The 72,089-nt window shown below is 40.7% G+C and overlaps 2 protein-coding genes across 2 annotated transcripts; both read left to right on the forward strand.

The window, feature by feature from the left end:
- Nucleotides 1–7,157: 7,157 nt before the first annotated feature.
- On the forward strand, nucleotides 7,158–16,322 carry LOC311205887 (hyaluronidase-1-like; the record flags this gene model as incomplete). The annotated part of the gene is made up of 3 exons (XM_084280413.1): nucleotides 7,158–8,075; nucleotides 14,918–15,007; nucleotides 15,894–16,322. 3 exons carry the CDS (start codon nucleotides 7,158–7,160, stop codon nucleotides 16,320–16,322), a joined length of 1,437 nt encoding a protein of 478 aa, XP_084136539.1.
- An 885-nt stretch (nucleotides 16,323–17,207) lies between these two features.
- Nucleotides 17,208–33,535, forward strand: LOC311205976 (hyaluronidase-4-like; the record flags this gene model as incomplete). The annotated part of the gene is given in 7 exon segments (XM_084280534.1): nucleotides 17,208–17,334; nucleotides 29,674–29,726; nucleotides 29,730–29,769; nucleotides 29,772–29,843; nucleotides 29,846–29,890; nucleotides 29,893–30,134; nucleotides 33,419–33,535. Coding segments are annotated over 7 exon segments (696 nt in total).
- Between the last annotated feature and the right edge of the window lie 38,554 nt (nucleotides 33,536–72,089).

A 72,089-nucleotide genomic window follows, 5' to 3' on the forward strand; every position in this document is an offset into this window, starting at 1 on the left:
AAAACTGTGATATGCACCCAAGAATGTCCCCTTGTGTTTTCCAGTTGCTTTAAAATTAATAACCCACAGTTTATAAAAATGTCAGCAGTGAGAACACAGGCCTGAACCCCTATCTCCTTGCTTTTTTAATTTCTTTTCATATATTTTGCATAAAAATAAAGGAATGCTACACTGTGCCTCAGAACCTGGTATCTTGGTTCACCAATTGGAAGTGAACTGTAATATGAATTGCTAAGGAAATAAGTCAATCGTGTTTTGGTTTGTACTTTTATTGATCTATAAGGAAGACTGGTAGCATTTTAGTGTTACTCTTCTGTTCACTTTTTAACTTGCAATCTAGTCTGAGAAATACAGCTGGAGACTTGAGAAGACACGTGAGTCAAAAGAGTAAAAAGTGGTAGTTGTGAGGATACAGTGAATAATTAATGTCTCCCTAATGCACTTTTGCACTTTTGGACCATAGAAGGGTTCAGGGTAGATAGACAGTCTGTGTCCATCTTACTGACTTATCTAATGCATGCTATTTTTCAACAAAACAAGGAAAAGTAAGACTTATTTTGAAACAGAAGAATAACAGCAAAGAGAGAGCAAGACTGAGACAATGTGGCCAAATGAGACCTTTCCCTTATTTCCTAGGAAGATTAAGAATTATATGTGTAGACAAACACATAGCATCTTTTAAATCAATATTATGTACATATAAATTATGCCTCATAGAAAATAATGTATTGATGCACAAAATTTTTCAAGATATTTGCAAGGTATTTTAAAATGTGATTGCATGGTGGAGAAAATGTTTAATTACAGTTGAAATGTCTGTATTTCTTACCCACAATAGTAATTTCTACCCTAAATGTGGTCAGCTGGTGTTCAAAAAAGGACATTACTTTTAGCAGCCAATATTGCACATTCCCCTGTGGAATGCAAAAAATCTAGTTACATTAATTTCCTTTTGACGTGCTATCACATTTTATTTCATTGCCAAGCAAAAGGCTTCCCCACAGATATGAGAAATACTATTTTAAATGAATGTGTGTCTACAATGCAAGAGAGTACAATGCTACACTCAGCAATCGAAAGACAGGAATCAGTCGTGCATATTGAGAGCCTGAAAGCAAGCTTGATAAAGTTTAGCAGATCTAGCTTAGGCCACAAAATCTAGTTTAGCCCCCCATGGCAGGGGGGTTGGAAGTAGATGATCTTTGAAGTCTCTTCCAACCCAAAGCATTCTGTAATTCTATGATTCTATAAAACATGACTCTTTTCTATTGGGAAAATCATCTTTCCTCTATGATTTAACTGTACGTCTTTCCTATTCTGGATTTTAAATTGTTAGTCAGATATTGGATAATGAGGGAATCTGAGGTGGCTGTTGCCATAGGAACTCCAGGTGGTTGTTTTTTTCCAAAGTGTGTTTCTAATTCTGCAGTAATAGTGGAGTCCAATGAAAGGTGTGTGCAGCCTAACTCATACTTCACAGGTAAGACCACACATCTGTGAGATCTTACTTTCCTACCGCATGTGACATTGCATATGTTTCAAGAGCCTTGAAACAACGTGTAGTTTTTCCTTCCCTGTCTGAACTGAAGGAGCAGGATAAGCCTAACTCAGTCACAGGCTTCCCGGTGTTACAAAAGTCCAAATGCACCAATGTAATATAAAGTGATTTATGGTTTTTTATATCATCTTTATGATATTAGAGAAAGATTGAAATGCCAACTAAACCATCTTTTTTAAACCTACTTGAAACTAGGCCTGAATCTACATTCTCTCTGTGCTTCACTGCAACCTCTGCTTAAAATCTCTTTCCCCTTATATCACCTTTATGTCACATTTTTTCATTAGAAGTCTGGAGAATTTACACTGATTTTTTTAAAATGTACAAAATCAACATAGATATCCTGTAAATTTCTCACCTAAAATGTAAGGAGTGATAAAGACTTCAGAATATCAACTATATTAACTATACAGTGAAAGATTTTAAAGTTTTGTGAAGTTCTTAGTTGATTGAAGCACATTTCTTCTTATCCTGTTGCCCAATGACATTAAACTGCATACATAGCCAAAACACTAAAAATGCTACTTCTACAAGATAAACCTGAACAGTGAATAAGTCAATACAAATAAGCTGTTCACCCAGAAGTGATCATAAATCATGGGCATCAAGAACAATTAAACTCAGTAGAAGATCAAAACACAGATCATATGGATTATTCTTTCGTGAAAAGTCAGCATATGGATAAGTGTAAAATGAGAGCCTGCATTTGCTGCCTGTTATGAAGTTGCATTGGCTGGCTATATGACCAGCTTATGAATCATAATCAAAAGTACCAGCTGTAACATCATGCATTACAGTGCAAAGAATGCCAGGATAATCAATAAAAACCAGCAGAGAAGCAGAACTGGCCATCTGGAGAACACCATTGGGCTGTATTAGAACACATGGTGTGCAAATAGGTTTCTTTAGAGCGAGAGCCTATATTTTTAGCAATTTTAAGCTGTTTATTTTGGAATCAATGTGTGCAATTAAGATGTCCAGTTCAGCTGTCATCAACTATTTGGAAATGGAAATATAGTGGGATTCTGACCAATAAACAAGTTGAAACAAAGGCTGAGCTAAGTTAACAGCATTTTCTTGGGAAAAACAAAAGTTTTCTTGTTTCTTTTTACAAAAATTATGAAAGGAACATGCAGAAATGAAATCACTTTTTCTATTCAAGAAATGACATATTTCACCAAACTTATTAAAGGATATATTGAAATCCAGCCATAATGTGCTTCATCCTAAACTGCGCAGCAGAAACTGATGCAAATGGAAAGCTATGTGTTATTTTGTGCAGTGAGAACATGATCCAAAGTTTTCTGAGTACAATAAAAAAGATCTCATCAACTTCAATGGACTTGTGATCAGGCCCCGCTTCCTTCACTTATGAAGAATTCAGTTTTGTTTTTAGAATATAGAGCAGAAACACTGAGAACAGATTCTGCTCTGAAAACACTGTAGCGCCTCAGAAAGCTGTGTACATCTTTGAGGAGTTAAATTAACCATGATAGTATGTCATTGAATCAGAAAAATGAGAGAATTTGAATCAAGGTTGATAATGAACTTCAAGGAGGAATTGCTAGTGTCTGTGCTCATTAAAAAAAAAGGATTAAAGCCATCCAATTAGTGCCCACGAATAAGACTGAAAAGGCCATAGTCCAAAGATAAAGCAGTGGAAATTGTAATAAAAGATGTTTTGTTCTTGCTTCGAGGTTCTTTCGTGCAATTGTGAAACAACAGCTAATTTATTTTTCGCTCTTTCAGAAATATAGACTTACCTATTTCTTTGAAAACTTGTTGGTTTAAAATGGCATTTTAAAGAAAAAGTAAGCACCTGTAATTAAATTCCTATATGCAAATAACATCAGAATTAATTGCAGATTAATGAAACTGGTTTGGATTTTTTCCAAAGTAACTTTATTTTTTTTTAATTGTCTCCCTCTTAATGAATTGCATATATGGAAATGTCTCCTGTGAGTTACAGAAATTAACTGCGAAAATGAGGTGCTTTGCAATGAGATACTTTAGCTGTCTAAAAGGTAGGCATGTTATCTAGGCACTTATTACCTCCTTCTCTTGGTTTACAGAGGTAACTGGGTGACTAATTCCATATAGCTTTAAATATGGAATTTATAGTAGCTTTGGGACTTCTCCAGTATTCACTGGAGGAACCTGGATGATTGTCCTTGATCAGACTCCAAACTTCTAAACAACTTGAACAGGACTAAACAGATCCCTGCCCCTTTTTTGTGGGATTCAGCCTCCAGATACAGACAACTGCATGTGTATAGTTTAGCAAGATGTCCAAATTTCTTCACAACTTTGATGAAGGTTTGGTCAATCCAGTCAAAAGACCATCAAGAATTCTCCAACATCTCCTGGGTCAAACATTTTCATTTTCTTGCTTTTGGTGTTTTGTCTGTGGTCCTGAGCAACCTGCACTAGGTGACCCTGCTTGAGGAGCGGGTTGGACCAGATAGTCTCCAGATGTCCCTGCCAACTTCAACCATTCTGTGACATTGGATTTAAAGCTGTGTCAGGGACAGTAACAAGAATTGACCAGGAAATAAAAATGTAACTTAAAATAATCCTGCACTGTTATTTCCTGGTTTATGTCTGTTATGATTTATTATCTGCAGTGTTGTAATGCCTAAGGCTGTCAGATGTAGACAAGAACTGTACTGTATTAGTCATTAATACCTGACAAAATGAGTTAATTATATGTACATAACAGCACAGAGCTGAATAATATCAGCATTTGCATTGTAGGAATGGGCAGCTGGGATCTTTCCCCAAATCTTTTCTTACACAGAAACTCACTGAAGGTCTTCTTTTCCTCTCCTAATGCTCTTCCCATTTCATCTGAGCTATCACTGTCTGAGAAAATCTTTGCTTACATCATGGCCTTGTTCTCATGTACTGCAAACCAATCCAGTCCTAATCATGAAAAATCTTTTACAAATGTACTCAGTTGGCTGCATCAAAGAAGGAATGCAAAGTACTCTGATGCATTCATCAGTTTGTATAAAACAGGAAGGGAAAGACATTTATTGTGGCTTTTTGTTTGTTTGTGTTCTTTTTTTCCCAGCCCATGACATTACTTAGATGATTATGCAAGACTCTGCTGGAAAACACAGAAAAAGCTACCAGTTGCAAGCAAGAGACTTCCTTCCAGTGGACCACTGGAGTGAAAACAACCTGGCATGCTCCTCCAGCAGGCACTCTTGTGCACAGTGCCAGCTTGACAGCCTGTAGCAATGGCCCATTTCACTCAAGGCTGTTATCCTTAATAAGATCTAAAGTATTGTGAGCAAAGTTTTAAAACTTGGGTGCTAATTCTCTACTCAGGCATGTAAAGCAAGCAGCCAGAGAGCAGGTGAGGAAACAACAGGAGCATAAATCTCTAACTTGCTAATGAGGGCTTGCTCCTGGGGAGTCTTGTAGGATCTTGTGGTTTCTTGCAGTCCTGCTCTTCACTCATTGCCCCTAGACATTGCTTAACAAAAATTGTCTTTCTCCACCTCTTGGGAAGGCGTTTCTGTACCAGGCTGGTAAGGGGTTCTTAATGTTCTTCTGGTACTGAGGACAGAAAACTATGAGACTGGGCATATAGGTGAGAAGGGCTGTTCTGTAGGAAATAGAGAAAAAAACAAAAAACAAAACAAAACAAAACAAAAAAAGACAAAAAGACAAAATAGAGACCTAAGGGAAAGGCAGAAGATTGGGAGAGCAGTAGCATATGGAAAAAGACACATTGAAACAAAATACTGGAATAATGTCAAGGAAGGACAAACAAGGGGGATAAATTTTGTATTATATCACTTATGAGAGCCCACAAACTTTCCAACTGTGGAAAAGGTTTTTTTCTTTAATATCTGCTGGCAGATTTGGATAGGGCTACCTGCATCCTTCCTATAGATTTGACACCCCACTACTGATTAAATGGTAATATCCACGGAGTACAACAAAATCTAGCGTTTTCAGTGGTTTGTTGGCTATACTGGTTTGGACAGCGAGGGATCTTACCCTAGGGATCTTAGCTGTAAGCTAATGGATGGGTAGGTGTGAAGACCTCTCCTTGTCTAGCAAAGGAGTTAAATAATTAACCGATGTTAACTGAGTGAGAAGATAGCAGGTACAAGTGAAGATAGGATATTATAATAGGATAACCTGGATCTGACTTTACAGGCAAGGGAAGAAATAATTAAAAATGGATGTAAAATAGGGAAATGTCCATTTTCAGGACATTTCAAATTCACATGGCTCAGGCATGAATTGAACCTGCAATGCAGACAGTGAGTGCAGTGATTTAATGTGACTAAAATGGAGTAACGTGACAGTGAGTGACAGAAGATAACAATTGAGAAGATAAACTATGCCATACTGTACATGCAGGAATGTTCACAAGGGCAAACTATTTTTCTGATCTCTGGGTTCAGGCTGATATATCAGCTAACCCCCACCACATAGTGCTTGCTCATTGTCACCAGTAATGCTGTATTCCCCAGAAAAGACCTGGATGACAAAGCCAGGACAGAGTTGAGCTGTGGTTCCTGGGGAAGAGATGGAAGCAGGAGCAGACTCTGGAGCAGACGGCTGTGGGCAGCAAGCGAAACTGATTTTCCACAGCATGGATGCTGGGGGTTGCCAGCATCCCTGCAGCTCTGTCAGCAACCAGTTGTCTCCAAGCTGATCTGACTTTCAAGGAGAACAGCAGACCCTGAAAGGAAAAATTAATATTATAAGATCCCATTTTCTACAGTCTAGGTCCCTTTTTCAAAGAGAAAGAGCACGCTTTTAGCTAGTTAGTTCATACCTGCTTAACATAATTTATTTTCTTTAGCATATTGATATTTAATTTGCTTTCAGTATAAGTAGCTTAAACCATTAAGTCATTAATAGTATCACCCTTCTAGCCTGCAGATTGATTATCACTCTTGCATCTATTCATTTATAAAATGCAAATTTAATTCAGAGGTAGATAACAATACACTTTTTTTTCAGATATGCTGAGAATTGAAGTGTTTCTGAGTTCTCTGGATTAATCTGTGTGAGGTAGAAGTGCCTGGCTTCTGTTTAGATTAGCCTTCCTATTGTGATCATTAGGGCACATAGATAGGAAAGAAGGCCTTGGCCCCACTGTGGTGGTGTTCTGGGCAAATCAGACTGACTGTATCAGAACATGCTTGGAAAGCTGAAATTTCATGAGCAGTACATTTTTTGATGTTGTTGTTCTAATGTTTTCATTAACTTTTTTTATTTATAGACATCACGTAGCAAATAAATGTTAAGGAAAGGTCTGAATAAACTCTGGGAGGTGTCTGAGTGAGAAGGAAAGCAAAAAAAATAGAAAAGAAAGAAAAGAAAAAAAATACTGAGCATCAGAATACTTTTTGGTCAGCACTTGAAAGTAGATGTAATTTTTACAAGATCACAGATTTTTGCACTTTTCTGAGTTTGCTCTGGGTATGATGTTAATGAAAGTGCATCAAACCAAAAGACATTGTTTTGTCACCCTACCTGCCTCCAGGGTGGCTACTGCCTTTCTAATACATCTTCTCATTTTTGTTTTCAAGGACATATCATAAGATAACTTCCCAGAAGAAAACATACAATGGATGTTTGGGTCCAATGGTTGGCAGTGACGGTACTGCTTACTGTGGTTGATGCTCAGCTGCCAAAGCCAGCACGGGCCCCTCTAGTTCTGCACAAGCCTTTCGTGGTTGTTTGGAATGCACCAACCGAGCAGTGCAGGCTGCGGTACAAAGTGGACCTGGATCTCAGCATTTTTGACATTGCATCCAACACCAATGAGACTCTGAGTGGATCTAATGTGACAATCTTTTACCACACTCATTTGGGATACTACCCCTACTACTCAGATAGTGGAGATCCTGTCAATGGAGGGGTGCCCCAGAATGAAAGCCTTATCAAACACCTTAATAAAGCAAAGACTGATATCGACTACTGCATACCCCTGAAGAAGTTTCAGGGACTTGCAGTTATTGACTGGGAAAACTGGAGGCCCCAGTGGGATAGAAACTGGGGCAATAAAAGCATCTATAGAAATAAGTCTCTTGAGATGGTTAGGAGACGTCATCCTCAGTGGTCTGAGGACAAAATTAGGAAAGTGGCTAAAGAGGAATTTGAAAATGCTGGCAAGAGTTTTATGAACAACACTATCCTTCTGGCTGAGCATATGAGACCAAATGGTTTGTGGGGTTACTATCTTTACCCAGACTGCTACAATTACGATTACAAAGAACACCCCCAAGCATACACGGGAAAATGCCCAGCCATTGAGTCTTCCCGCAATGACCTCCTGCTTTGGCTGTGGAAGGAGAGCACTGCTCTCTACCCTTCCATATACCTGGATTATATACTCAAGTCAAGTCCAAATGCACTAAAATTTGTCCATTATCGGGTTAAGGAGGCAATACGTGTTGCCTCAATCGCTAGAAAAGACTATGTTTTGCCTGTGTTTGTTTACTCCAGACCATTTTATGCCTATACTTTTCATGTTTTAACAGAGGTAAGCAGACAGACTTCTTCAGAAATTTAGAGATCAGAAACATCCCTTTAGAAAAAATAGTTTTGAGAAGTTTTCCTTGTATAAAAGCATTTATGCATTTGTTTTTTATATTTAAGGCAGCCACTGTAAAAGGAGGTAGTGTAGTTGCAGTACAAAACTCTACACCTTTCAAGAGTTAATATTGCAGTGCTTTGGTCTATTTCTGTAGGATAACATTGTATGTTTTTAATGAGGGTAATTTAGAAAGAAAGTACAAAGAAATCATTTCCTTAAGGAAGTAATTCATTCTGATATTTTAATTCTTTGAGACAGCTTGTGAAATGAACTTGACAAATTTTCGTGAAGTTTAAAACTAATTAGTGTAATGGAAAGATAAACTTTCATGAGAAAGGAGCCTCAGGGCTCTTTTGCTTCTTTATCTGAATGTAAATTCATTCAGTATAGAAATAAACCAGTCAAGTAAACTAGTCTGGCCCGGAGTTCCTAACTCCCGCATGATGGGCATTGGCCAGCTCGCTTTTCAGAGTTATGACACGTTCAAGTATCTTCATGATCCAACAATTACTGCTAACACTGTGGAGTCCTTTTAATATAGAAACCTGGTTTTTGACTTATTCAATGGTCAAGTTCAATAAATATGTAGTGGCCACACCGGTGATGGTAAAAATATAGGCATACAAATCCCAGACTTTCTAGATACATAATGATGATCATGGCTCTGACTTTGTTTATGCACGTAACAGAGCAGCACAGATGCTTATTAATTTCTCTAGTAGTTGTCCCAAGTGACGACAGTTTTGTTTTGATCACTATCAATTCCATGAAAGGAGAGGAAACCTGGGGCAGAGAACTCATAGACACAACCCCTCCACAGCTAAGCGCATATGGGGGTGTTCCTTCTCTGTCAGGCAGCTCGCTTCCACTGCTGCCAGAGGCAAGAAGCAGAAGCAAGGAGAGAAGGGAAAAAGGCAACAGTCAGTCCTACAAACCACAGGCTCCATGTGGCTTTAGCCTGGAGCTGGAGCTGGGGAGATGCAGTGGATCCCTAACACCTGAGAAGTGTTTCAGGTTGCCCCCAAGAAGTAAATAGTTCATAGAGGCAATCATTAATTCAGTCTGCTGCATTTTTAGTAACCAGGGACTTGAGAGCTGTTCTCTGCGTGAAGTGGAAACTGCAGGTCCTAGCTGACTCAGAAATCATGGGCAAATAGGCCAGGCAGGATTTCATCCTGAGCACCTTCACTGAGGAATGCAGGTTGTGAAGTAAATCAGCATTCTTCAAATGCAGGCTGTAACGATGCATTTTTATAATCTGAATTAATTGTTTGATTGATATGAAATTGCCCCTAGTGTTACTGAAAGCTATGAAACCTAACATGCTGCTGTTGCCAGCCAAGCATGAGTTCAAAGTCAGTCTGGGTGTAAAGCTACTGTTTTACCTTAAGCTGTTCTCTGGGCAGTGCAGGGGTAATTTGAAATGACGTTCCTCTCTAAGTGATACTCTTTAAATCACTGGCCTGTTTTTTCAATTATGTGTAGATGTTCACTTTTGGATACTTTAAAGGTCACTTTACAACTCTGTAGCCAGGGAATATCCCTGCATAGCCAGAAGACAGCTTTATGTTATGCTCCTCTACTTGTTTCACAATAAGGACAGTACCCAGCACTGCTGGCAGCCATGGGACAGGGCTTGACTCTCCAGAGTATATACAATGGTATAAGCGAATAGCTTGGAGACTGCCAGGAATGTGCAGGGTTGCACTTAAGAAAACTGAATAGAAATGACCAGAAAAATAATGTTCTTGTTTTCCTTCATAGCCCTGAAGCCACCAAGATATTTAAAATATGGGTTTGTGTTTTCAGATTTTAGACTAGGCTGAATTTTGTCATTTGACCTATGACATGCCCCTAAGTGATGCCTGCAAACCTACAAAGAAGACAGGCAACCTCCAAGCTCCAACAAGAACACACATGAATGTGACATGGAAAGGAGTCAGTGTAATGCAGTGACATGCAGGCTAAATGGCCATGGCAAAACTGGGATAACAGGTTAATAGATACCTGACCTCTGACAGGGACTGGACCCAGGAGAACCACTGTCCTGCTCCATCAAGCGGTGCAAGAGCTGTGACATTCTGCTCCAACAGAAATAATTGCTGACATATTCAAACCTTGTGTCTAAGCCCTTCTATATGCAGTATGAAAAATACAATAAATGTCACAGTAGAACTAAACTGAAAGAACAGTTGTGAGTCAGAGTCACTGAGGGAAAGACACAGGTCTAGAAAACCATACAAAAGATGAAAGATCCAGGTCTCAGAAGGATGTTGTAGCTACATGTGCTGGACCATTCACCCTGACTGCACCTAGAAATCATGTGAGTTGTGTGCAAGGTGTCTCAGAAACAATTTATAAATTCTGAATTGGGATCCCAGTCATTAGGAGAGGTTTCTGTATTTGCTAGAAATGCATATAAGCAGTTTGCCATCTGTAGGGTATTTAGAAATTATATGCCTTGACAATTCACTACTAAGCATGTGGGAGAGGGAAGTTACACAGTAGCATCTGTGCTTCCTGACTAGATGGCTGAAGTCATTAATAAGGCAGGGTGACAACTAACAACTGATTAATAATGGATAACAATTCTCTCATTCACCTACAGAGAGTTTTCTTTGATGACTAGGTGTGCATGTGTACAGAGACTGTTCCCTGCAACCATGCCAGGCTTGCACTACCATTCCTGAATACAGAAAACTCATGTCTGTAACTAAGACTGTTCAAAATGTAAGGAAAAGATTACAGATGTACTATTTTTTTTCTTTCCTGAACATGTAACAGAACAAACTGTTCTGTTTCCTTTCAAGCTCTGAAACTGAAACAGCTTAGCTCACCTCCTATTTTTCTAGTGTGCAATGCAATGACTTGGCTGATAAAAATATGGATAAGCAACAACAGAACCTAGAGCCTTGTGCTCCCTGCCAAATCAGCTCTCCCCTCAGAGCTAGAACAACATCATCTCGAGGATCTTTTGTTGTTGCATACTGCCCCCAAAAGCTTGAATGAGAATGAACATTGGAAGGGAGGAAACTTTGTTGACCTGTTTATAACTTGGAGAAATACCAGATGCTAAAGTGGCAGCTGACCACATAAAGTTGCCTCTTTGAGATTGCCCTGAACATGGGTGGATGAAGGTGTGATACAAGGCATAAAATAGGATTCCCCACCTAGACAAATGCCAAGATGCTCATATTTAAAATTTACCTATTTTTTTAAAACTTTCATGTTTTCTTCCATATGAAGTACCTCTTACACTCGTGTGGAAGAGCCGAGCCATTGAGACCCCAGTAATGCCAAGCTGTGCTGTGTGAGGAGCCCTTCTGTGCTGATGGCTTTTGAGGTACTGAACATGAGTCAGTCAGTCAGTAAAAGACATAATTACACCTAGATAGGACAGTCAGAAACATTATTTCTTTCCTTGTGAGCAAATCACCTAATTTAATAATTTAATAAAACTACTGAATTCATCATAAGATGTAGTCATGTTCCCACCTGTTTCTGTTGCACTTTGCTGAATTGGTGCGAAGTGAAATGGCATTAGAAAGAGGAAATGGCACTCCTTTAAATGTCTGTAACCTGACAATGAAGGCAACCACTCCTGGAGGCTTAGCTGGAGGTAATGTGTCTTTTAAGCATGGGGGAAGAGAAAAAAATTCAGCTGATGTCTTTCTAATTCTCTTTCCTCCTTGGGAGGACCCTTAGCACTCATCCTTTGTTTTAAAGAATACAAGAAGAGGAAGTGTAAGCTGGAAGGAGAGTGTCTGAAGGAAATCCCATACAATTATTTTTTGCAGTGAGCTGCTTTTTTTCACCAGCATCCAACACCTGTGCAGTGTCCTTTAAGCATCCCTAGGGAAATACACCTTCCAATCAAATGGTAGATTTTGGCCTTAGCCTGAGAAAAGTCCCGAGTTTCTCACAGTTGGCAAGGTGGTGATTCTAGGTGGGCACGGAAGTGGAAGCGCAAGTGCGTCGTGAACTTCAGGTGTGAAATTATCGGTGCCAGTGGACTTCATACACCCAGAAGTCTCGGTGAACTTTAAGTCACGCTCTTGGTTTTGATTATTTAATATCCATATGGATTAGAAACAAAGAGCTTAAATCACTCTGTGGAACTGAATTTGAAAAGATTTCTAAAAGTAAGAAAAGAAAGATGTGGAATATGAGACAAAAAAAAAAAAATTGATTTACTGAATCCTGGTCAAGCACCCTAGCTCCTAAAGCATACCACTTAGAAAAATCTTTATTTGGGCATTTTCTCTGATCTTGGTTCATCCAACAATGCTAAATGTCTATTGATTATTTATTTTGTCTGTCTGAAAAGTTTTCATTAATTTGTTAATGAGATCTGAACTGTGTTAGTACTAAATCACTCAAGCGTCATGTGGCTAATGCAGAATCACCGTCCAGCCTCTGTATCTGGGTAATCTTCATAACATGTTTTGCACATGAGTGAAGCCTGGGAACTTTCATTACTGTCAGGCTGTATTTCACATTCTCTTAACATTTCATTTTTCGATTTTTAGTTAACTTTTTTTTTCTTCCACACCACTATCCTTTTATAAAACTAGCACCAGACTATATACTTTTAAGAGTAAATACATTCTCTAAAAGGCTGCTTGGATCATCAGAACACAAACTTCAGGCTAGACTAATTATACTTTTTATCCCTCTGAACCCTGTACTAAGAGCCAGCAAGCAAGCTCTACTCTTTGAAACTTCTGCAGGTTTTCCTGCACATTTTGTCCAACCTTTATTTTAGGGTCAAAGCCACTGCTTGCTCTGACATCTGTATAATTGTCTTCAACTCTTCAGTGGATTCTCCCTTTCCCAAGGGAGTGCCTTCTTTTATATATCTTGGGCCCCAAGTGTTTCAGGAATGTGGACTCCTTAACTCTGCATTGGTAAATCAACAGGCTCACTTGCACAGTGACATAAATTATTTAGTAGTAATTAACAACAATAACAAGGTTCTTCCATGCTATCATTTTACATTTTTAAGGTGACAACACCCTACTGTGATAATTTGGATGATCTTTTGGGTTGTTTTCTCCTAAAAAAGAAGTGAAAAGACTGTAGAAAAGACCATCACTCTCTTTTTTAAAGGAATTTGCTGTTTCTTCATCAAAGCAAGAAATATTGTGATACCTGTAATGACAAACACTGAGTAGGAATTACTTTCTAATCAATTATTGTAGCTGGAAATGGTTTTAGATGTGATCATGCTTAGAAATTTGGAGGTGGAAGACTATCCTTCCTCCATATTTTCTAAGATTTAATTGCATTTCCCTAGACACAATATTCATGCTGTCAGGGAATAGTTTTAAGACACTTGCAAGGTAGGTTGCTATGTTGTTGGCATGGCACCAGCAACTCCTTTTCTACACAGTGTCTGCTCTGGTAGACCCGTGTTACTGCTATTGCTACACTCAACTGCTTATTAGTGTAGCTCTGAAATATGTGCTGGGGTTTTTTTTCTGTTTGTTTGTTTTTTGTTTGCTTGGTTTTGTTTGTTTGGGGGTTTTTTTGTGTGTGGTTTTTGTTTTGGTTTTATTTTTGAGGTTCAGCATTTTTTTTCCCCATTTGGCACTCTGTAGCACTGGGAGAGGCTTGTTTTTCAAAGATGTGTTTCCTGGACTAATGGCATTCATACTGATAAGAACAGTAGCTCTCTAACTGTATTGGCACAGCTAAAGTAGCACAAGTTAGACACCTGCCTGAAGCCAATCAACAGCAGTTATCAGCGAATCATAGAATCATTATGTTTGAAAAAGACCTCCAAGATCATCTAGTCCAATTGTCCCCCTACCACCTATATGACTTACTACACCATGTCCCTGAGTACCTCATCCAACCCTTCCTTAAACACCCTGAGGGACTGTGACTCCATCACGTCCCTGGGCAACCCGTCCCATGCCAAAACACTGTTTCTGAGAAGTTTGTCCGAACTTCTAACCTGAACTTCCCTTGGTGCAACTTGGAGCCATTCCCCCTGTCCTGTCACTAGTTATCTGTGAGAAGAGGCTGACCCCCAGCTCACCACAACTTCTTTTCAGGTAGTTGTAGAGAGCAATAAGGTCTTCCCTGAGGCTTCTCCAGACTAAACAATCCCAGTTCCCTCAGCCACTCCTCGTAAGACTTGTGTTCCAGACCCTTCACCAGCTTCATTGCCCTTCTCTGGACACCAGGTCCTCAATGTCTTTCTTATAGTGAGTGGCCCAAAATTGACACAGTATTTGAGGTGCAGCCTCACCAGAGATGAGTACAGGGGGATGATCCCTGGTCTTACTGGCTAGAGTATTCCTGATACAAGCCAGGCTGCTCTTGGTCACTTGGGCACGCTGCTGGCTTATGATCAGGTGAGTGTCAACCAACACCCCCAGATCTTAGACACTGTAAGTGTGATCCAATGATGTGTGATTATACATATCATCACTTGCCAAAACTGATGCCTGTGTACGTATGCTAATCATTGAAAGACTGGTAGATAAAATAGATCATTTGATTCTTACTCCACTAGCTGGGTTGGAGGACCCCTTGTGAATAGCTAATAATAATTTCCTTATTTAGTAGGCACACTCATTAATAAAACCCATGCAAACCTTTGGAGATAGACAGAAGAAATTTGTAAACTAAGTAGGTATTTTATTGTGAAGAGTAAACTATAGGAGTGATGTCTGCTCTGGGAGGGAAAAGGAAAAAAATGTGGTGCCCATATCATAGTGCTTTTTTAGTTTTATTTTTATGCCTTTGAATTTCTGATGTCTGAATTTGGTCTTTTTCAGGTGGATCTGGTCAACACCATTGGTGAAAGTGCAGCTTTGGGAGCAGCTGGAGTTGTTCTCTGGGGCAGTATGCAATATGCCAGCTCAAAGGTAGGTCATATGGGTTTATTAGTATTTAGGGATCATGTCAATATATCTTCTCTGTCACTGCTCCTTCCATAGCACCTACCTATCTTTATCGATGTCATCAGCCAGTGACTGAGGATAGTGAATCAATACTACTTTTAGGTCTTGTTAGGGCAATATTTTTCTTAGGCTGAGATGTCCTGTTGCCTCAGAGCACGTTGCTTTGGAAAGGTCATTGGTAGTATCATGGAATAATGAGACCAGGTTAGAAGAAAGGTATGTTCTGAAGCAATAACATACAAACCTAAGCAGAGCTTGTTTTGCAGTGTTCTACCTTTAGCTACGGTGGTTTGTACAAATCCATAGAGTCTGGAGGGGCATGTTTTCTCTGGTCACTAGTGCTGAAATGACACATGGAAAATAATGTTACCACAAGAAAAAGTCTAAATCTACTTCTCAGGCTTTCAGAAATAATCCTTCTTGAAGTGATGGAGGGGTCAGGAGGCTGCACTGAGGTTTCACAGGAAGCACAAGAGGCTAGTCCTCGCTCATAAACCTAGGTTGGGCTTTGGGGCCCAGTCTGTTTTTCATGCAGTTTTCCTTCCTTGTCAGCAGTTATCAGAAATCTCTGCTTAAGGAACCAATTAGTCTCAGATTAACATATAAACTCTCTGTTTACTAGGGTTCCTTCCTAGTCTAGTATTGTATATTCTTACCAAGCACCCAAATAGACAATGGAGTAAAGGTCAATATTTTGCCAAAGTTACTCGAGCATGTGAATGCATCAAGACTTATCTCAACAGGTTTCTTTAGCCAAGAACAGTTTTGTACTAGCATCTTCTTATATGTAATAAATTTGTATGAGATGCTAGCTACTAAGAAATGTGTTGTGGTCTTTTATTACTTACAGGAGAGCTGTTCAACCGTGAAAAGGTACATTGACGGACCCTTAGGACATTATGTCATTAATGTGACCTCAGCAGCCAAACTCTGTAGCAAAGTCCTGTGCAAGAAGAATGGAAGATGTGTCCGCAAAAACAGCGACTCTTCTGCTTACCTCCATTTGTCACCCAATAATTTTAAGATCCGAGTCCGTGACTCAGAAAGGGGCCCCAGGTTCCAGGTGACTGGTGAACCCAGCCCGGACAGTATTGAAGCCATGAGGCAGAGATTCATGTGTCAGTGTTACCAGGGCTGGACAGGAATATTTTGTGAATTGCCCGACCGAAGGGTAATGGAGCACTGGGTTCACGTTCTGTTCAGTAGATCAAGAAAAGAAAAGCTTTACATCTTCCTCTTAGGAGTTATGCAGCTTCTTCTGCTTTGTACAGCACAATAAAGCCTTCCGAGGCAGCCCAAGGAAATAAGAAATGGTGCCACTAAGAGTTCTGTTCCTTTTCTTTTGAGGCTTTTGTGTGATGCATTGATCTGAGTGCCATTCCAGAGCAAGGACACAGGAATTAATAAGAAATCCACATGTGGGTCTAAGACTTTTTTTTTACCATCACTAGTGTCTGAATTGATAATTTGTGGCAAGACTTCATTGGTCTCATTACACAGTAACTTGTTGCAGTAGCAGTTTGTTTAAAATCAAAAGGCTTGTGTGGAGAGGATACTCAACTGAGTAAGGAAGTCTGAATCTGGCCCTTCGCTAGGCCCCCTTCTTGATACTGCACTAAATTACTTTAAACATCAACGTGTCTGTATGTACTATAATCTGCAAGGGTGTCCTATGTTCTCTGTAATCTCCTGTTATCTCTGAACATTTCTTCATGGAAACCCCACAAAAAAACTTTCTTTGGTTTGCCGGGACCAGATCCACAGCTGGTGTGAACTGTGATGCTCAGACTTATTCAAGATGAAGACCCAGCTCACAAGAGACCTGCAGTGAATATGTTAAGTCTGCAATGATTCCTTTAAACCTAGACACTGAAATGGGACTGGCTTCAGTTAAATAACGATTTAGTGCTACGTATAGTGGGTCACTCCATAATGACCTGAACTTGTGCAAAGCTTTTGACACTGTCCCACACAACATCCTTCTTTCTATATTGGAGAGACATGGATTTGATGGATAGACCACTCAGGGAACAAGGAATTGACCGGATCATCAGACTTGAAGAGTTATGGTCAATGTTCAATGCCCAAGTGGAAATCAGTGATGAGTGGTGTTCCTCGGGAGGTGATAATAAGACCACTGCTGTTCAATATCTCTGTTGGTGACATGGACAGTGGGATCAAGTGCGTCCTCAGCAAGTCTGATGATGACACCAAGCTGTGTGGTACAGTCGACAGACTGGAGGGAAGGGATGCAATCCAGAGGGACTGTGACAAGCTTGAGAGGTGGGCCTGTAAGAACCACATGAAGATCAACAAGGCAAAGTGCACATGGGTCAGCACGGTCCCAAGCACAACTAGAGGCTGGGTGGAGAATGAATTTAGAGTAGCCCTGAGGAGAAGGACTTAGGGGTGTTGGTGAATGAAAAGCTCAACACAAGCCTTTAGACTGCAGCTAGCGTGTTTACATTTTCATATTTTTTAATTGATTTTATACATTCTACTTTAGCTCCTTCATTCAGTTCAGAGTTTGCTGAAGTTCCAGGAGAATTACACTTACTTTATGCTATTGAGAGCATAGGAACTATTAGCCCAGGTTTGCTAAATACCTGTTGTCAGTGTAGGTCTGTATTTAAACTGGAAGTCTCTGCTTTGTGTAATGCTCTCCTGTGTTCTGAAACCAGAGGTGATGTGAAAATGTTGTAACCCTCATGCACTGTGTCAGTGAAATATGTTTTTAAAATGTCTGTTGCTTTATATTATTACAATTATTTCTGTAGGCTTGTAAGAATTAACTGTGTTGTGTCTTTCACATGCAATTTATTTCGACAGCATAAATTCAATTAAAATGACATAAGGTCTCCATCAGCTAAAGTTTGGGTACTTCTGTAAATTTGACTCTTTAATCTAGATTACCACTTCACACGGAAGAGTGTTACGAGTGTCTGTGGTAGTGCATCTGGAAACAAAGGCTTTTGATTTTGGCTCATATATTTCTGTGAAGTGTTCTCAAGCCCAGCGCTGCATCCTCATCACCAGGTTGTCCTAGGTACAAGGCCAAAATCAGAATTTCTTCTGACATCCTTAATAATTATTTAAGGAACAAAGTAGCTAAGGAAATGAAATTTTACAAATTCTTTTTTCCTATTTCAGCTAGTTAGAGCCATTCTTTGGCAAAGAAAATAAGATTTATGATTAGACAGTGTCCCTGGAAATTCTTTGCAACTACAGCTGCCAGTGGGGTTGGAGGCAGCCATACTGCTGATTGAGGGAAGGCAGAGGTTGTGCAGATGCAGTAACTACACCAATCAGTACCCAAGTCAGGATGCATTTGATCCCCTTATCTCCACAGGTGACGATGCCCTAGGTTCACCTACCAGAATAGGGTCATAATGTGATGCTCCATCAGTGCCCACTATCAGGATGGGTACAGGATGGGATCATGCAAAATCAGCTGGAGCTTGATGCTTGACAGGACCACAGAACTTCACCACCATGCAGGGTCAGCTGTCATGAAAGAAAAGGAAGCCAAAAGCTCCACTACTCCCTTCCCTTCTTTTGTGGGTGCTTTGCCCTTTTTTTGGGTGCTCAGTGTTGCTACAGTGGAGGGTTTACTGACCTTCTAGTGTCTTTTTTTTCCTTTTCATTATAGAGCAATATGAAATATAATGAAAACCTTGGTAACAAGCCTGTTTTACCTTCTGTTATCATTAAATTCATACTAGTCTTCAAAATAAGTGATAAACTAATTTATTCACTTAATCCAGGTCTGAGTATTGGTATAAAATTCAAATGAATCACTCTCTTGTAAAGCCCAGCTACCTGGAAGGTAGGGAAAATGGGAAAATGCTCTTTTGTTTGTTTGTTTGTTTGAGGATTTTTTTTTTTTTTTTTCCTCTCCCTACTTCATCGACACTCCCAGGCAGGTTGCATGGTCCAGTCTTTGGAGAGACATGATCCAATTTCTACCTGTGTTAGATTCATTTGGAGAAGGGAGTTTGAAGCAGCAGAGACCTGTGCTATAACCTTTACAATGATGTCATTAGCTAGAATAAGCTCTTAGAACATAGCTGATCCTGGGAAGTGGGCACTGGTTTCCAGAAATAATAGGAATAAGGGTTTGCTGTATTTCATCTGAACCACCTCTGTTTCAAGGTGGTAATGGACTCAGACCCCGTATCTTTACTGTTCACAAATGCTGTTCTGTGGAGTCCTCTAACGCTCTTCTTCTCATCAGAGGATAAACAATACCAACAGAAGCAGTGCTGACAGGCTTACAGCTTTTCTGAGATTTGCTGATTTAGCATTCCAAAGCTTTGAAATTTGAGGAAATGTTGTGCTCATTTCCTTTTTCTCCCTAGCCACTGCTGGGTGTTGCACTTAATAAAATGTGGCATGTTCTGAACAACTCATAAACATATGAAAAGGCAGGGACTCATTTTTTCCCACCTTAATCCAGCAGGTAGATGTGTGGGACTGCCCTCCCATTTTTACCAGCTTTAGGTGCCATTGTCATCTTCTTCATGCTCCCAGCCTTCCCCCTCACTCCCATCCCTCTACTGTGGTGTGCCGTCCCCTTGTGCTGACATAGCAGGTTGGGTGCCCTTGCGCTGACCTGCATTGGGAAACCATCCACATCAAGTTTCCTTGTTAAAAAAAAAGATGCCTCCTTGGATGCTTTTCTTCTAAGGTCAGGTTAGTTCCTCTATCATCTGGCTCACACCCTGCTGCTCACACAGCTGAGCCAGGACTAAGGAACTGGGCAAAACCAGAGGGAAGTGGTAGTGAAGCTGCAAGTTGAATATTGGTGCTCAAGAAAACACATCATGAGTAAGCAGCCTTGGTTTGTAGTTGGCAGTATTGGCTGTGGCTCACCCAATCCATTCCCAAGGTCCAGGTGGCAGGGGAGGCACAGTGCCCGTTTGCCTCTGCCTTTCTCTGTGCCTCCGTGGGGGACAGCAGGCAGCACATCAGTCCAAGGGGGTACTGCCATGCCAGGAGCACCTCCTAGGCTCCCCCAAACCTAAGGACTCCTTGGGGTGACCACATTGGAGCCTCACCAGATGCCAAAGATAGAGCAGGTAAACCTCACCTGGAGTGACACAACTTGGGAGCGAGAGTATTTAACATGATTTCTGAACTTTGCTTTTTCCATTGTGTCTTGAAGGTGGAAAAAGATGAGAAAAGCTTGCTGGCTGAACACAATCATATCAACATTTTTGTGTTTCATCAGCTTTTCCAAATGCAATGTTCTCTTCTGGGGTCAGTGGCTTTGTAAAAATGAGAATGATATTGTTATAGAAAAAAAGTACTAACAGTTTTCACAGAGGAAACCAATGGAATGAAATCTCAGACCAGTTTGGATTTGTAGCGCTGCTGTTAAAAATTGCTAAAGGAAAAAAAATAACCCAAACAAAAGTTGCATAAATTAAAAAAAAAGAAAACCTGCCTTGGTTTTGCATTGAAAACATTTGTTTTAGGTCATGAACTAAAATTGCACATCACGTGTAATAAGGAGACATATGACACACTTTGCCAAAGGAGCTTTAATTTGGTTAAGATGCTGTGGCAGCCACACTTTCTTTTTTGTTTAGATTTCAGGAAAAGTAATTTCCTGTCAATCTGGGCCAGGCTCAGAGAGTGGGAGTATTTGCAAACACAGGTTACTCTAAAAATAAGTTGGGAACACTAATTCTGTACACTTCGAAGAACGATACAGTCTGGGAACTGCACAGCTTCTTACAGACAAAAGTCCAGTCCTTCAAAAGCCCAAGGAAAAACAATGATGTCACATACTGCTTAATGAGATTAAAGCCCCTAAGTTGTTCTTATTCAGCAATGGCACCCACGTGGTTTCCACAAACCGTAGCATGCAGCAGTAAGGAATGGTTACAGGTCACATTGGGAAAGAAGGAAGAACTCTTTCAGTAGCTTCCCAAAGTAAGTGTGCATTTGAGATTTAACTTTGATGCTTTCAAGAGTTACAACATACCAGTTTATCTCTTGTTTAATGTCACCAGACTATCAGAGAATCAGAATCACAGAATCACTAGGATGGAAAAGACCTTTAAGATCATCGAGTTCAACCGTTCCTGTCCTGTGCTAAATCTCTAAGTACCTCATCTACTTGTCTTTTAAACACATCCAGGGATGGTGACTCAACCTCCTCCATGGGCAGCCTGTTTCAGGCCTCGACAACTCTTTCAGTGAAGAGCTTTTTCCTAACATCTAAATTGACCCTGCCCTGGTGTAGCTTAATGCTATTTCCCCTTGTCCTATCACTGGTCACCTGGCTGAAGAGACCATCGCCCACCTCTCTACAACCTCCTTTCAGGAAATTGTAGGTGTTTATAAGGTCTCCCCCTCAGCCTCCTCTTAAGACTAAACATCTCCATCTCCCTCAGCTGCTCCTCATAAGATTTGCCCTCCAGCCTCTTCACCAGCCTGGTTGCCCTTCTCTGAACATGCTCAAGGACCTCGATGTCCTTCTTGGGGGGGGACGGGACACTAAGTGCAAGGTAGTATATTTCTGTTTCAACGAATACATACCTTGTTTAAACTGTAATAAGAAAACAAGGTTATATGCACATGTTAATATACTCACATGCCTATGTATATGTGTGTATGTGAACGAGCATATGCATGTGTATGTCATAACACATGTGCCTGCAGGTTTGACCCGCAACCATCAGAGCAGTTAGGAGAGGTGTGAGGTTTTGCCTTCTGCCTGGTGGGACCAAGCTCAAAGGCAGTTGTGTAACCTTATAGCTTGGCACGTATGGCCTCTGCTGCCATGTGGATTATGTCTATTATGTAACCGCGTCTGTGCGGGAAGCTAACAGCATCTAACAAGCTAAAAATAAGTAGACTTCTATAATTTCAAAGGACAGTATTTTAAACTTCACTTATGCAGCTGCTCTTATTTCAACAATAAATGTGGCCTCTTCAGACATTTGACTTATTTTTTTTGACTAGGATGATATTTTAACATGCTGGCAGCCTGTTTTCTTGGAGAGTCAGAGCTCCTTTCTCATTTTTCCATTACAGCAAGAACTCTCCTCGCTTTTATTTAAGGTGCTCTCCAATATCTGCAAGAAGCAAAGCAGACTGCAGTATCAGCCCTGCTTTTTTCTCCTCAGTCAAGCAGCCTGACATCTGTGGGCAACTTTTGGAATAATGATGGTTTTCTCCATGCTAGTAATAAGCTTCTCAGTCAATTAGAGCGCAGATTACTAAGAACATTTTTTATATTGCTCCTTCAGTTGCAGGGTTTCCAGGGCAGAGCAAAAAATATTTAGTTTTGCCACTGAAAGTGCCTTTTACCTTGGCTTTCTGCGCACTCACCCTACGGAAACCCTGTGAGGCTGACACCTCACTCCTCGATGGGCAGTGGGCCATGTTCACAGACAGCAGCTGGGTTTTCTTGAACTGACACTTGGTTTCACCTTGTGCTGTTACCCTTACCCTCAAATACAGCTGCTCAGGCCTCTCCCTCTGGGCAGTAGAAGTGAGCTTCAATATGAGCATTTTAATGGTCATAAACATCATTCCTGATGGGGCTGCTAAAACAGTATCAGGCCGGGTGTTGCCTCCCCTGTTTTGAGCTGCCTGGGCTCTGTGGGCACAGGAAGAACCCAAGGTGCTGGTGGGGGTGTTTGCTATGGGTATCCCCCATATGGGAGAGCACAGGCCCCAGTGACTTTGCTGACCTTCCTCCTGCCCCTCCTCACCCTCAGCAGGCTGCAGTGGGAGCCATAGAGGAGCACTGTCCCTAGGTGAGATGTGAACTGTCAGGGTCATTGTGTTACACTTTACGCTATGAGAGCAACGTATCCTAGGGAGCTGCTTTGGCAGGGGGGTGGACTCGATGATCTCTTGAGGTCCCTTCCAACCCCTACAATTCTGTGATTCTAAGAGGTGTATCTTCAAGCTTAGTGAAACTGAGTCACAGAATTATAGATTCCTAGAATCATAGCATGGTTTAGGTTGGAAAGGACCTTAAAAATCAACTAGTGTTAATTCCCTGACATGAGCAGAGACCCTCCACTAGACCAGGTTACTCAAAGCCCCATCTAACCTGGGGCTGCCAGGCATTGTGTGGGGTTAATTAGAACAAGCATAAACTGAAGCCCTTCAGAAACTTGAGACTGCTCCACAGAAAAATTCTCTTAGTTCTCAGTGTCAAACTTTGGACAGATAACAATTTTTCTAAACCTAGAAATGAGGAGGAACAAGACAAGGTCTCCTTAGGCCTCCATAGGAATTCAGGTACAGATGCACCTTGTTTCAGAATGAACAGTGTTGTTGCTGCATTCAAATCTTACCGACCATGCTCAGCTCTGAGTATACTTGGACTAAAACCCAATAATAGACTGACCTGAGTGCAGTCACAACGCTAATCTGAGTGGTAGACTTACCCCATTTTTAACAGAAAGTAGTTGATTTGTAATGCAATCTCCTATTTTATTTTTGTTGTGATTTCTCTGCCCTTAAAGGGGCACAACCTCATCTGATGTAAGATGGTATCTTGTTATTGATTTACAGTACCTGAAAACGAGGCATGAAATATTCATGCTTGCTTTGGATTTTTCCTTTCAGACCATCATTAGTCCATTAGTTTCCAGCAGGTCCTGTGATGGCTGGGGAGAGCTAGATGGGGATGCCACCCCAGAGCATGGCCACTGAGCAAACCTCATTAGGTTTGTTCAAACTCTCCTCCTATATATGAAACTTACTGAGGTTTACATGATTCCTGGGTTTAAATTACTACAATAATCCTGGGCTAACTCAGCTCACCTGGGTTGGCTGCTGGGGGAGGTTGACTCTGGCCTGGCCAGAACCAGGACAATTGACAACACTGAATTGTTGCGTTTCCCCCAACAATAACATCAATCAAATGCCTTTTTGCTGCTGCTGCGTTACAGCTACTCTGTTGGAGTGGGAAGAAAGGAGCTGGGTGTAAACTGTAATCACCCCAGCATACATGTGGGTGTTTGTTCTGCACGGTCTGGGGGCACGATCTCACCCCAGCAGAAATACAAAGTAACTCTGCTGGACTCCCAGGAAAGTTAGTGGGAGGAGAGCCAGCTCCTGTTGTGTGGGGTCAACCTGCTGTTTAATTTCTCTGAGAAGAATATGCTCAGAACACCATGCATCACCTGGATGAGGGAACAGAGTGTGCTGTCAGCAAGTTTGCTGATGACAGAAAGCTGGGAGGGGTGGCTGACACACCAGAGGGCTGTGCTGCCATCCAGCAAGGCATAGACAGGCTGGAGATCTGCACAGAGAGAAATTTATTGAGATTTAACAAGGGCATGTGTAGGGTCTTGCATCTGGGGAAGAACAACCCCAGGTACCAGTGTAGGTTGGGGACTGGCCTGTTGGAGAGCAGTGTAGGTGAGAGGGACCTGGGGGTCCTGGTGGACAGCTGGATCATGAGCCAGCAATGTGCCTTTGTGGCTAAGAAGGCCAATGGCATCCTGGGGGTGTATTAGAAGGGCTTAGGTTAGTAGGTCCTTCTCTCCCTCTTCTCTGCCCTGGTGAGACCACACCTAGAATATTGTGTCCACTTATTTTGAATTACAGGTAAATGAGCAGTGTGGCAGGAAAACTGGGCATTCTGGCAGTTAGTTTAAATCCACTCCTGAACACAGCCTCCACATCTTGAGGCTGACATACCCTCTAATAATGTGAATTTTCTGGCTGTGCACGTGGTGTAATCCATATAGCTTTTTTGATATGCTACCACACGAAGACAATATGGTAGCAAGGAGGAACACTCAAGCTATTAAGCTGATTCAATAGTATAAGCATCTAAAATACATCTCCTAGTGCAAACGCTGCCCTCTTTGGGAAAGGTGAGTTACTGGAAAACCTTTGAGCTTAAAAGAGGGGGAAGATTGTTGTACAGAACACCGAGAACCTTGCCAGGCTTGTCATGGGAGAAAGAAGCTTTGTGATTATTTCAGTGTGTGCCAGAAAATGACCCAGTCACTGTCATTAAGTGTATCAGAGAAGTACAAGCTAAGCATGAAGACTGATTTTATGGATATTTCAGTGGGCTATTAAATCAATCTATCAAACCATCTGCCTTTTTTTACTAGGACAAGCATGAGTCTAACCTCCCAGGCTGAGCTACTGGCAGGTGTAATTGTCTACAGATAAGAGACATCCATGCAGCATCAAGTGGAGGACAAGTAAATAGCATAAAGACACTCAATTAATTTTCTTCATTTTCCATATTAAGGAGTCCAGCTATCCATTAGGCCACCAGAATGCAAGTGTTGTCATATACATAATAAGAGAAGTCCACTATGGCAGCAAAAGGGGCTGAGATGTTTGTCCTGATGAACCTGACACAGGTTTGCATCTTGTCTGCTAAAATCTGCTCCCCTCTGTCCAGCAGTCCCAATCTTTTATCACAATAAATTAAATTTTATTATGAAATTGCTATCAGCACTTGTCTTCCAACCTGGCATACATGTGTTAAAATGCTGAATTATGTCTTTTGATGCTTTATTCATCTTATTCCTTACAGGGGCTATGGGAAATTGCTCTGCTGCACCAGTTTCAGACTTTAATTTGTAGCATTTGAGGGTTCTGTGCCCTAAATTTGAAATGTCCCTTGGGTCAGGATTCCTAGAGCCTTCATCAGGATCAGTGCAACATACCAAAGGGGTTGGGTTTCAATCTTGACTATAATAAGTCATCATCATCACTGGGTCAATCAGATAATTGTGTGGTGAGATCCCACTTGATTTCATTATGTTGCATATTCAGTCCCCTGCATTTACTAACAACAGAAACACTCCATGGGATCTTGGCAAGACAAATTGCTGCAGGGTGCTCTGATCTAAAAGACAGCATCAGTATGAGGGGAAGTAGAGGGTGGCAGCAATTCATCTTCCCATGCTGCCCTCCCAGAGGCTGCTGCGAGCTCTGCAGCTCTCAGGACCACCTGTGCCACCAGCCCCTGAGCATATTGCCTCTGGATCCAGATCCAGTAGGATTCCTTGCCGACAGCATGACTTTAACTGATCAAAACTTGTTCCAGATGATCACACTTCTGAGTGTATCAGCTTTAGTTTTGCTGAGAAAGAGTCAACAGAAGGATAATTCTGTAAGAATCCAGGGATTTTATTGGATCTCTGGGTAGGAAAATTCTGGTTTAAGAAACCCACGTGCATCTTTGATAAGGGTATCTGGCAATTGGCTTGCCTGATGAGAAAGCCTCATTTAAGCCCATCAAAGTTGTGCTATGTCAATGTCATATTATTGTAACAATGTTAACCGGAGAGGAGAAAAGGTCATTGTCTTTATTCATCATTTGTAATTTTTCTAATCCCTTTGTATGAATGGTGTAACATCACTGGAGTACCATTTCTGTTACAAGATAAAGGCCAAAGCTTGAAAGTGCATTCCTCAGCTCTACATTAACTGGAGGAGAGGAATACAGGGTTTATATCATCTGCTTAATCATTTTCATATTATTTAACCAGCTGTGTTTTTTTTTTCCAACAGTATCCTGAGATCTGGTTCAAGTATTTCTATGCCTATTCAATTTAGAATTGCCTGGTTTAAGCTCATTTAATTTAGTCTTGGTTAGTCCTGTTTGCTGTCTCATAAAGAGATATGATTTCTACTTTCTTTCTGTTGGGAATTGCTACCCACTCTGCATTTTCACTGTCAGCTGGATGTCAAATCGGAATGCCCCCATGTTGCCTTGGTTTACAGAGAAAAACATAATTAGCAGAAGGGGTAGAACTGGATACATTAATTTGTGGATTTTTTTCAGCTATAACAGGCACAAATGAAAGAAAAAGCTAGCAAAAAGAGGAGAAAAAAATTTAGCACAGTGTGATGCTGCACAAATGGAAGCAAATTTGAAAAGCCCAAGGAAAGGGAAAAATTTCAAGCAGAACTTGGGCATGGGACATTCCTTCTGTGTGCTGCAAACAAGTGACTTCAGATCCTGTTCTCAGCTGGAGAATGTGTGGTGGCTAAATGCATCAGATGCAATAAAATCAGAAGTCGGGAAACCTCAGTGATTTGCCTCCAGGCAGAAAAATGGTCTTAACGGTAGAGCAATGACAAATATCTTTCTGTGTTAAAGTCCCCTGTGACAAGTCTTAATCAGGGGGAAGGATGCTCTGCCACTTCCCTGCAGTCTTCAATAACCTATTGTGATATCATTAACAATATTATTAATAATATCATTGTTGTTGTTATTGTAATTATTATTATCATCTTGTGGATACTGCCTTTCCCTTGTGTCAGCTCGGAGGCCGTTGGAGTAAATCAGTACCATCCAGCATGCACAAAGTAAAGCACAAGGCTAATTACAGCCCAGACCTGCCTGAGGAGGGAGATGCAGACCCACAGCACGAGGCAGGGCTGAGTGTTCCCACGTCCCACCAGCAGGCAAATAGCAGTGCTAGCAACCTCTGGCAAGCCCCGTGGGTTTTGGCACAGTGTGGCTGGGCAGAGATGACTCTTCCTTCCCCAGGGTGCAATGCCATGAGGTGTCCCAGGGCGTGGGTGATCTCTGGTGCACATCACTGGCATTCTTGTGCCAAGTGACATAGGTCCTGCATGGGAAGTGGTCCCTGAAACCTGGCATGAATCACCTGAAGGACATACCCAGCCCAGCTGCTGAGACCTCCCTGAACCAGACTGTGACAAGTATGGGAGCAGAGGGGCAGGATAGTGGTACAGCTTTCATGGGAGGAACAACACATGCTGCAATTTAGAATCACATGCTGCAATATAAAAAATAATATCTATATACACTAACTGTAGGGATTTGCTGCCCTCTGGCAGGTTTTTCTTAAAGCTCTGATTCTCTGTGAACTGGGAGAGCAGTGCTCACTGACGATGCTCCAGCACACTAAGTTCTCCACGTTTCCCAGTTGGTGGGTGGCAACACAGAGCAAATTGATGGGCACTGCTGCTGCAGCCTCCCTGCATCCCTCCTGGAAAGGCAGAAGCACAGGCTGATCCCAGGCAGGGACTGGTGTAAGGGCTGGGAGGGGACACAGCCAGGACAGGTGATCCAAACTGGCCAAAGGGATATTCCATACCACACGACACCATGCTCTGTGTGTTACTGGAGTTGGTCTGTGAGGCAGGTCAGCTCCGCGCCTTGCTGAGCATCGATTTCAGATAGCAAGAAATTGTACTGTTCATCATATGTTTTGTACACTCTTTTTTTTTATCATCATCATCACTATCATCATCTTCCTTTTCCTTCCTATTAAACTGTCTTTATCTCAACCCACGAGTTTTACTTTTTTCTTTCATTTTTTATTTTTTCCCTCATTCCACTGGGTGTGTGAGGAGGGAGGGAGTGAATGGCTGTGTAGTTGGTTTAGCTGCCATCCAGGTTAAACTACAACACTTTTACATATAAATATGTATGCTTTGCTGTATGTCTAGTTTCTTTTCTGCTTAATACACACATAATCAGCAGGGGCCTTGTGACTATTGATTGTGCTCGTAGCAGTGGCCACAGGCCTAGCATCAAAGTCCACATTGCACAATGCAAGCGCTGTGCAGAGCCATTGGAACTGGTCTCGAAGGCGCCAGCTCCATGTGATAATACAGTCAGGCTAATAAATAGCTTTGAGGAAGCTTTCATGAATCTGCTTTATTGCTGTCAGGGGTTTGAACTTGGATCTCTTTATGATACTGCACAATGACAGTAAAATACGTATGCTTGTTTAGAGCTACTTGGAGTACCTCTGGCTGGCACTGTACTAGACAGGTCAGGGATGTTCATGAAGCTGTGAAGATGGTGATAGAAGTCAAGGTTTGATTTTATAGCTACCTTTGTTGTTATTGTAAAAGCTTGAAAAATAAGAAAACCCTTTCTTCATCAACCTTTCTAACTGCAACAGCCACTGCCACTAAGACACCCTGGGGCCCACTGAAGTGATGGTTACATCCTCAGTGATCTCAGCAAGATCTGGATTGATGAGGCAAGAAACTGTGATTATACTGACTTCCTCAGACCTACTTCATCTGGGAATCTTCCCCCTTTCTTTGGGCCAGATTACGTTCACTTTGCTACTTTGGTGTTAGAATGGTAACTACCTTAGAAATGGCTCATACTAATTCATAGAGCTGTATGTGAAATAAGTACTAATACCTCTTTGGTTATGTTCTGCCTGATGTTGTCTCTTAAGTCATGAAAGTACTGCCTGAAAACACGACACTGTTATGCAAAATTCAGTTTTCAGCCCCTGTGCATGCCACTAATCTGGACTTCCCTCCTATGAAACAAGTCCGACCAGCAGTTTGGAAGAGGAAGCCTTTCGTAGCCACCTGGAACCATCAACAGACCCATGCTCCCTGAGGTTTGACATCGTACTAAATGTGAAAATGTCCCATATAATTGAAAAACCATTATATAAAGCCAGAGGGCAGAATGTAGCCATATTTTATTTTAATAACCTTGGCTGTTATCAGAGGAAGTCCCTGTTATCAGTGGCATGCGCCAGAACTTCAGCTTGCAAACTCATCTGGAAAAAGACATTCATGACATTAACTATTACACTGCAGCTAAGGATTTCAGAGGGTTAGATGTCACAGAAAGTACTGTAGACTTCAGCGGGCCTGCAACTCTGATGTAAAAGACCTTTACAGAAGAAAGTCCAGGAAACTCATAACCAAAATGGAAGGGAATATTTGAGCAAACAATGTTGAACTATTCAGATTTTCCTTTAAAGAAAGTGAAAGGCTTTTATGAAGGAAACAATTGCATTAGGCATGAAAAACAGACCAAAGAGCCTGCAGGGGCACTATTTATGCCCTGTCACAATTACAGTTTCCCTGATCAGGACTATACTAATTCTTTCCCAAGAGTGAAATTTTGAGGAACAATGAACTTTCCTGGCTCTGGGACAGCAGTGCAGCCCTGCATCCTTCCACTAGCATTAAGAAATCCCTTGGAAGCAGCAGAACATCGCACTTTTCTCAGTTTAGGGTGAATGAATCTCTAAGGACTTCCTCCATGACATCCCAAGATTATGCTTTGACCTTATTTATATGTACTCAACTAGGTTGCAGAGATGAACCCTTATTATTTCTCTCTATGGTAAGCTTTTGCTGGAACAACATGGGCTGCAGTCATGCTTTACTCATTCTTACAGATGGTGTATCAGGTTGGAAAACCTCCTACTGGGTCCAGCTCTGCTGGTTCCTGTTAACTGTCCACACGCTTTAAAGAAAGAAACATTCTGAAGAAGAAAAAGAATGCAGTCTCAAATACCTTTTTTTGTTTTGTTTTGCTTTAGTTCATCTCTATGCTGAAATCCCTTTAATCCACTCCAATGCATGTTTGAATATAGCAATTTGATGTAGTACGTAGGAGGCAGTTAATACATTAATCCTCCCTGATGTACCTTCTTCTGCTCAGGTATACAATCACTACCTAATCCCCTGATAGGTGCCCCTTTTATAGAAGTGAAACTGAGGCAGGCATGTTAGTAACGCGCTCAGTGTTACATTAGAATGGGAAATTGAAGCCAGCAGTCTTTCTACACCGATCCATCTACATTAGAATGGGAAATTGAAGCCAGCAGTCTTTCTACACTGATCCATCTCAAAAACATTTAATTTAGTCCCATATCTATTTTAGGCAAACAGTGCACCAGAACCAAGGATTATAGCTCACATTAGTTGAAAACACACATCAGTTGAAAACATAAGTTATTTTCAAGGTAAGTGTCCTTACCCTCATCCTTTATGTGATTCTGAACAGCCTCTCAGAGACTGGATGAAGACAATAGGTCTCCTGTGAAAAAGCAGCAAAACCTGCCTGTCACAGCCCTGGCTTGGTTCTCCCCTGTAGACAGTGACTGCACTACCAGCAGGTCTCAAACTCTGTGTTTCAGAGTTTAGAAAGTGAGCTATATTCACTTTTCTAAAGGCCATTGTTCAACCTTTCAACTCAGGTACCCAGGCTGAAGCTGGCATCTCGTCTGGGAAGGACCATTAGCTCTCTCTCCTATTAGGTCTAACTACTCCTCTAACACTGCCATCACCCACTATCTTCCTAGTAAGAGACTGTGCTTCTCTCCAGCATGAAGGCCAATGCCTTTTCCTAGGCATTAAAGCAGGTGTAGGCACCTGCCTTGATCCTTTTATCCAGCTTGCCCTTCCTCAGCTTTGCAAGAAGTAGGTATATGGACATCAATAACTGCTGCAGGCTGGTTCGTGTCCCCTTTGCCACTTTACACCCGGTTTCCACCTCCTTCCCCCCCTAGGCAACCAATTCCTGTGAAGTTTTTCTACTTTGATTCTTGATGTGCTGTGGCCCTCGATCTCCCTTAGATCGATGATGATGCCTAGGGACTCACTTGCATATCAATGGTCTTTCATCTTTAGTGCTTGTGGCACAGTGATTCACTTTTTGCTGATCCCTAATCGCTGTTCAAATTAACGATAAACTCCCAAGCTCCAAATACCCTCCCATTAAAGCCTTCATTAGGAAAAAATGTACAGTGAAAGTCATCTCCAAAACAGACACATCTTTGAAAGGGCACAAAACCTGAAACTAAAATTCCTAAGGTTAGCACAGTATTGTTTTTACCCTTTCATTTGAGGCTGCACAACACCACCATTCTCCCTCCTATAGCACGCACCTGTTTACAGCCCCTTTTCCCAAGGTTTTTGTAAGAAGCTGAGCAAGCTCCTAGGGAGAATAGCAAGAATAATGTATGCCTGTGGAATCACAGATTTCAGATTGGAGAGGGATGGGAAAAAACAGCTGACTGGCATAGCAGAATAGTTCCCCTCCTTCCCCTTATCAGCAAAAACAGAATTAAGGGAATGCTTTAGGAAATTCTCATGTTAAAAATCCCCACTTAGAAGATTTTAATTGTTTCTAGGAATTGATACAAATAATTAAATTAAAATTTTTCATCAAAGTACATAGCAATCCAGTGTTCATTCAGTTGTTTCTTACCAGCACCTCAGGCAGTATCTAAGTTTGAAACTTGTGTTTAAAAGTCTTTGTACTCTAGACAGCAAATTCTTAGTCACAATAAAATATAATTCATAGGACCAGAATGGGAAGGAAATGTAGTCCAAGGAACAGCCACATAATAAACCATTGGATGGCTTTAGAAATGCCGTGAAATGCTGAATTAGCCTGACAGTGATGTCCTTACTCTTTCTGCTGGAACAAGATCTCAATAACAGTATTGGAGAGAACACACTGGGAGCTGCAGGCACTGTTATTTGGTGAGATATGAATTTAACTTCTTTAAAGATAAGCCTGTGACTGATTCAGATGCAACATCTAAGATCCTCATTTTATCCTGTTAGTAGACATGATCTGACTGCACCAGTTCCGAATACTCATTTCCAGCAGAGCTGCCTGCGTAACTGGTCTTTTCTGCACCCCCATCACGATGACCATGGAACATGGTCAGTTCTTCCTGCCTCGACAAGGTCTCATGAGGCTCACAGGCAACCAGTGGTAGGGAAGGAAGCCAGTGGCCAGTATGCATGCTGGAAAACAGTTCCTCAATATAATCCATTCCAGCTAGATAAACCACCTAGAAGTCAACTGGAGCTTGATTAGCACATCAGTCAGATCAGATAAGGTATATCAGTAGTGCCCAGCAATTTTTTGAGTTTATTTGTGCCTCTGTGTGGGCAAGTGAAATGAAACAGGCTGTTGAGATCAGATGGAGAGGCTCTGTATCACATATTAGACATAACCGCATTAAAATCAAAGATTGATTTCTGAGGATCCATCAGCTCCTGGAGCTTTCAGACAGTCACACGTCAAGCTTTGTCATGAGAAAAGACTTTGTCCTTAAAGCTGTATGAAATGGGTGTTCTGGACTGCTTTTCTCCTGGCAGATAATATAGAAATCCCAGCCAGCATGATAATGAATGGCTGAAAATGAGTGTTCAGTTGTCCTCAGTAAATTCAATTACCTCAGCCAATTTTTGTAGATATTCAGCTGCAGTTTCTGTCAGACTGAATGTGAATAAGAGGATGAACTTCCTTTCAATTTGGTCAAATGACAAAGGCAAGGCCCTGGAGCATCAGCTTCAGACCCCTACTCTGTTGCCACACAACCACACTGTCATCACCTGCATTTCTAGTGTGCATCACAGCTTCTTTGTGGATCTACAGAAATCGGTGTTACATGAGAAGTGCAGGTTGCTAAAGCCCTTTATATCTCCATTGGGCTATATTTTCTGTATAAAACTTCATAGCAAACTTTTAAATCAATCGAATTTAAATTATCCTGAATTAAGTCATTGATGCCACTTCTATATTGCATATTTTTCAGTCAGAGAAAGGAAAAAATAGAGTGGTTAGTTTGATGTCAGCTAAAACTTCTTTCCTACTGTTTGCAGAGTAACTGCACAAAAGTGCAAAAATTCATTGATTCAGAATTAGGGTCCTGCAGTATCAATGTCACATCAGCAGCTGAATTGCACAGCAAGCATCTTTGTCGTCAGGACAACGGATGATGTGTGCGAAAAACCTAGAGAGCTTCAATATATCTGCATTTATGGATAGATGCCTTGGAGGACCAAAGATTTATTGTGAGAGTAGAAGCATCAAATGAAGATCTGGAAACAATGGCAGAGACATTTGTCTGCCACTGTTATCAGGGTTATGAATGAACCGACTCCGGGCAAGTTACAGTTGCTGATGATGATCCAAGGAGCTCTGCAGACTCTGTCCCACCCAGAAGACTTGCAGTGATCTGCTTGCATCCTTCATCTTTGAAAGGTCTTTTCTAACTGCTGCTTCATCAAAGCACTGGTTTCAGTCAATCAAGAAGGATGGTAGAGTGGACCCAACAAAAAGTCTGACAAACAGCTGGGGACTGAACATGTCATAATCCCAAACAAGCCAAACCCTGCAGCTGTGCCCAGAGGTGTAACGCCCACAAAGAATGGAGAGAGTGGGGCACCCTGAAGGAGGAGTCAAAGATACATGTCATAGGAATATATCTTGATCCCATCTTCTGAGATTAGGCTGTTTAGGAAGCTAGAGGCCAGGTTTCTGCCCATCTGACAGCCACAACCACAACAGAGAAAGCCTGCTATTACTGGAAAAAAATAGCATGAGGTTCACCTTTTCCCTTTTGTAAAGAGAGAAGGAGTCTACTTATATCTACCTCTTACTGGATGGCATACTGGGTTGAGCATCCTCCCAGAAAATGGGAGATGGTGGGGAAGCTTCTTTTCAATCTGAGTCCATGTTTTCCTCTTTCATGCCCTGTATGATGGAGATGTTCATGCTTTCAGCCCTCCATAGATAGAAAGGAATGAACAAGTTCGGAGACTGAGGAATAGGAAGCACAAGTCACTCTCTGTTGATTAGCATATGTACTGAGAAAGGAATGCATACATTCTAATCCAACAACAAAGGGTCTTCCTGTGAGTTTTTTTTATACCACACCTATTTTAAGGAAATAGTAAGTAGTTCTGAGAGCAGGAACTCCATCTCAGCCATGTTTTAAATGTAAAGCTAAACTAGCATCTAATGGCTATTACAGAGGTGTAATCAATAATCATCAGGCAAGTCTATCATATTCAACAAGAAACTTCTTTATGTCCCAACTGCCTCTGTAAAATGTGAGAAAATAAGGCACCCCTGGAGGGAGGGGAAAGGCTCCCAGGGCTCTCCTTGTAGTCAGTAGAGAGAAGAATGCTCTTCTAGAGGTGCCCATGAGCAGAAAGCAAACCTGGCATATCTCCAGGGCACTCTGTGAACCTCCAGCTTCACACCTTCCCAGCTTTCCAGGGGTTAAGAGTTCCTGAAAGAGAATTTACTTGAATGAAAATAATTACAAACCATTTGGTTATTAATAATATACATTGAAACATGCACACATATAATATACAAGCAAAATCACTGTGTCTTTGTATTAGAAACTGTGTAGCTAGAAAAAGAATAGGCAAATTGCTGTAACACAAATAAGGCAGCTATGAGCTTCCTGCTTTTTCCTATGCAACCCAGGCAAATGTGAAAAATTCCATCCAACTCTCACTGGCCTCCATTATTCCTTTTGCCCCAGAAGCTTAAAGATCCCATCAGGCTTAGACCTTTGCGATTTTGCACCTCTCAGCAGCTTTTCATTCTTCAAACATTTGCTATAAGTCTCATATCTAACCTCAGTGAGTTATTGCTATAATAACTATGTTAAACAAATGATTGTAAGGTGAAAAAACACTATGTTAATAGAGCTCTTGAAGGCAAGTGGGAAAAACTTTCATTATTTTTTTTGACAGAATTCCTTTGTAGGAAGAAATATTTTAAAGTCCATTTAAGTTAAGGGAGGCTAGGACTAAACCACAGCCAATCAATAAGAAATAAATTGAGTTTAGAATGATTCTTCTCTAAAAGAAAAATTATAAATGAAATTTGGGCTATTTCTTTCAAAAAATAAATTAATGAGATCCATAAAAAATTCTCTAAAGCATATTTTTCTAGTGATGAAAACCAGAGATATTCTGGTTAAATTTTTTTTTTTATAGAACTGCTTTCTTACAGAAAAATGCAGTTTCTTAAAATTAAAGCGTTGATTGTACTGGTTTTTTTCAAGGGAAAGGTGTAAAACATGATTCATTTGACATTCTGCTTATGCTGTAGGACTGAAGTACATGCTAATAGGAAACAAAATGTCTCTTAATGTTTCCTGAGCCACGTTGGATTACACGTTAGTATTGACTCTTCACGCTGTCTTTGCTAAAGTCACATCTTACTGCTCACAGGAACTAAATGAGAAAGAGAACCTGGGTTTTATAAAATCAGATTTCAAACCCCTCTGCAAATGTCTGTAATACATTTATGTTTCTTATCCACGTTATGATATTCCATGGTATCCAAACATGGTTCCAGATATGCAGGACCAGATTTCTCCCACCCAATATATCCACTGATGTGGGATAACTGAATTATAAGCTAATCCATTAGGAATGGGAGGGCACCACCTGAGGACCACTTTAGGTACAGTGGAGTTTAGCTGGTTTTGACATAAACAGAATTTGGGAAGATGCTGTGGGAGATGGCAGTTTTGGTCAGAGGGCCCTGTGTACCACCACAGTGTCAAGTCAGGCATGTAAACCCTCGTTTGGATCTGGGCAGAGGTACAATAGCTTTTTATCAATGTGCAAACCAGCTCTATCATATTGCTTCCTTCTGCTGAGAGAAAGAGGGTTGGTTTTTGTACGAGACTCAATTTTTTAAGGGCTCTCCTGATGTTTGGCATCCAGGGGAAGACCTCAAAATACTGGTTACACTGAGAACTGTATTTCTTAATTATGACAGCCCAGGTAGGCAAACAACAAAGCACAGGCCAGTACAGTGAAGCTGGGCTCCGGGTATTTCAGAAGTATCTATGAAATTTCAACCTCTCTCAACAGTATTGGCAGGCCAGATGATTTTGTGTGGATAAAGTAGCCAAGATCTTCAGTGTGCTGGTGACCACCTGCAGTATGGTACAGTGATGGCTTCCCAAACCACTGCAGGTTACCCCCCACAGCAGGGTACCCCACATGCAGAGTCTGTTCTCACATAGAAAGCTGAACCACGTGCTTCTTCTGACTCTGCTAGCATCCCTCTCCTTGTAAAGCCAGAGACTCAGGCTGTGTGAGATCTGGTATAGATTCATATCAGCTGCACCACCTAGATTAAACCACCTCTCTTCTGTTCTCCTGCGAAGAAACACTTCCAATTTACAGATTTTTGGATTTCTTTTTCCTCTGTTTGTGTTTTCTGTTGGCTACATTTCATGGTCTTTCACTGATGTGCAGGCATTTGCAAATTTATTTCCTGGGATCTCACTGTCACAGAGCATCCTGTAAAGAATTAGACTTCTTAAACTTCAGACCGTGTGTTCCTCTCCGGTGTCCAAACCCTTAAGGTTCAGGCATGCCAAAACTGAGTGTTATTTTATGGATTTCAGTAGGAGTTAGGCATCTAAACAGGCTTGAGAAACTGTGCCCAGGCTTTCAGCAGCTGCATGGTTAAAACTGTTGCATGTGGCATGTAGAACATAGTGCAGTATGTCATAATAAAACTGACGATGGGAAAAAATATTCTGACTGTAGGCTAGCTGCAGAGGATTAGAGATCATTTTATGTCATTATATCTACTAAATGGTAGTGATAAAATTAACTAATCTCTGTAAATTCATGAGAATAGATGTTTTTAAGTATAATAAACATACTTTCTCTCATTACAGTACAAACTGTGATTCTTCCTTTCATGTTTTGAGAGGCTAAACATTTCTTAGTAATATCATGTGAAAGTAATAATATGTGAAAGTAATAATACATGAAACTAAAGATCAAAGGAAAGCTGATAAGCACAGAAATATTTAAGTCAATGCTTTTGATGGTATGACCAAAAGCCATGTGGAACTCAACAGTCAGCTTCCCTTGGTTTAATAAGTTCTGCATCACAGCTCGATGCCTCCCAGGGAATTAAACCACAAGGGTCTTGAGACCTTGATGGGTGCCTCTTCCATGCTAGAACATTCCTAAAATAGATCAGAAGGCATGCATTGCATGCAAAAGCAAGTTTTGAAGAAGCTTGTGAAGGCATCTAAATACGAAAGATATCTGAAAAGCATCTAACAGGGCTTATTATCTAAGTTGTTAAAAGTTTGATAAGCATTTAGATAACCCAAAAATATCCTATGTGATTTGGTATTTAACAATATTTATTCTTATAAGGTATGAGAATAACCTTAAGTGTTCTTTCATCTAACCAAAAGATAATCACCTAGAAATCTGTGTGTGCCTCACTAATACTTGAAACTGTACAATTGTCAGTACATCTAGTCTTTTAGCACAGGCAACCAAGGTCACCAAAATGGTTTTGTAGCTGTGAATGAGAGCAGGGCATAAGGAAAATGGCTCTGACATTACTGCCTGCTGATTGCCCTTCTAGGCTCTTCCATGAGTCACTCTGAAATGGGAAATCAGCTACCAATTATGAATTTCAGGTAATTTGGAACCTCCGTTTGCAGTGTTATCTGGTCTTGACGTGCTGTACCGCAATTCCCACTGGCTTTAGGTTGCTAAAGAGATCTTTTCTTTTTGCTTCTATTTATTGCCATCCTGGCAAAGGACAGACATTTGAAACTGGCACCTGGTTGCAGTCATACCATGAAGTGGCTGTAAAATTCATGGCCTTATCCCTTCATCTAGATCCAGTCAAGCAAACCCCATCTGCACATGTAGCCAGTTAGGATTTACAGGTCCAAGTGACAGCAAGGTTAAGTGAGTGTTTCAAATTTAAAAATGCAGTTCTGGTGTAGGCAGCCCTTGTCTCAATCATCCTAACTTATTCAGCACTAAATTGTTTTCCTCCCATTAGCCTCGAGGCAGATGAAGGGTAATGTTGCACCTTCTTGCCCATTTCTGCTGCTTGATCTTACAGACAGGGATTTTTCTTTACCACTCCAGATGTCTGGATGTTGATCTTAATCCCAGGCTGAGGCTTTGCTGCAAATCAGTTTCACAGTCAAGTGCAAAATAGATTTGTCTTGGCATAATTCAGGTGCCTAACTCCCTGAAATGATGGTTAAATTCAGCAATAATGCTATCAAAGACAGCTTTTTAAACAGATTTTACAGATTTCATTGCACATTCATTTAATTCTGCATTGAAATTCATGGGAATGGGGCTCCTAAATACATTTAATGATTTGGATTAACAGTGAGGCGTTTGTTTCTGCTATTCTTATATTCATGTAGAGGGGATTAAAGAGTAACTACCAATCTGAACCCTAGTACTCTCAGTTATAACATTATTTTATGTTTATGTTGAATAATTTAATCACAACTGTCATTGTATTGAGAATAGTGGAACAAATTACAGATCTCTTCTATCTTTTGGCATATATTTCCATCTTGTGCTCAACTGGTGGAAGCCTGAGGTATGCCATTTTCTGAAAAATACAGAATTACAGTTGAATCTTGATTTATCTTGAACCCTAACTTGCTTAATAAGCACCTGAATTTTCTATGAGGCTCCCACTTTAATGGATTTTCTGAACAGGCTCATCATAAAAAAATAAAGGAAAAAATAAAATAAAATAAAATAAAATAAAATAAAATAAAATAAAATAAAATAAAATAAATCAAAGCAAAATTCAGAGGTACTGTGGCTTTCCTCTGCTATATGAACTTAGCCAAACGTTGCTAACTGAGACCACTTTTCACACACACTGACATACCCTACAAACTCCAAACAGAAAATGATGTCTCAGCTACACAGGATTTCCTGTGTATTTAGCTGTGAGATATTAACTCTTGCTGCAGTCTTCTGTTCTTATTCTTTGGGAAATTTGTCTATGTGCTTTGCCTGCATACACATTTTGAGAGGGTGGGAAAGGAGAAATACTGTATGAACTAGAACAGCTGATTATCACTTATTAAGATGTGTGGCAGGAGATGATTCAAGTTCTTTCATTGACAGAAGTGTCACACCACCACCCTATCAAATAAACAAACAAAAAAAAAGATGTTTCAGAACCTCTTTTCAAACAAGATTTGTAGTTCAACCTCTCTATGGAGTAAATGTAAGTCTCCTGAACAGAAAGTGGACACTGTGCTATTCAGAGGATAGCAAAACCGTCTGTCCTAGTGATGGCAATGAATCTATTTTCTGGTAGGATTCCATGTAAACAGTAATTCTTGAAAGCAGAAGCTTATTAGCTCTTCCCAAACCCCATATTTCTGTAAGGATTCTCTCTCAGCAGACAAGCAAGACTATATTGAAATCTTCCAGGACTGGCTACATTTACACCTTAGATGCACTTTCTGAGTATAGAGCTTTTATATTACTACTACATTTTTTTTTCTGACAGTTTTTTAATATTCTGCAATGTGACTTATTGTATTCCAAGTACAAAAAAAATATATATAAAAATCTGATTCCATTAAAATCAGAAAAGCCTTTGGTTATGTTTTAAATGCATAAAGTATAAATGAAAACATGTAATACACAGCCTGGCCTTGCCTTTATCTAAATAATTATTAGAGTTTCTAGCCCATAAAATGAAATATCACTACTCTACACTACAGATATCATTGTCTTATCTTGATACAATATAGTCTTCAACAGCAGTGACTTGCTTGCACAACAATGTGGAGCAGATGGAAAAAAACTTAGTATGTCCAGAAATAAGACACATACACTGAAAAGCAGAAGCTCCAAAACAGTTCTGCTTCATTAGGCAACTGAAGGAAACATGGAGAAAATTGGAGTCAGAACTATCAAATTTTTAAAAAAAGCTTCCTAAAATGCATAGATGCTAGAGGCATTTTCTTCCCAGAAATTAGGAAACACGTCAAGGTAATGTTTGTTTATCTCTAGAGACAAAGTCTTTGTCTATTACCAGAAGAAACAGATTCTGGAGCTTCGCTTACCTTTCATTGCTACCCTGATTCTCCCATGGCCATTCAGCTCCTGGGTCTTTAGTTTTATTAGATGATTTGTTTGGGACAACAATGTGCTGGATTTTTGGAGAAGCAGGACTGAAAGTAGAAAGGGAACGAAAATGTAACAACTGTGCTATGCACATAGGTGATACCCACAGCTGCTGGGGAGCTGGGCAGTGCAGGGCTCTTAAAACTCAATTTTCATTTGTTATGATAACTAACACACACCTTTGACTCTCACTACTAAAACCTATGTTGAACCGGTCCAGAGTTTCAGGCTTTGTTTTGTTTGTTTTAAACCTTCAGTATGTTCACTCTAGCACTTGTATTGATTCTATCCAGTCTGTGAGGAATACTTAAAGCCAAAGAGCATTATAGAAAATGTGCTATCTTTCTGAGTTTTAGCCAACTGTTTGATGTACAACATTGGCAGTTTAAAGCTCCTGCTGAATTTTTAAACCATTTGTAAAATAAATCAGAGACTTCAGTGGGACTTCTCTGATTTACACCAGCTGGGAATTTGACCTAGAGTCTTTTAGAACAGGCTAATTGCCAATCAATAGGAAAAACTTTCAGTTGGTATGTGAAAAATAACATTCAACTGCCAGTCCAGTCCCTGGCTTTTCTGGTGGAATTTTTGCAAATACAGTTGTCTCAATATTATTATTTTTTCAGTGGCTGCCCAGGTAGCAGTTACTGGTTCTGCTCAAAGCAGCTGCTATGGCCTCATGGACTTTTGGCGTGGGGGAGAAGGAACCAGGAAGTAAATGGAAGGGGGAGAAATGGGAATACAGCCATATGGGACTTGTATGCTGGGATCACTTATCTCAGCAGATGTGTTGGGAAAGGCAAAGGACTGACTATCAATGTGGAACCAAAGGAAGGAGCCCAAGTGACTGTGTCAAACACTTATCATCCTGGGAGCTGCTGTAAGTGAAATCAGGTCTTACTTATCCTAACAGTGAGCCAAAAATTAGCACCAGCTCTTTGATTCTAACCAGGTTCCTGTATAGGGACACAAAGAATGGTGGTGCCTGTAAAGGATGATCCGTGTAGGATGTTGATGTATTGATGTGCAGTGTGTGGACCAAGTATATCACAGAGAGAAAAAGCCAAATACCCAACCTGAAAAAGTGTGTTCAGCACAAGTCTGGCCAACATCTGCTCCTACTGAGAGTTCAAATCATCACCCAAGTCCAGGCTCCTCCCAGAGGTGCTAACAAGCATATTTTGAGTAACATCCTCAAAACCATTTGCAGCATTTGCTACATTTGCTATACATGGTTACAGCACTTGCTCTGGGTCTGGGGCCAATCTCAGCAGCAAATTGCAGAATTTAGCTTTCTTGTTGCTTCTGTCTATAGTCCTAACATTTTATCTTGCTGACTTGATAGATCAGGCCTATGTTTGCATTGTATTTTGGGTAAAGCAGAACATTCAAAGCCAAACAGAAGACCTAAAATAATCTTAGGCCTGATTTTCTACTTTTCCCCAATGCCTGTGTATATGAGGCTGCTGGTGAGCTGCTCTCATCAGAGACCACAAGTAACAAGATAATGTTCATTTCATCTGTTCTTGATAACAACTATTTTAGTCATATGGAGGATGGATGGATGGAAAAGACATTCTGAAAGATGGCACAATGGCATCTCCCCATCTTGGACTCCTACCTCTTGGCAGCTTGGCTTGTGCAGCAGATCTACTGGTCTTGGCTGGGTCTGGAGCAGTAGGCACACAAATGGCCCAGGTGGAATGATCTATTTTTAAACTGATTTCTGCTTCAGCAGAAATTGGAAGCTGATCTATAACTCTAAAAGAGCATAAAATTTCTCTCACACCCACTCCCACACTGAGCTCACACCCCATTTCCCTGAAGTTAAAGCTTTACTCAGACAAATCAGCTCCAGGTGGATGAATTTCCTACAATGTGCATCCATTAGTTACTGCTGGCATAGCACAGTGAAGGTGGAGAGACTTACACAAGCAAGCAATAATGCAACTAATACGTGCTACTATTAAGGCTATTAAAATACCAAATGGGGCATTCCAGAAAATTTGGTGTCATTAAATACATATTAGGGCTTTAAGATGAACTATCAGCGTGACTGGCCCTGTGCAATCTCAGCAGACAGGGTTTTAGAGGAACACGTTCACTTTGCAGCTTTGTAGTGCCAGGACTATACTCTGTGGTGCGATTTGAAGGCAGAGCAGCAAGGGAAGCAGCAGGCATTTCTGTGGAGCCAGGCTTCAGGTGCAGCACTGCAGGCAGGCTGTGCTCTCCAGGGCTGCCTGCACCCTGGCCCTCAACACTGCCACCCTCCACATGCCAGTGAGCTCCTGGGCAGGGCAGGGAATGGCCATGACATGTAACCCTGTTGTGTCCAGATAGAGTGTCTGAACATTAAAAAGCTTTGGAGGAAAGAGGAAGGTGAGGATGAGATATGACCTCTGGGATTTGGGGTCCCATCTGCTCAGCAGTGGCTTGAAGCACTGGAGTTGCTGGGCTTCTTGGTGGTTGCCATCAGGTAATTCCTCGGGCTGGTGCATCAGCAGCCAGCTTTGCTAACTTCTGCACGTTTACCATTGCTTTTCAATACCTGGAGGATTTCCTTCAGTGCTGGCTGGGAAGGTACAGAGTACAAAGAAAGAATAGTTTTCATTTATGAATGAGAGAGTTTGGCTGGGGCTAGCTTGTAGATGGGTTTCTCCAAGATGCCCGATTTTATGACTGAAAATTTTGTCTGACACTTCTATTCATGTTGATGGCTATGGATGAGATCAGATAAAAGACCTTTGAATCTGACCCTTTCAAGAAACAGAATGCTTATTTTGCGGATGCTGCAGACCCAACATATCCCAAACACAGTATATGTTCTCTTCAGATCAGCTATAAAACTCCTAACCCAGAATGCAAAAAGCACATCATAACTGACTTGAATGCTTTTTAACTGGTCAAAATAGCTTTAATTCAAGCTCTCTTACTTTACTCCCAGAGTGACTTAAAACAGCTTGAGTAAAGGCCCTTTACTTTTGAACAAAAGTGCCACACAAGGGTTTTAAGATAGCCAGTCCCACTCAGTTGAAATGCACACCTTTAGCTGGTTGACAGCACCGTTCCCTGCTCTCCCCACCCATCTGGTCCCAGTTCCAGCTGCTGAGTAGAAAAGTCCTAAGCTACTAACTCCTGAGCCTGTGGAAGTGAGCGTCAAAAGATGGTCCTCAGGCTCAAGATCTAGAAAGCAAGGAGAAACTCAACCAAAAAAGCACCTATCAAACTTCTATAAAGAAGAGCTATGAATCTCCCCTGAGCCACCTGGTTAATGTTTGTTTGACCCACAGTATCAAGACCTGACCTATAGATCTAGAAGCACCATAAGTACTGTCTTGTCCACTTGCTAAAAATGTTGCTGCATGTACAGAATTCAACATAAGGAAACTGCAGCCTACGAGAAGGTGCTTCAATATGTTGCCACCAAACTCATGTAATTGAAATCTGCTTTAGCTATAGCAGATTTAGCTTAACTGACATGGTTTGCCTACTCGAATGTAACATGGTATCTGAATTTAATGTTAAAACCTTTACATGTTTATGTTCTGTCCTTTCCAGGATAGGTTAATGAATAATACCCACAATTTTATCATGTTAGTTGAGTGACTTGATCTCTCTGACCAGATCAATCAAATTCAGCCAAGCTTCAAGGCAAGTGTTAATGGGGAAAAATGTAAAATTCGAAATTCTCTCACCTTTCAAACAAAATTTGCTGTTTCCTCAAGAGATTCTTCAAAGAAAACTTGCTCATTAAAATATTAATTGGAAATAGATAGAAAAGGGTCATGGGCAGAGTCACATATCTATTGAAATCTGCCTTGAGGAGTGTGATTACCTAGTTTCTCAACTAGACTTTGTAGCACTGATCAATTCACCACGTTGGAAAACAAGGCAAGATAACCTTCCTAATCTTCTCTTTGCTCAGCAGAAGATTTGATGGTGTAGAAATAAACAAATATAGTGAGAGTTATGACTTTTTTATACCACGGACCGCTTCCAAATAAAGTAAACCTTTCTGGTGATCAAAGAGTGACATTGCCTTTCTTTCTTCATTCTGGACTTCCCTACTGAGTATATATTGTTACTCAAAGCAATACAATTATTTTTCCAGAATCACTGGAAGAGGTAGGAGGAGAAGTAGGGAAAAAAAAGATGCTTTCCAACTGTGTTTGCCTTGGTAACTCTGGGTCTCGTTGCTGGCTTCCAGAGCTCCACTTTCTATATTGCTCCAAGTCCCTTCCTGTGCCACGGTGCTGCAGGCAGGAGCCCAGGCAGCTGGTGCAGCAGCACAGCAACAGGGTCAACAAACCAAACTCCTCCATACAATGAGCCCAGCCACACAGGGAGAGGGAATCAGAAATAGAGCCCATTTCCCCTGGCAGAGGTGTAAATCACTCCTGCTTATGAGGATCAGGATTTGTACAGGTTTTCTGCTGGATGGGGTTTCAGAGTAACCAGAAAAGAACATTTCTGGGCCTGTGGCAGCATACTGGCTTATAGGCAGTGCTGCCTGCCTGAGCATCCCTGTAGCCTGCTGTCACGCAGCATTGCTTGCCCAGTGTGCTGCGTCTTGCTTGACTAAGGAGGCCTGGTGAACCAGTAACAAGAAGGGCCCAGTCAAAAGTACGGACAGAGTCACATCAAACCTCCAGCTGTCTGTCATGCTTCTGACTCGTGCCAACGTTTCAGAAGCTTGTAGTTTTTCCAGTGGCTGGTTTTCATTCTCTTTACATCTCTGATCAGGGACTTGACTTTTTAAAGAGCACCAAGTGCTTCCGTCTGCATACCAAGAGCCCTCACCCCTCCTTATTTCAAAGACTGGGAGGAGGTTGGGATTGCTTTGTTTACTGTGCCAAAGAGTACATGCTGTAACAAGTGAATGTGGGCATAAGTGGTGTGCCACAAATTTCACTCCGTGCCACTTAGGAAAGGACTGGAAGAACTGAATTTCTGCCAGCCAGTATAAAGGTAAGGTAGCCTGGGAACTGGCAGTTCTGGTACCTCACTCCTGCAGAGCCTTGTAAGCAGCAGATCTCATCAGAACCAGGTAAAAAAACTCTGCATGAATTTGCTTGTTTTGGTTGAAGCCGGCTACTCTGAGCTGGGTCATTCCTAAGGTAAGAGAGGGATTCAGGTATATCCCACTTGGCCTCCTGCAGCTGTCCTATTGGAGACGGGACTCCTCTGCATCCTGTGTCATACCCCCAACCTCATGGAGATATCTGGGAAAGAACAGGGCATTTATAATGTACTGAATATAGACAAGTAAATCATCACTAAGTGCTTTTACAACTGGCATTTTTGCATTTTAATCTGCATAAATTTGAGTTTAAAGAAGAAATTTCTGTATCCTAATGTATAGGGACACTCACAAAAGGGTGGTTCGTTTTTCTGTTTACTAATAGATGGGCACTAGTAGCAACCACAGTGAGAGAAGATGCTTACATCTCACACACAGGTACTATGAACATCTAAAAAACCTCTGCTTAAGTGCCTTCTAGTGCTCTAGATCACTACATTCCTTCAGCACATTAGGCTTTCCTGATCAGGTCTCATCACCACTCACGCCCTCTTGCTGCCTGGCTACTTGAAGACCTATTTGACACTTGTGACTTGTGGGATTTTCTGAAAGTCTCATATATTTGACTGACAGAGAGTGATTTGTTAAGTGTTCCTAGATCGTATCTCCCAGACATCTGAGGGAGACTTTATTTTGAGAAAGGCAGAACAAGTGAGTTTTTTTAAGCCTACAAGCAATACATTTAAAATTGGATCCCTCTCTATAAGGTGAGGGCTCTGCAGGCCATGGAGGAGGTGCTGGTTTAAGACCTCTTGGAACTGCTGTCTTTGGACCTTAATGTATTCTTTGATCATAAAAAAGTCTATGATTATTTTTCACCTTCAAAAAATGATTTAATTCATTATCTTCATGGGATCTGTCATGGAAATACTAGCTCCGATTGCTCTTAATACAGTTTATTTTCCTGTCTGGAATTTATTAAATCATTGTCGGCCTCATTTAATCTTAGGATTGAATAGAGGGAGGTTAGGAATATAGAGAAATAGAAATATAAGGAAAATGAAAATGTATTTGAGGGAAACTCCTTTAATAACAAGCTAAATTAAGCAAGATCTACCACAGAGATTCTCTGCTGACAAGCTTGGAAATCCCTTCATCACTTGGCACCTAAAAGCCATGAAGATCCATTTGTTTATGCACAGTCCCTTCATTTTTATCACAGAGCTTCTAACATTCTAAAAAAACCCAAACAAACACGAGCTTCATGCACAGACATAGCAAGCAACGTAAAGTATGTATTGCTTCCTTTGGGAAAAAAAAACAGCTGACCTGTGTGAGGAGTATCTACTAAATGATGTTCTGGAGGATACTAAGCATCACTTCACAAATATATTGCTCAATCTGTCAAATTTATTTACACATACACAGGCCTGCTATAAACATTACAGCATTGGTTACTGCTCTTAACAGTGTTAGCGTTGATAACAAGACTCTGTGTTTGAGTTTTATTGTGCATATTAATTCTCACCGTTCTGGCACTGTATGCATTAAAATATCTATTTAACAGACACATAAGCAGGGGATACAATGTCAAAAATAACTCTCAGAATTGACACATATTCGAGATGCTATTTTCCTACTAAATTAATGACAACAGTAATGGCAGTGAGATCTCAAACACTCACGTTCTTCTCTTAGAGAGACACAGTTACTGAAAGAACATGATGCTGGCAGGTAGACAAACTCCACCAGTACAGAATGGTAGAGCCTGTTAATCTTTGCCAGCTCATTGTGTTTCCACATGCTAATGGCAATAAAGAGTGCTGTCACTTGCAAGTATTTATATGGAGGTACTACAATCACCTCTTATGCAGCTGAGCAATGTATGAAACAGAACAGGTTTTTGGCTCTTAAAACAATTTTTTTTTTTTTTTTTACTTAAGAAAATACCTTACTGCCCAAGCAAGGCCTGCTGTATCCCTCTTTATCAACACACTGCAGGGCAGGGGGCAAATGACAAATCTGTTTTTACAATTACTTCAACTTGGAAGCAGCATAAAGAAGTTTGTAAAACAAACCAACAAAACAAGATGTTGAAAGTAAGAATGCAAGGTTGGTTGTGTTTTTATAAAATAATAATAAATAATAATAATAATGTAATAGCAACAATAATAGTAACAATAATAACAATTATAACAATAATGTAATATATAAAATGTCATCTGTCAAAATACACCTGCTCCTTTTCCTAGGGAGGTGAGTAGAAAAAAGTGCAACAGATAGAGCAGAAATGCAGGCAGTGGGTTAGGAATTTGATCGCTGGATTAATGCCCTGAAAGCAAAAGGCTCTGGCCATGGCATGACCCCAGTTTAGAGCACCCATCACCTGCAGAGGAGCAACCCAGAAGAGGTGATCCTGCTCCTGATAAGGGTAAACTGTCAGTGCCCTGGGCCAGGTTCGACCCTCAGAGCCAGGGCCCCTGAAAAAAAAACAGCAGGCAAAGGGCAAGGCTTGGGGAAAAAAACCAGATTTGGAACAACCGTGAAAGATCTTAATTTTCAACTGCATTTTCCAGCATTTATGTCCTCTTATTTCCAAGAGATTCGGATAATGCAACCCAGATGCTTCTCTGGCTGTCACTTTAAAGACTCCAAAGGTTTTTTTTTTCAGTCAGGAAATTAAAAAAATCCTTTTATAGCTGTTTCATTTTAAAAAAATCATTTTGCCTTCAGATTTTTAACTTACAAGTTAACACAAAATCAAAATGAAAGTGAGAAGTCATTTAAAATGGCAAACCTTTTTCCCAAATATTTTTATATTGTTGCTACTTTCCCTTTTTACCAAGATTTTATGTTGGAAAAAAGTAAACAATTTAATACTGAAATATGTTTAATTAAAAGTAGTGCACTTTTTAATGCAAAACAACTTTTCTAGCAGCTCTACTACCTTCAACCCCAACTACTACAGTTAAACTACTCTAAAACTTCTGCTCGATGATAGGTTCTGTAGATTGCTATATATCATTTGGGCATTTCCAACCATGCAGGGGGTCTTCCACATCTCAAAGCCAGGGAGGTTCACAATGCAAATTAACACAATGAGGATATTTATTCTAACATTTACAATAAGGACTCTATCATCTCTGTTTAAGCATGCATTTTACAAACCAGTTCCAAGCAATTTAAGAAGAATTCAGGCTTTGAAATCATTTAAATGCTTAAGTGGTTCTGTGGGTCTAAACCTTATTTCCTAAACCTTACTCCCTCTGCTTTAATTTATATTGGTATTGGTAATTCAGGGATTACAGCACTGAAAATACCACCCAAATTTGAGTGAGAAACAGAGCTAGAGAAGTGGGCTCAATAACACTCATCTGCATGTTTCAGAGATCCTTGCCAAAAGCCTAAAGAAAACTAAGTCTGAACTGTTAGAAAAAATAAATGTTTTCTTTCAGCCTGTCACAGTCCATGCTCCTCACAATAATGTATTTATTTTTTTAAACTAGAAATTGAAATAGCAAAAAATGCCACAAGATAGCCTACTCTCCTACTAAAATCTGTAACAGAGAAATTACTGGAAATTGCATTATAAAACCTCACCTAGGAAAGTTGTCTGGTTCAGGAAACTTAGATGAGTTTCAGTTACAGCTGGGCAGGTTTTCTCAAGCTGAACAAAGGTTCTAAACATTCAGGTCTCTGAATTCCCCCTTATTTGTGAAAACACTGGGTATAAATATTTATACTTATGTATATAAACATCAGATTTTCTACTTTATCCAAAAATTTAGGCAACACAGAAAGCCTAGCATGTAAAAAGGTTACAAAACCAGACACTGAGTTTACTGGCTTTGGGCGGAATTGAAGGTTCTTCCCTCTGGGGCTTGAGTGCTGTAAGGTTTTCACTCTGCAAAGAGCAAATACCTCAAAGAACATCTCCTCAGAGGGTCACAAGCCAGCTGTTCCCTTCTACCACATATAAGCTGTGAAACTCAGCAGAGCCTTGCTATCCCCTGCTACTGTTGCATTTGCTTTTCCTTCAGGAAAACTATTCTTCCTCCTCAATTTTCTGCTTTGCTTCTGCAAGAATTCTCTATATCCCCTATCAAGAGGTTATATCCAGCCGAGTTCAATGATCGACATTCACCCGTCGGCAAACACAGCTGCTTCTGAAAGTCTGCTTGGCTGAAATATATCCCTGTGAGGTGAACGGGATAATAAGGCTTTCTTTCTCACAGAGAAACCTTTGCTTGAGTCTGTTCCTCCTAGTCCTACAGGATTAAGCTAGTTAAGAACGCCAACAACAGCAGCAGTAGCTAATTGGCTTGTAAGATGATTTGCATAATGAAAAAATCTGAATTAATGTTAACTAATTAACTTGGGAAAGTGATGTTTGAAAGAAAACATATTCTTCCCTTTGGAAAATAGTAAAATATGTAGAAGCTTCGTAGGATCATTTTATTGCCAAAAGGGATGAGCATTAGGCTAAAGGCGTGTGTGTGGAAATTAGTTTGGTATTATAGAATATGGAGATCCATAAGAAAAATGCAGGTCAAATGTTAGGAAAATTTTATGGTGGATCCAGTAAAATTGTGAATTCTCTGTACAGAAATATTTAAACTGTTATTTTCCATACAGACACATCAGAGACATGGTAACCAACTGTGCAGGGAATTCAGCTTACCCACGACTGCAGGCTGGTACATCCAGGTTTCTAAAGATGGAGAAAGCACAGAGCCAGGGCCAGGACAATCAGGCTAATCCCTTGCACCAGGGCACACGCCAGCCACTCCATACCTATATTTGTTGGATTTTAAACACCAATGCCCCATCACTCCCCTCCTTATAAACTTGAATCACATACTGTTCACCAGTGGATTAATAGTTGCTATTACCCTTGCAATTGTCCACAAGGACACAGACGGAATAATGACAAGATTAGAGGAGGAGTGGAACCAGAAAAGAGGAGTTCAAGCAGGTTTGGAGTGATTCCGTTTAAAATACCTTGTGCTTTGGATGCAGGAAGGGCAGGAAAGAACAGGGATGTTGTCTGATAGTCATGGGTCCCGGGTAAAGACACTTCAAAGAGCACTCCGTCCCCCCACCCAGGGGCAGCCCAAACGCCTGAATGTTTGTGACTTTAGGCATTTCGCTGCCTGACACGTCTCATCTTTTACTGACTTAAATTTAAGGGGTTTGGCAGTCGCTTCGGGGCATTCACAGGCGACTCCCTCCACTTTGAAGATGGAAATGTTATAAATGTCGGGGACCCCGTGATTATTTACATGCAAATTTACATTGTATCAGTCATTTACATTATAGCAATCAGAACAGTAAGGTCAGAACTCAGCGAAAGCCCAAAAGTCAGCATTTTCTGCCTGAAAATTATGTGCCAATGAAAAATACTCAACTCTAAATTGAGCTCAGGTAGAACAGCTGGTAGATACATGTCCTTTCCTCAGATATCGGACTGGAAGCTTTCAAAGCTACAATTAAGTAGTTCCACACTGCCTTCCTGTGGCTCCTGAAAATATTTTCACTTCAAACTTCACCATAAAAATGCATCGCTACAGAGCACTTGTTCCTGTGATCCCTTCACAGAGTCACTCTCCACCTCAGCTCATGGCAATTTAACAACCCTGTTCCACTAAATTCTTTACATTCTTAATCTTCAGGTAACTCTACTCATCCTACTCATGGTACAGTCAATGAAAACAAACAGTATGGTAATTTTGATGGCACAGGAGCGGATCGTTAGGCAAAGCATTTTATCAGCTTTTGTAGTAAGGACCAACAATAAATGCAGTAAATAAATATATTTACTTAACCTTCTCAGTCAATATACCCTTATTCTCTTTCCTTTGTTCCTTTCTATTATCAAGCTATAATTTTTTAGTGTTTGTTTGCCTTTTTTACCCTCCCATCTTATTTCTGAATTGCTCCTTAATTCTCCCATGTAAGGCCAAGTTCTCTTCCTTTCTCCCCTTTGTTTAGCAAACTAAGGGGGTGCCGTTTCTTTTCAACCTATATTTTCATTCTACAGTGGTTTAATTTTACCTTGCATGCACAAACTCAGTTATTCACAGATAAAAGCAGAAGATCTATCTCTGCTTGATTTTCCATCAGAGACAAGAAGAGCCACTGAATAAGTAATTTGTACCTGTTGGGAACCAGAGTACATTTTCTGAGTTAACTGTAGTTTTCAGGGAATTAGTCATAGTAAATTGCTCAAGTTTCACAGGCTGGTGGGCATAGGGTAAACTTAGTGGTAACAATCAGAGAAGGAAGAATCTTTCTCCCTCAAGGAGAGAAAGATACTTGGAGATAAAAAATATAAAGCATATGTTCAGCGAAAGCATTTTATCAAGGGAAATACTAAGAGAGAGTATCAGGCATCAGTGGCTGATAAGCTAGTGGCTTCATCTAACTGCAAAAAGCCACCAGTTAAATTCTACGTAGCAGTGGGACATCATGAAGTGGTATCTCTGCATTTGCAATACTGCACACTGATTTAAACAGGACCCTACCTCAAAAATATAGTAAGTGTTGTAAGAAACTTAGAGAAAGAGAATGTGAACAGGAATTGAAGAGACCACCATGTACATAAAAAAAAAAAAAAAAGATTAAAAAGATTATACAATGATCAGTGGTAAAGGAGGACAAAGTCACAGGTTGTAACAAAAATCACTGTAGATACAAGAAAAGGGAGGGTCTATCTTGCATGACGTCAAAGGTTGTAATAAAAACCAATGGACTAAACCTAGGAAAGGAGGAAAAGACTGGGGAATATTAGGGTAAAATGAAAGTTGAAAGATTGTTTTGTTCTATGGGAAGTATTTGAAAAGAACATGTGACGTAGGGGATACACTTACATTGTTAAAGAACAGACCAAGTGACCTACTAAGCTCTATCTCACTTGGAAGATTCTGACAGCTATATTCAGAGAATGAAATGTCATTCACCTCGGTATCATTGATAATTTCAGTTAAAAACCCCCAAACCTCCCCAAACAAAACAAAACCCTGGTATGTTATTCCTGTATAAGAAAAATAGAAAATATGTTATAAATTATCATTGTCTGAATTATTTTGGATGAGAACTAAAAGAACTGAAGCATTTTAGGCCATCACAACTCATTCTGCAGATTTCAAAATCCCTGCAGTGTGGTGTGAAGACATTTACCCACAACTGTAGTGCTGTTAGCTGCAAAATGATGCCAGGTTTTTTCATATCATCATCATCATCATCATCATCATCATCTGAATTCTCCCATCCTCCCTTGGCGGAACTGATGGGGCAAATGATGCTCATTGTCAAACACACTTCCATGGGCTGGGCCAAAGTTAATTACACAGGACATAGGCTGGCTTATACCTCTTTAGGATCCAGCATGTGACAGTGCTCACCATGTTGGGAGGCGAACAGAGAGAACTTCCCTCCTAATGCGTGATGTAACCATTAACTCAAGGGCAGTCACAGAGAAAGCTATAAAGGAGGTAAAACCAGTAAAGCATAGAGACTACTTGCTAAGTGCCAGCTGTTAATTCAGGGCTGCGAGTTAATTTTTAAAGGAAGAATTTGCCGTCAGAGAGTCGTGTGCACTCCCACAGCTCCCAGACCGATTGCACCTTGTTGTGATATGGAGCCCAGCCTGACAGAAATGGTGAGGATGGTGCAAACAATTTTTCTTCCTGAGCTCGTCTGTTGTCATAACCTATTTTGCTACATTTTACGAGTCCTGCTTCCAGATGGCAATTTATAGCTTAGCTGAATTGAAATAAAAAAAAAGGCCTTTTTTCTCCCTGTTTTGCAGATATCATTGTGATATACAATGGATTTCACAGAAAATGTACATTGTGTTTTCAAGTACTGATGAAAAAGCACGGGCAGCATGCTAGGATGATCTTTCCCAGGCACCTGTGGTGGTGTAGAGTAGAGACTGCACAAGCACTGGCTCCTTTCTTCCTCCTTCTGCTTTTTGTGCGGTCGATATAATGTGTTTCTTCACATGCCATGGGCATGAGCATATGGAAGGACAGCCAGTCCATACAGATCATGATGGTATCTGCTGCTGGGCTGCTAACGAGAAGTTCTCTGGTTTGTTTCAGCATCTGTCTTTGAAAGTAAATTAATTTAATATGGTTGGGTTCCTTTGCCTGCAAAGTATTTTAGGCCCATCTTTGGGTAATCAATCTGTAATGAAAACTAATTCTGAGCTGTTCCCTTTAGTTTACGTTTCGGGGGAGATGAACAAGTCTTTGGGATAGCACTCACAAAGCATTCAGGACTTGTTAGCATTCTTGATTTTCTAAAACTAGATTTTTAGCCCCACTGCTGTAATGAATAAAACCAAAGGGTTTGTACAGGTGCGTGCTTGTAGCACTGTCTGCATTTGTTTTTTGAGTCACTTGTAATTGAATCTGGCCAAGCTATTGCTCAGACCTTATTGATGACCATGCTGATGTCCTATATTTGCTCTTTATAAAAATAATTTTTCCGGTCTATTACTGCAGCAATTGGATTTTTGGAGGTACCATGATACAGGCAATGCTTTGATTAAACTCTCTACTGCTGTATTCTCTTTGGAACAGTTATCAATATCCATGTTTCAATTTTGTTGTCTTTTTTCTTTTAGGTAGATAGTTATTAGAATTTATCTTTTTATAATTTACTGAAAATTAGACATAACATCAGTTATGCAGTATCTTGGAGAAAATGTAGAAGAGCCTCTAAACCAGACGGTCGTTGCCCCAGTGGGTTCCTAGCATGCCTTCAGACTCTGTCCTGACTCTCAAATTGGGTAATTTTGTATGGTGATATTCACATTGTCCTTCAGCATGTTCTGAGTAGTGCAGTGCAGAGCAGAAAGTGCTTCCATCTCCTAGGGAGAGAAATTACTTCTCATTTTCTGTGTGAATAACTGGCTACTTAGGTCTTGAATTCATCTACATACCTTGCCTTTCATGCACTAATTAGGGGCCAGCTCTGGTAGCTATCATCTGCAAGCAATGGAGAGAGACAGGCACTTCTGCAAGGTGATTCCTCCTCCCTCACCTGCCGTTCAGGATTTGGGATGAATTTGAGAGGTTCCTGGAGCTCTATCAGGACTGCATTCCTAAAGTAGACACCTCATCAAAATGCCCCGAAGTTACCATTTCTTACCACTTTAACCCTTTGTGTGTTAGGTCTGTGGAGCCAACTACGTATCCTTGATTTACTCAGTCACTGGAGAGAGAAGGTGGCTCCAAGTAAGGATAAATCTACTAGATGGGATAAGTCATGTGTTAGGGGTTTCTGTCTTTTTCTGTCAATGATAAAGAATGTCTGGAATAAGTACCTTGGAGCAGAGACCTAACTTTTTGCTGGCAGAGAGAAGTTACATCTTCTGATAGAGGGAAGCATCAATTTGGCAGCTCAATAGACTATAGTACTTTAACTTATCTGGTAGGATAAAATAGACAGCAGGATGCAGGCCTCCCTGTAATGTTCTGTGAATATCATTCATGGTTATTAGGCTCTGACTGGCCTGAGTAGGCCCAGGCTCCTTTGCCACTTTCAGCTGCACTGCAGATTTTATGACAGAGTGCTAAACAATCAAGATACCAATTATCGGTGGTGCATCAGGTAGCTAAGATACTAACTGGATAGACTGGAACAGAACTTTCAACTTAGATGTGATGCCATTATAGAGGAAAGAATAGACACTTTGAATCCATTAAGAGAAAGGATGGAGAAAGGATCACTATTATTTAACTATGGGATAAAGATTATAGGTTTCAGGAAGAATTTAATGTTCTCAAGTCTTGATCCTCTATTTTTGGCAAAAACTACCAGTAATTATTTTTTGTGGGCTTCTGTGTTCATAGAGTTTTAAATCCTTGACAAGTCCTAATAACTCAGTAATCATATTGCATGCAGGATTGAACCACTGTCTACCACACTAAAAAATTCCTCACAAGACCACACAGACCAGCCTTGGACAAGTTGCTTAGTGTTGGCTTGTGCGGTCTTGCATGAGTTCTGCAGTAGAGAAGCAAGATCAAGCATGAGTTTAAACTTTAATGAAGTTTAAACTTCATTTGAGTGTTACTAGCTGCAGCATGCAGAAATTCAAAGTTTGGTTTTGCTCATGGAGGAAATAAATGACCCTAAACCTGATGTTTTCATCATGAAAATTGGAAAAAAATACAGGTTTTTAAATCTAATCATTAATTCTGGGTGATCTGATATATGAACACCTATCTTGAGACTCTATTAGTTAAAATTTCTGACTTATCCTTACAGTAATTTAGTCAGTGTAAGGACCTTTTAATGATTCTTGAGGAAAATCTGTAGCATAAGAAACTGGAAGGAGCTTTGGAAATGGGAGTGTTTGTTCTTGTATCTCTACACCCATTTGCAATGAAAATGTGAGCAGCCTTTAAAGGCTTTATCTGGCAAACAATCCTGCAATGTGTCTCATCTCTTGAATTATAATGTTGTCTGACATATCTGCAGCCAAGACATATGACGTATTATGTATCAACCAAACTAAAGAAAAGAATTCTAAGTCAAAGAGATTAAATGCTGCAGAATTCAGAGTACAGTCCTGAAAGGGTCTTCTGGAGATCATCTGATCATCCCTTGCTTTCAAAAGGTAGGATTAATTACACCTGTAACTTCCTTGACAGATTTCACAACCATCCTGGACAAGGTACTCTACTGTTTGTCAGCTCTTACTGCTACAAAGTATTCAAATATTCAATTTAATTCTTTGTTAATGTGATTGAGATTCATTAGTCCTTGTCTAACTCCTAGTGGATGTGGAGAACCTGAGACCATTTCTTCATCCCTTTTTAATCCTTGACCCCTTTTGTGTGTATTAAAACCATTACCATGTTTTCCTAATAATCTCCTCTAAAGGTTCAAGGAATGTCCTTCATTCCTGCAGCCTTATCATGCTTTATTTCCTACACTCCTATTAAGTTCAGTGTTCTGGCGCATCTTTGGTACTCCACTCACTTGATTTCTTCTTCTTAAGTATAAATTTTTGTAAACGTCTTAACTGAGTTGCATCCAACTTTTTCCTAGTCATTCTTTCCATTTGAAAATTGTTTTGCTTCTCACCCTAGGCCAGACCTCTGGCAGCCCTGTAGGCCACCTGTGTTACAGGCCACGCAAAGCAGAAAATAAACCACTTGTCTAACGACACATGTTGTCCTCCAGTAGGGTTTTGAAGAGGCTGTGCATGCTGACCTGGCATGTAATTTTACTACGCAGCAACACACACACATATCTGGACGTACACACCTTTCTTCTTTTCTACCTGTGATGCAAATGTGCACATGTCACAGTAACAAAGAATCCTACTGCTACATGCCCCAAGAAAACCACAGTTACCAACTGGGCAGTGGGGCATTCCCACTGGGGATGGCAAGCCCCTTGTTTGGGGGCTTTTTTATGTCTTTCTGATACCAGTGTATTTTCTTGATCACTCTTCTGTATTTTCTTGGCAACAAATATGAGCAAAATCTGTCTGCTGATATCTAAGCAGTATGGAAATATTTACAAGCAAGAAGAGGCTATAAATTAATAATGCCATAATTAAAACGAGTGGCATGCTTTGGCTTCACAACAATTACTCTTGCCCAAAGAAGCTGACACAGACTGAGTCTACAGAAACTGAAGCAATAGCTCTGAACAAATTCTAATAAAACAGCTTTCTCTCTCTGCTGTGGATAGGTCCTGCATTAGCATTAATCATGTGAACAGCTCCCCCTGCGCAAAGCTGCAGCAGGTATTTAAGGCAGGTTCACAGCAAGATGTGTATTAATTGACTCTAAGCCTATCCATGCGATATCCAGCATCAGGTTATAGATAACGGCATGTTACTAAACTGTTTGAAGTAGCAAATAAAAGATGGCCTTCTTGATATGGTAGGAAAATGGTTGTGCAGCCTGTGGAAATTGGAAGTGGTTTACTTTGAAAATTGATTTTGAAAACGAATTATTTTTCCCCTCATCTTTCCTTGAAAAATTTGTATGATAAAATCCCAGTTCAAGAAATAGGAGATTCTAATTTGTCAAATCCATTACCAGGTTCGTCCTTTATCTGGGAACATGTACATGCAAAAGTAATATGACAGGAGATGAGATGGTCCTTAACGTTTTTACATCACTGATATAATACTTTCAGTGGAATTCCTACATCTGTAGGATTTCCCCAGCTTTCAAATCTTCCTGCTTTTCCAGTAAACTGATCTTTATATTCAGACCAACATATGTCCTAGATGATTTACTGTGTTTGCTCAACATAAAAGGAAGAAAACAGAAAAAAAAAACAATGCAAAACAAAACCCCACCTCCTGAAACAGCCCTACATAAAGCTTTTGAACTTTTTATTTTCTGTCTGGCTCTCATGCTCTGTTTATTTCATAATGATCCGATTACAGGTGGTTTTGTTAGCAAGTTCTAATACCTGTACTTGGTCTCTGAAAGACAGAATTGGAAATAAATAATTGACTCTGTTTTATACAGGCATTCCAGAGGTTCATATATCAATTTTATATAGACAGTTTCCACATAGAGTGAAGCGTAGAAGAAACCATAATGGTTCTCAAATGACTAGTTGAAGAATATAAAAAAATACCCTCCAGAAATTCTATTTCTATATTGCAAAGAATTAAACTACTGAAAATCAAATGTAGTCTAGACATGAAATTTTCGTGGAAAATGCTGTTTCCCAAAGCTATTCCCTTAGGGCCTAAAAATATCAGGCTATGTCATGTTGAAGTCTAGTGCAATCTTTATAACATACAACAACATTTTAAGACTATGTAAGATAAATAACCCATGAACACTGACAGTACTGCCTAGAATCAACATTTCACTTGCCATGGGTCTTCCTGAATTTATTTTGGCACTGGTGTTTATGACTCCCTGGTAGTTCTTTTTATGTCTTTAATAGGTAGATTGCTAGCCTGGGAGGGCACTTACCTTTCTTATACTGCTTTGCAATCCAAATGAACTGCTACCTCTGCAGCTTTCAGAAGTCATTTACATTCCTTTCGCAAGCAGGTGAACCAGTTCAGAGGCAGTTTATAATGCAGATTTTCTTTTAAGGCCACATTCCAGCTGTGTTAGGTGTGGAAACTCACTGGTGTAAGAACTAGCTGGTGAGAAACATCCTGTCCCAGTCCCAGTGAAAAGCCTTGACTTCTTTGGTTTTAATTCAAATTCAGGTAGTCATCTTCACACAGAACGTTTATGACCTAGTTTAATTAGCACTTTTCTCAGCAGGCTTAGTAAATTGGACTCTCTTTTCTCTTTTTTTTTTTTTGAAGGTAACAGACGGCTGCATCTGTTTCTTCAAGCATTCTAATAAACTGAGATTCCTATTTATTGAAATAATTCACTTTTTAGAAGTTATTTTACAAGTGCATTGGGACTTTGTCAAACTGGATTTACAATTCCTTGTATTACTGTTCTTCATATGCAAATGACAAGGAAAATTCTCTGGGTCTGGTTCATCTATCAGTCTGGCAGAAACAAGTCAGGAATACACTTGGGTAGAGTTTGAGGAAAATGGACAGACTATTTCTAGATAGGTACAGTTAGAAATATGTACTCATCTATTTCTGACTTCTGCAGAAGTGATGTGTAAGCCAGCAGCAAGGTAAATAAAACAGGAAAAAATTGTGAGAAACCTCTGGAGCCCTTCAACTTCTTGTAAAACGGGGCAAAGACTGATCATAACCTTTTAGTACCTGCATACCTGAACTTCCTTCCAGTGCACAAACAGTTATGGTGAAGCTGTAATGAGTTTTCACTCTCCTTGACTTCACAACTGGGGCGGGGAGCATCTCAGCGGGGAAGTTTTGAATGCTAAGGAAAAAAAAACTAATTTAATTGCAAGAAAGTCTCAGAGGAAAATCCTTGAGATCAAAGTCCAAGTAAAGATCGATACACGCAAAGGTGAGGAGAAGAAAAACTTCCCAGACCGACTGTAAACTACTGCTGGCTGGGAACTGTTTGATCAAACTTCTTTTTTTCGGACAGAATATGCCAATTTATTAAAATCTCTATTGTATTTATTAAATCTGTTATCTCCGGTGCACATGTAGAGAGGAGGGCACTTGTACCACCTCCAGTCACACCAGCCAGAGCCCGACTTGATTTCCAGGCACTCTCCCTCCTCCCCTCCTGCTCTCTCATCTGCCTCCTTTTACAGAGGTATACGACCTGTCCCAAAGCAATGGCTGGGAAACAAATCCTCTCTCCTGAGTCCTGCATGTGTCTTTCAGCAGCGATATGTCTCAGTGTTTAGGGTGAAAGTCAGTGTTATTTACCAAAGATAGTTTATTCCTGAGCAATGTCATATATTTTCTAGCCCTGATTATTCTCAGTAACTATGCTTAATAAAAACATCACTGCTTTAGAAAAATGTGGGTGGAGAGCATTAACACGGATTTTTGCACATCTACCACTTGAATGACTTCCTGGTGGATTATATTTCCATAACAGAAAGGAAAGGTTCTGGCATGTAAGACACATTCTGGCACAGAAAAAGTAAAGTCTGGCAGCTGAGAACAAGAAGCAGGATCTGGTGGTATCCAGTGGTCCTCCTATCCTAAATGCCAGGAATTTTGGAGTATGGGGAAGACTGGCAAGTGCTCTTTGTACTCTCCAGTATTTACAACTGCAAGGATGTGGGGTGGTTTAGTTCCTTTTCTGCATTGACAAGGGGAGGGTGTGTGCTCCTCTCCCTCCTCCCCGTGTGTGCTTTGAACCTGTCCATGTGGAAGGGATCTTTTCTCAGGCGTCACATCAGTGTGCAGGAATAGGGCAGTGGGGTTATTCTTCCTCAGGGCACGATCCCAAATCTCTGCTATATTAGTGAATCTGGACTTGGAATAAATCCATATAGATACACCAGAGGTACCTGCACTGTATGGGAGGTTTCATTGCTGAGAATTTGGGGTAGATATGCTACGGAAGCATCCCGTGCTGTTGCTGTTGGGTTGCGCTGGAGTTTTCTTTCCCAAACCTTTTTTCACTTGGGCTGGGTGTAGGAAGGGTGTCTCCTTCCTTACTCCTTTATTAAAGCTGCTGCTTTCAATATGTACACGACACACAGGAATATATCTTTCTTGACATAAAATCATTTCTCTCAGATTGCTTTTAGCTTTCATATTTGAAGATATAACTTGAAAGCGCCTTGGCATAGATTGACATAAAAGACAATGAGACATGAAAGGCAATCAGGTAAATAAGAAAATCCTTATTTACTAATTTTTACAGTGCCTTTTGTTGTGGCAGCTTGGCAAGGGATTAGAAAGATTTAAATGTAAATTAGGTATGTCATTCTCAAAAATAAAATGAGTTAGTTATTCAAAACTGAAAGGAAAAAAAAACCAACCAGAAAAGGGCACAAAAGGCAAAAGAACCTTCTGTGTAGCCTTTAAAAGCTTGGATCTGAGTCCTGGAAGGCAAGGAGTGCCAGCCACATTGCAGGAGGCCTCCCTGGGGAGAACTGTGCCCCCTCATCCTAGGATTTCTTTAGCCTGTGCAGAGGAGCTCAAGCCAGAGGTAGCCTTGCATATGCAAATGTGCCAGAACAGGAAAAATCATAACTGCAGGAGAGTGGAGTTGTGCTCAAGCTAAAAGGTCTGCAGGGACAGCAACAGCATTGCAGCTCTGCAGGACTGAGCATGGGGCTGAAGCCTGCCAGGTCCATCCATGCAGACTTTTAAGCTTAGAGGTTGTAGTGCAGACCTATCCCACGGAGACACCAACTCCAGCCCTAAAAACAGTCCAGACAAGCTAAAAATGTTCTGTGGTGAATACACAGGCTGCGGTCGTGCTTCACCCTTTTCAGGACCCAAGGTGGTATCTTTGCATTGCATTGTAGTGTGTAGGTAAACTGCTTTAGTTCAAAATAAGAGGAAACTCTTCTTGGGGCTCCACTGCACAATATGGGCACACCCACTGAGTAGTCAAATGCCATGGTGGGCAAGGGACGTTTCTGGAGTGACTTTAACTGCCAATATACGATAGAGAGCTCTGATGCTTAGACCCTCCGTCTTGCATTCAGGAGACACTTCCATCTGGAAAGTTTATGAACACCTAGGATGGAAAATGTTCTCTCAGGTTAAATGACAGTATGCTTCCAAGCTCCCTGGTTTTGTTATCTGCTTAACCGACATCCTGGGGCCAGGCATGGGTGTGTGCTGATTTCCATGTCTCTTCCTTAGTCCCCTGGTTTCTATCATAGGGAAATCTGGTGACAAAGGCCAGAAAGAGACTATGTGAATTCAGGTCAGATCCCTAACACGTGCTCAGAGAGTAAAATTTGAGGTTGTGCATAGTATGTGCTTGTTGATCGGATCTCATGCAGACCTCAGTCCTAGAAAAAGTAAGAGCTGAAGCTTCACTAGCACCTAAAGTGGCTCCTTCAAACAAAAGACAGCACAGGTGATAGTTGCCTGTGATGGCCTACCTCTGTGGGTAACTGAACCCTGTACCAGATGGTGGGGTCTGGGTAGAGTTAAACCATAGGTCTCCAAAAGGCAGTTGGATTCTTTAAGCTAGAGCTGTCAAAGTGTTGTGGAAAACAGCAAGAAAATCTTGACTAAAGAGAAGTAGTAAATCATGACAAAGGTATGTGACAAAGTCATGTCTGCAGTAAATGGGGAAAGCAAATCCCAGATATGCACAGGGAATGCCAAACATGCGTGGTGCTAACCTGAGCCCCCTTTCCTGCAAGGGACACAAGCATTATGAGGACAATGCACACCAACATCAAGGATCTTGGAAGTGAGTTAGGGGTGTCATAGAATCATAGAATGCATTAGGTTGGAAGGGACCTTTAAAGGTCATCTAGTTCAACTTCCCTGCAGAAAACAGGGACACCTTTAACTATATCACATTGCTCAGAGCTTGATCAAGCCTGATCTTGAATGTCTCCTGGGATGGGACCTCCACCAACTCTCTGGGCAACAGTTTCCAGTGTTTCATCATGCTCATAGTGAAGAACTTCCTAATGACTAATATAATACTACCCCACTCTACTTTAAAACAATTGCTACATTGCTACGTGCCCCATATTGTGCAGGGCTGAAGGAAAAGCATCCTGAGGGATGTCATTTCAAGGACAAGCTCTGTCCCACAGATGTGGTGGATGAGCATATTATAAAGTGAGGGTGGTGATATGGAGGTTAAGATGGGTACTTTGGAGAAATCAGTTGGAGGTGGCACTTGTCCCCACATTGTGCTAGAATACAGAAAGAGAAGGGAACCTCAGTGTGCTTAGAAGGGGATATGGTGTATGGAGGGCAGGGTCTGACGTGTGTGACCAAGGCTCAGAGGATAAGAGAAACAGGCTACAGGTGCCTTAATGCCTTGCTCTGGTGAGAGATGAAGAAATATCAGGGAGACAGGGTTCATCTCAGCGGGATCAGACTGGCTGGAGAGCAGGGGATATGTGGAGGGAAGGGAGATAACTACATCCTCAGTTCAGCTCCCTGCTTCCCTTCACTGGCTGCCCTTCTGCCAGAATCACAATGTGGAGTTTTAACACTGATTAATAATGGGAGAAAAGTTGATTCCTCCATGATTTGCTCTTGGGGCAGCAGAATTCAGTTTTGCCTGTGCTACTTAGAGGCTCTGGGCCACCTCTGCGTTTGCACATTACACAACCTATTTTTTCATTTGTAGCATTCATAATGCAAGATGTGTGGTATTTGCATATCTGAACCAGCTTCATTTCCTATCTGGCTTTAGATGCCTCCTCTCTTACTAGCTGCCAGCTGTGGTTTTCCTATTTCTCCCTCTTTTCCTGTGCCCTACAGCCAGCAGGAGCACCTTCCAATTTGTGTGATATCCAGATGAAATCAAGAATGACCTAACAGCCTCAACCTTATGATTTGAAGGAGCTAGGAAACATTTATCATGGGTTTATCTGGTTGAGTCCAGCTCATTCAGTAGCAACTGGAAATTGTTGGTGTCTGCTGATGGGCTGGAAGCTGTGGGGATTGACACGCATGGCTCTTCTCCAGTTGCTGAAGGGCAGATGTCCACATCATAAAAACACAAAGAAAATGAACACTTTTGTTGGCAGCTTCAGCAGGGGACACTTCCAGTGGGCAGTGATTCTGTTCCTAGCACTGAGCAGTGCCCACAGAGAACTGCAACTGTGGTGAATCAGTTGCAGACCACCCCTTGTTCTGGGGCTGGGAACCTGCTGTACCAGCATCTGCAAATCTTGTTTTGAAAAGAACAGTTTGATGACACAAGCCAGAGGGGATGTTGCTGGAAGTCTTGAGACAAACTAGTAGGTTAATGAAGTATGAAGAATGATTTTGTCATAGTTTTCTGCACTTTTTTTTCTTGTTTGCCATACCTCTGCATACCCATTTCTGTATCTCCTCAGGCTCCTCAACTTTATTCTATTCCACACTATCTTCCACCAGGCACAGTAATCCTTCCTTCAAATGTTGAGAATTATTTCAATTGTTTATTCAATGCTGCAGCCAGCAAGGGTTGGCTTATTCTGGGAGGAAATTCCTATTTGATTAGGGAAGTGCATGCCAGACCACAAAATGAGTGGTAAAGATACCAGGTGGGATTCTGGCTGTGAGACTCCTGAGGAGTGGATCCTCTGCCATGAAGAGGCAACATTACAGGAGGGAAAACCACTGCTCCAGGTGAAGTGGAAAAGCCATGAAGTCTATAGCTTGGGCTGAAACAGCAGTGGTTTTTGCTAACTACTGCATGTGTCTCCGCAGTAGTGTGACCTACGGTCTCATCACTGTGCATCTGGTTCTTCTGACACATAAGCTGGCTCCATGTTTTCCATGAAGGAAGTGTTTATTTTTACAAAAAAAAAAGCAGGTAGAAGAATTCAACCCAGACAAAAACAAAATTTAAACATTAAGGATTAAAATTGCAAAACTTTATTTTCATTCTTTCTAAACTTTTACCAATCAATATTGGTTTTAAATTCTCATGTAACATACATGTAATGCACAGTAGCATATTACTGAGGAATGATAATGTGAGAATCTATACATTGGAAAATTCTATTCCATATTCTTCATCATCATAGAAAACTTGGCTTTAGAGTATATTTTATCATAATTTTAGAATAGTTTTATAAACTATTATTTTTTAAATATCCATTTTCTATTCTAAATAATTACTTAAAACCTTTATTCTACATCTGACCTTGAAAAACCCCAATGTTTTGACTATTTTGTCATTCTGCACATTATCAGGATGTATATTTAAGAAGGCTATGTCATAGAGTACGAAAAACTTAGTAAAAATACTGCATCAAGAAAACATGCTGTATTTTAAAATGAGAAAAACGTTTCAGTATTGAAAGTCCTGAGACTGAAATTGATTCCAGAGGCAAAATTGGTTTTGTGCTGCGGGAGAAAAGAGTGTTTAAATTGCTGTACTGCAAAAATCACAGAGGCTTCACTGCTGAAAACTGCTCTAACCAGCGGCACTGCCTGCAACCCCATTGCTGTGGGAAGCCCTCAACTCAAAGTGCTGTGTGAGCATAATCAGCACTCGGAGTTAAACAATACATAGTGGAATGTTCTTAAATTACCTTTATTTCTCAAATATGTCCAGGAGAGGACAACAAATCTGGCGAAAGGGCTGGAAGGCATGTCCTATGAGGACCAGCTAAGGATTTTGGGCTTGGATAGTTTGGGAGAAAGGAGGCTGAGGGGCAACCTTATTGCTCTCTACAGCTTCCTGAGGTGCTGAGCTCTTCTCTTTGGTATCCAGTGATAGAACATGTGGGAATAGATCAAAGCTGTGCCAGGGGAGGTTCATAATGGACATTAAGAAGCATTTCTTTGCTGAGATGGTGGTCAAACACCACAACAGGCTTCTTAGAGAGGTGGTTGATACCCAAACCTGACAGTGTTTAAGAGGTATGTGAACAAAGTCCTTAATAATGTGCTTAAACTTTTTGTCAGCCCTGAAGTGGTCAGGCAGTTGAACAAGGTGATCATTGTAGCTGCCTTTGAACCAAGCTCTGTTCTATTCTAGTCTATTTTCTATCCAGTTCTATTCTACTATATTCTATAGTGTTAACAAACCCTACATCAGCATCCACTGTGGATGCTCCAGTGGTCCTACCCCAATTTCTGCGCAGGCAGAGAGACAAATGTGGTGCTTAGTTCAGTGATCTCCGAGTGTAGCAACACTGATATTGACTCCAGCAGAGGATTTGCTCCTGTGACCTTGTTTCCAGGGTGGATTCAGAGTCTGGTGCTACTCTATACCTCAGCAATATGGGATGCAGTGCTGCTCCTCCCTACACTATTTCTGTGCAGCCATGAAAAAAAACTTTTACCTTCATTGGTCAAACCACTGCTGCATCAAAATTAAGGTGAAATATAAAATACTTCTTACTTGAGAAAAAAAGAACTAACTCAAAGCATTTGTTCAATACTGGGCTATAAAACATAGAGTAAGACCTCTGACAGGTAGTGTGTTGTTATACTACTTACTGCAATCAGCTGGGACAGGAGACACCTTTAACGAGCTACCCTGTAATTATGCTAAGGTTTTCACCAAATGACAAATCCCAATTGGCTGAGCCAGAGCCCTGCCTTTCCAGACTAGGTTAATTATTTTGTCCACTCACCCGTTCATTCACTCCAGCAAGCCCTGACCTGTGGAATCATGTAGGTGAGTATTTACTGCTTATTTTTATGTCACTTAAGTTTTTACTGGTTTGAAATTTAAAACTGAGAGAGGGAAGGTAAATTTCAATAGGACTTTCCAGAAATACTGTCAGGAATCGTGAGGTGTAACGACAGCTCTTACAGACCATGTGTGATGCTACCACCTACTTGTCTCTCAGCATGTTTGAACTCTTTTTTTTTTTTTTTCATTCTAAGTGATTCACTGAACTATTACACACCCAAGAGATTGCTTGTAAACTGTAACTATATAGCTGTCATAGGTATGGAGTAAAATCTGTGTCCCCATTAACAAAATTGCTAAGACAATCTTTACTTTAAGTAACTCCTGTTTCAAGCTCTTTAGGTTGTGTTGTTAGTCTAGGCAATTTTTCTCAGGGGGTGGGAATAGGGAAGAGTAGTTAAAGAATGGATTTTCTGGTTTTTAGGAGTCTACCAGAACGAACTTTTACTTGGGGAAGTTTAATAATTTGCCTCTAGCCAATGCTTCTAGTCACAGGTGAAAGAAAAGACACCTGAATATTTACAGCCTTTCACTTGGTGTCAATGATGTGTTGAAGCGTAATTGTTATTTTTCATATGAAGCCGCAGATGGGCAAGGCAACCCACAAAACATCCCAGGCCAGAGGTTTGAGTCAGAGTGGCTTATGAACCACTGAGTGCCCGCTGGGCAGTCCCCGCACAGGTCTCTACTGAAGCCTCCAAGGAGAAGTCTGAGAGGATAAGGACGTGGGTGGGAAGAGCCACGCCTGAAGGGCAGGGTGCGCTGTCCAAGTCCCAGTCACCATGGCAAGTGGTCCAAACGCACTCAAGCATGCAGGATGCGAAGGCCTTTTATCCTGAAAAACAAGCAGACTTCTTCATGTCTCTCAACTTCACTGTTTAGACAAAATTTCCGAGGGTTTGCAGGTTATTTCAGTTAAAAGATGGCATGGGGCTGAGGTCCCCATGGGATCCCGGCTGTTTGTACCAGCTTCCCCCTCCCTAGCAGGGCCAGACCAACAGAAATCGCTGTTTGCTCAGCGGTGCAAGCCCCCTCTTTCGGCTCCCTCGCTGGAAATCGGGTTTTTTTCTTAGGCTTCCTCCCAGGGTTATGCTAATGTGCTTGCTCAGGCAAGTCCAACTGGGCTCCTTTCTTCTTTTCAGCTGAAACTGTTAATTCTTTGCATAACCATTTCCCCAAACAGTGCTCGATAATGCTAATGTCTCCTTTATAAATCACCGGTGTTCTGCATAGCTTTGTACTCACCTTTGTTTTGAGACTTTGACATCTGCTTACCCATCTCTCTCGCTTATCTCCAGGGATGGGTGGCAATTACACTGGCTCCCCGGTATTAGTAGGTTTATCAAAATAACAAAAGACTATGAGGATTGTAAAGAAACAGCAGGTGAAAAGGGACACAGTAGGAAACAGTAGAAAAGAGAAATTATTCTTGAGGGAAGGTTCATTTCTTTACTGCGGTTCCATGATTGTATTTATTTATATGCGATTATGTGGGAGAAAGGAATATGGAATGAATTAGTCCCAGGAGAAGAAGTTTGAAAAGAGAAAGCATTCAAGTATAGCACAAGAGGACTTGAAGCCACATACTGTGAAGACAGATGTTAATGGATAAACTGGTACTGAGGTTAATAATACCTATTTATTTCTAAGCATAACTCCCTCTGAAGACACCCCCCACCACCACCTCTGCCTCCTGTTGCTCTAGCTATGTATGAAGTGTTGCTCCTGAAAATTCAGGAGCAATTTCATGCGTGCAGGTCAGCTTTACTCTGGGGGTACATGTGCCCCTCTGTTTTTAAAAGGGAACGCCACTATCATCCTTCTTGAAAGATCCTCTGTTTCCAAGATAAGAGGGCATAATTTTGTCACTGAAACAGTTTCACGTTTGGAACTGGCTGCTGTGTTCATTTTAATACCGTGTTACTTCCGAGGATTAAGCAGTCCTGTCTCTTCTGCAGATGTCCTCTAGAACAGCCTTGCTTCTGTCAAAGGCACACATCGTTTGGTACAGCGTAGATCCCTTTTTCATGTTAATCCCTAGAACAGGGTAATGATTTGCTGGGAGTGTGTGTGTGTGTGGTATTTTTAACACAGGACTGAAATACCATCTGTTTTGAACAAAAATATATTGCAGCTATTTCTGTGCTGTGTGGAGGGCTAGATGGAAAGAATAGCCTGTATTTTTACGTTCAGTTCAGACTTGGTATTTTAAAATATTCCTGCGGGGGATGATGGACATACATGGTCATTAACAGAGTGTTATAATCCTCCATATCACGGGCTCCCTTTGATATTGCCTATGTACTTGTAGGTATAACAGCGTTTTGTTTGGAAGAACTCGCTCAGAAGATCTCACAAACTGTTTATGAAGCCTGTTCTTGTACCATAACTCCAAGTGCACAGTGATCTGCTTTACAGCTCTTGATAAACATTGGTCTTCATGAGTTCAAAATGGTACTGGAATACAAGACACTGTTGCAACCCCCCCCCCCCCCCCCCCCAAAAAAAAAAAAAAAAAAAACCACAACAAAAAGCCCTGCACAGAGCATCCTAGGGTGAATTTGGAAGTATTGCCTTCATGAAACCATTCAAAGATTATTTAATTTACTCCAATGACATCCCAGTAGAATAGGGGAATCAGTGAAAATTTTGTCTACAGCTTTGTCAGGTAGTCAGAAGAACATTATCGAATATACAGGCTAAATCAGAGGAAATGGGGATTGGGAATTTTTTGGCTGGGATTTGCCCAGTGTTTAACATTGGAGTAGTAGTAGTATTGTAGTACAGAAACACAAACATAATATACTCCCAGGCTTATTTGTGGTTTAATTAGCCGTGTGCTAATTTATATTAGTGGTAGATGCATGATTATATTTTTCATATTATATTGGCTAGGAATGCATATTTTTAATGATTTCAAATCTTTCTATAGAGAATATGTTTGAATACGTTTTGCCATAACACTAGAGATTCAGCAGACAGTGAACATTTTGCAGAATAACCTCAGTGAGATGGAATACTCTGCAAAGTGACATGTGATGGGCTCTCTACCTTGTCCCTGACTTCTCTGCAATGGAAACTGTCATTACAGAATCTGAGTTCTGCCAAGCCTAATTATACACAATACAGCAAAGGAAATTTTCCAAATGCTCTTGGAAATGTGTTCAGACAGTTTGTTTGGCTAACTTGCTAAAACCAAACTAGAACATCAATAAACAGGCTGTTAGGATATTAAGAATTTTTATGAAAGTGAAAATTAGAATCTGCAAGGAAAAAAAAGAAAAAAAAAACCAAAACAATGAAGAGCACAGAGTTTTTCCCTAGTATATGAAATAAGTCATGGAACACTACAGGAGTCATGGCAAGACTATAAAAAATACTCAGACACATAGATAAAAACATATAGTGGAGTCACATTTAAATAATTGAACAGTAGTTTAACTAAATCCTTTGTATACACATTTTTATGGGCGGCCACTTACAGCCTGGATACTCAGGTCCTGATATTTACACCGCTGGCATATTTTGATTTCTTCCACAGGCAGCAGTCAGGAATGCCAGCAGAGAAATTTGTTTGGAGGTTTTCTCAGGCTTCAGGTCCTCTCGCACTCCTTGCCCTTTACTTGGAAACAGAACTGAAGAATGGGAGTAAGCAATGATGAAAGAGCTGGCTTGGCAGTTCTTGATGATAAGGAAAGCCACAGCACTGCATGTAGTATGATAAGCATTTCTGACATCAGACATGCTGGTTAAACTAGTCAGTTTTCCTGGTTCATCTGCTTAGTCATAAATAAAACCCAACAACCTTCCTCTGCTTTGGATGAGGTATTTTTAACCTGAGCAGTTCATCATGTGGCCTCATAAACAACTGCCCTAGCCCAGCTGAGCAGACTACACTGAAGTGAGGGTGGAGTGCAGCTGAACACAGCCATAACCATGAGGCTAAATCCTATGATGCAAAGGCTGTTCTTCCCACTTACTGTTTGATCAAGTTAAACTTGACTGCAGCTGCACAGCTCAGACAGTTTGCACTTCAAGAGGTGGACTGCCTTTCTGAGGAGCTTCCTATTGCTCACAAGAGGAGTTATCCTCACAACACCAGTGTGTATTTGTGTTGAAGATCACTGACTTCTTTTAGAAATGTGAAAATGACCCAAGTGGGGAATACCATCTAACTACAAGGTTATTCCTCCTTTTCTCTGCTGTTTCATGACTTTGACACGTGTTTGTAATGAACAGACAGCCTCTAGCCCAAGACAGACACCTCTAAAAGGAGAAGGAGGGTTTAAATCCTCTCTAGGTTGAACTTCCATCAGTGGTATTATTCCCTTCTTTTCCAGAATGGACAGTGAGAGAATGGGGCCATTTCTGACAACAGCATCACCTGGGGCACCCAAGGACAGGGCAGGAGGGTCATCAGTCACACTAAGTATTTTCATGAAAAATCAGCTTTTTGCTAATGGTGTGAGCTGCTTTGATCTTATTAAGACAACTATAAGTCTATGGACTGTATCAGTATTGTTGGGCAAACTTTGGATTCTGCTTCAGGTTCCAAGTTTAAATACATTAACACTTAATTAAATGTATCCTTAATCTGTTCTTCTGTTCCTTAGGAGTCATGTCTATTTCTCCTTAGGATTTAATCAGTGATAATCTCTTCATAGTGATAAACTCTTCACAGAAGATGGAGCTGAGTCTTTAGACATCCTTCACAACTTCATATTTTTGTTGCCTTCAGATAAAGTTACAATGTTTAGTACGGTATTTTGTATCTATATAATCCTGGGAGTTGTTTTCACGCTAAGATAGCTAGTGTTTATATGAAAATGAAAGAATAGAGACTAAATCCTCAATATTCTGGTCCTCACTCCTATTGGACCATGTATCTTACAGCACAGCTTTACAAGAATTTAAACCCAAGCATTCCTTTACCCCATCAAAAGAGCAGTTTCACATGCAAACTTCTGTATCCACATTTTCTTCAGCGCAGGGAAAAGACCAACCAATTTTCATATCAGTATTTTCCATTACTATGCATTAATATGCAATAAAATACAGCCTGTTTGCAATGTGAGAGACAGCTAATAAACATGTGAAAACCATGTTATCTATAATCTAAAATGATAGATAATTACATTGATTATCTCACTATTGTAATAACAGTGTTGTTACGCTGTTGTTCAGCCAGACACCACCAGTCAGTAACACTCATCTTCCCCTTGGAAGACATGAATGGTACCCCTGCTTTCCCAGTGCTCAAGCTAAAAGAGGGAGTGCAAGAGAACTTAGACTTTTGCTTTAAATTTGAGTAGTAGTTGCAGCTATTAGCATAAGAATGTCAGACAGTAGTTGTGCTTATTGGCTTAAGATTATTTTCAGTGTTCATGGATCTGACCTGACTAAGATAGATCTAATTATCTCAAGGCTAAACGTGGACTCTCATGTCTAGTTTTCATAAAAACCCCAAAGCTGAATCCTTCAAACATTTAATGGCATTTCTAGAATATAAGTCAAAGAGTAAAATCAATGCTGCTTTGTTTGGACACATCATCTGTTTGTTGTCCGTAATGTTAATTCAAGGGTAATACAATACTCCTCTCCCTTTAATTTTCTGTCTGTCTTTGGCCATATGGAGCTTTTTTCTTTTTTTTTTTTTTTTTTCTGGCTCAAGTGGGGTGTCCCAGGTCTGTGACTTTGTAACTACCGAAGTATGGGAGCATTTTTAATAAGGTGTGTTTCTGCAGTCCGGTTTATGCTGTGAAAAATGATGAAATAATTAAGCCAAGAAGATTCATATGATTTCCTCTAATATATAACCTTTGCAAATGCCAAATTCGGGGAAAATCTA

This window comes from Gallinula chloropus, assembly GCF_964237585.1.
Source record: "Gallinula chloropus genome assembly, chromosome: 1".
NCBI lineage: Eukaryota > Metazoa > Chordata > Aves > Gruiformes > Rallidae > Gallinula > Gallinula chloropus.